Genomic DNA, 60948 nt, shown 5'->3' on the forward strand with positions numbered 1-60948 from the left:
CCTGCCTGGCATGGTATCAATCAGTTTAAAACAATATTTGGAGGAGCCCTGGTCTGCAGGTCCTCCAAAGAGCTCTTGTGTCCCTGGGTGACGGGACCAAGAACTCCACTTACTGGGGAATTTCCAAACAAACCTGCCGCCTCCACTGTGTCAGCCCAGAAGCCTCCTCTCTCAGTGAGGTAAGCATCAGTCCTGTCCCTCTGAGGCCAAAGAAATAAAATTTGCTACTGATAGCCTTCTCCTTTCTCTTTCTTTCTCTGCTTTCTTCTCAAGGGCATTCACAGAGGTCTCTGGTACTGCTGTGCTAGGAGCTGAGGGAACAGGGATGAACCCAACATGGTTCTGACCTCCAAGAACTTAGAATCAGGACAGGGCCACCACTAGCTCTAATAACTCCTGTGTTGAAAATGGAAAAAATGTGTCCCCTCCAGGTGGGTTCAGCCACTTGACCCTATCACTTGGAGTTGGTGCCTTGGTGTAAATTAGAAAGGAAAAAAAAGCATTCTTTCCTCTGGGCAGAGGCAGCTCCCTGGTGTTCTTGTGCAATGTGCAACCTAAACAACTGTACATAGAGGGTTGAGGTGGGGTGCAAGCCAGTGGGTAACAGACACCCAGAAACAGTGATATGAACACGTGTCCCATAAAAAGACAAGCTATTAGAAGTGGAGGCCCAGAGAGAGGACCACTGGCAGGCTAGGAGACTTCATGGAGGAAGTTACCTTTGAGTTTGGCCTTGAAGAAAAAGCATGAAGTGAGAGGCAGAGAAAGGGATCAACAGCCCCCACCCCTTGAACAGGGGCAAGAACCTGTCCACACAGGCATGATACCAAAGAAGCTGACCATTTTCAGAAACTCAGTATAAGGAGACAAAATAAATTGAGGAGGGCAAGGCAAGAAATGGGTATTTACCAAGTGAATAAGTGGCTGGATGAAGGGATGGATGAACAGACAGACGGATGGATGGATGGATGGGTGAGAGGAGACAGATTATTAAGAAGTCTGGGATTTCTGTATTGACCTACTAAGAAATTTATGTTTTATTCCACAAGCAGTGTGACTGAGGAGCTCCGAAATGCCCTTGAGGAGCAGATGACACATGCAGAGCTGTATTTTAAACGAGCATTCTGACCAAGATGAACCGGGGAAAATAACTGGGTACCAAAGGGGATCTGCCTGGTGCTCAACTAGAAAACTACAATTTGGAGTCATCTTGAAAGGAAAAGGAAAGGAAGAAAAGCAATGTTTATTGAGTGTCAGCAGCCCTATGGGTTAAGGATATAACCCCAACAAGTCATGGGAAAATGAGACTAAGAAAAGAGATCTGTCCAAGGTTACTTGTCTGCGAAGAGTCAAGAGTAGGCCCCATCTGCCTGTCTCTACAGTTTATGCCTCATGCACATCTGGCTGGTGAGATGGCCTGAAACTGAGCCTCCTCAGCCCTCTGGCCCGAGGACCCCAGCCTTTGTGAGAGCACTCACTCACATCTGGTTTTAGTTGCCAAGTATTGGCCACTCTAGCTCTGTGGGGCCTCCATCTGCATCTCCTCCCTGTCAGCTGCCCACTTTTTCCAGAAGAACCTGGAACAGATTCACAGGTTCAGAGATCTGGACTGGTTGTAGCTCTGACCTCTCTCCTACCCTCCTCCACCACTGCTACTGCACACAGTGGACCTTTGCACATGCTCTTCCTTCTGCATGACTCTCATGCTTTCTCTGACTGGCTAAGACTGTCTTGTCCTTGAAGGTCAGTTTTGGTGTCCTCTCCTCCAGAAAGACTTCTTCCATGGCTTGGGACTCAGAAGGCCTCCTCTGTGCTCCTACAGCTCCTGAGTGTTCTCAAGATGGCACTCAGATGTTTATTGTTTTATGGTCTATTTGCATCATCTCTGTCTATCCTCTTGTGGGCTGTTGGGAGAGCAGGGAATATGTCTGATTCATCTCTGGATCCTTAGCTCTCATCACAGGACCTTGTCTAGAGTAGAATCAGAGCATTCTGGAAAGATAGATAAGTGGTTGGATGGATGGACAAATGGTAAGTAGTTACATGGATGGATGGATGGATGGATGGATGGACAGATGAATGGACAAACAGCATCTCTCCTTTAAGGAAAATAAACTTTGGAACTCGATCGCCCCACCTCCAGGAAGAATCTTCTGACATGGAAAAAAAAATCAATTTTAAAAACTGAGGCTCTTGATGACCCAGACAATAAATTATAGGTGCATAGACCTGAAAATCTTGACTCATTCAATTTCACTGAGGTAAAGGCCAGATGAGGTACATTATTATACAGGCTGGGCTCTAGGAGAACTCCAGTTGGCAGTAATCAGGTCACAGAGAGTCTTGCACACAGATTTAAGAGGTTTGACCTTTATCATGAGCCTGACAAAGAGTGGGTAGAGGGTTCTCTGGCATCAAAAGAAACCATCAACATCTTGAGTCATCTAAGTGAAAAGGAGATGAAAGAGTCAGGGGTATTGACCTTAGGTATTCCTCCCTGTCTACTGTGAAAAGGCTGATCAGGAAAACAAAAGGTTCCCAAGACCTTAGGTCCCCATTCCGGGACAGAGGTAAGTATTGTCTGGTGACTGGGGCCAGCATCCAGGCCTCCCAAGAAATTACCCCAAATACCCTCTTACATTCTCCGCCAGCTCTCAACAGTTCTCTGCCCGCTCTAACTCCACTTGGACACGCTGTGTCCACAAGGACTGGGAAACTTACGGTCTTAGAGGTAGACACCAAGTCCTTCCTCCCACCTGCTCCAGCCTCCAAGCATGTAGAGCTAGATGCCCATTGGCAGTTACCACTTACCAGAGGACCAACCGTGTATGCCTTTTCTAAGCATTCATAGAATATCTCTAGGTCAATCAGGATTTGATCAGAGAAGTGGAACCACCAGATGATATGTAGAATGACGGGTTTATTATAGGGATTTGATTTTATGCAACTGTGAGAATGATGAGGTATTCTTCAGGCTTCCGTGTCTGGTCTTATAAGTCCATAGGCCAGGCAGTGAGGAAGAGAAGATAATGTACAGAAGGAAGGACAAACTGGAACCCCAAGGCTTCTCACCACTCTAAGCCTCTAACTTTGATGACTGGATGTTCTCTAGGAGAATCTGGTCCCCTTTGTTATGGAGCTGCATACACACTGGGCCCAGAACTCAGGGAAGGTGAAGGAAGAGATGCAGTAAGAGCTCGGGGCACTGGCTGTGGCCGCAAGTCAACCAGTAAGTCAGCAGAGACATGACAAAGAACATGACCTCAGGCCCATCCCTGATTTCCCAGCATGAAAGGAACATGGTTGCTGCTTCCCTGCCACGTTCCAGATCTCAAGCAAAAGACTTCTGCAAGCAACCCTTGCTAACCTAGAACTATGGAGGGAAAGGCATTTTGGGAAACAGGGTTCCAGTTTAGCTGAGCTGACATGATAAAAACCACCAAACCTGCCGGGTGCCTGGCAGGGAACCAGTCAGTAGAGATCCAGCAGAGAGAAACCAGGGTCCCTTTCATCACAGAGTTTAATCTTGTGACAAAGACAAAAAAAATTTTAAATGCTGCAGTCTGATCAATGTGATGGTAAGGCACAGTTATTGATGGTCTACCATGGAGAAGCATTAATTAGGATTATCTTCCTACCCAAAATAATGGTGGCTGAAACAGATTAATGTTTCTCTCTGACTTACAGAACAGGCTGCAATGATGACTCCTATATTGTCAGGGACCCAGGTTCCTTCCTTCCACCACATATGACTTGTTCTCTCTGTCACTTCATAATCTGAGATGCCTGATGGCAGGTGCTACAGCTACTAGGTCATAATCCCAAGCTTCAAAGAGGAGGAAGGGTAGGGGATGCACATGTCCACCCCTTTTCAGGACACTTCTTGGTAACTTCCACATGTAACTGCAGTTAACTGAACAGAACTTGATCACACAACCCAGTCTCTGCAAGGGAGACTGGAAAATGTAGTCTCTGCTAGCTGGCCATGTGCTCAACTAAAACTTGGAGGTTCTATCATTGGAAATAGGGAAAGAAAGGCTGCTGTGGGTCAACCAGTAATCTCTACCTCAGGTGATATACAACAGTGGCCAATATCTCAGATTCTAGAATCAGACAACCCTCAGTTCTATTCCTAGATCCGCACTTTCTAGCTGTGTAATACTGAACAAAACAATTGCCTTCTCTATGCACCTGAGATCCTTATGATCACAAGTCAATATCCTAAGCACTTTTTATGGATTGTTATTCTTAATCCTTACAACGAAACTATGAGTTAAATAAGAATATTATCCCCACTTTACAGATGTGGAAACTGAGGCTCAGTGAACTAACTAGCCTGAGTTTCTGTTCATTTGTAAACCCGTATCTAGTGGATGCCTGCTCAGTCTCAGGTTCTGTGCTGGACTCTGCTGATACAGGGAGAAATCAGAATGGTTCCATCTCCTTCAGGGTTGCCAGCTGGGGAGAGGTGGAGCCTGGCCTGCTCACTCCACTCCTCTGGAATGCTCCCATGGCACACGTGCGAGGTTTGGGGACCAGCTATCAGGAAACGATAGCAAAATATTTCTTTGTTTTTCCTCTTCCCAGAGTACCCAGTCTGTACCCATAATTGTTCCAGAGCATCTTTCAAGACTAAACTCAGGCACAAACTGCTCACAAAGGGGCTGGCTGGAGTGAGAAGAAGCCAATCAATTCAGCAGTCATTCAACAGCAGCTCCTGGTCAGACTTAGAACAGCATACTGAAAATAGCATGAGTGACCACGAGCCCTCAGACATGAGCCTGGACTCCTGGTCACAAAGCACTCTGACATCCACCCCTGCATAAGATCCCCCTTTTGAAGGTGAGAAAACTGAAGTCACTTGACCAAGAGGAGACAGGGAATATTCTAGAAAGCAGAAACAGAAATATAGGAGTGCCCAGTCTATGTGAGAAATGGCCCAAAGCTTAAGTAGTGGGCATTGGCTATGGCAAGGAGGTGTGCATGGAGGCCATTAAAGAGTTGTTTTTTTCCCAGTCAGCAGCAGAGAGCCAATCTCAGGGGTGGTTAATACCCACTGGGCACCCTGAGGACTGCACATTAGGGGGGCTTTGGAAAAAACAACCAAAATGTTTGAGCCCCACTTCTTTGACAGAACCTCAGCGGACTGACTTGAGCCCTCCCAGTCATGGGCCTCAGTGTAACCATCCGTGGCCAGAGGGCCCCTCTATGACGATGAGAAGTTGGATGAGAGACGCCACTCCCCCAGACCTCCGTGTGCCCTTCTGCAGAGTACTACCTCCCCCTCGGTCCCATCACAGGGCGCACAAAGGCCGCCCCACCACACTCCGCACAAACAACACCTGCCACCCAGCCTGCTGCCAGTGCTCTGCCAGGAGGTACCAGAGGCTGAAAGGAGGGAGCCAGAGACAGACCTGGCTTTCCAATCCTGGCCTGGAGTGCTCACCTGCAGAAAGGGTTAACAGCAAAGACCTCTCAGGGATGTTGTAACAAGTAAATGAGACCATCTCTAAAAAGTGCCAAGCCTAGTGCCAGGCACACAAAATGCCCTCTGTAAATGGGGGTTCCGTCCTCTTCCCCTTGCTCTGCCCAGGAGAAAAGTCTCAGATGGGCAGTATTCAGCAGCAGAGAGTACAGGGCTGCAGATCAGCCACCTCTGATCCCAGATGTAGTCCCAGGATGGTTGAAGCCAGAGAAAAGGGAGCTCTTCCAAGCCCACAGAGTGTGATGCAGACCCAGCCAGGCAGACCACTGAGGTCCTCTGACACCCCACTCAGGACCCCTGCCCTGACCATGATGCTGGGACAGGGTGGGGGTGGGGAGCTGAGCACTTGGAGCTGGGACCTACAAAGTGCAGGCAGGATCTAATTCTGCCCCTATGAACATTCAAAAAAGCCACCCAGTCACGTTCCCATCACGTCTCTACCTCCTGTTGCTTTGAGGAGCAACTGTGTTATTTGTAATTTCTGACATTCGCCCCCCTCCCCAAGTCCCCACCCTTTCCTGTTTGGCCTGTGAACTGGAAAGGGCTATAAACAGGCCAGAGCGGGCTCCTTGCCCCTGAGGCGGGTCTGTCAGCCAGCCAAGGGAAAGGTAGGACCCAGGGGACCCCCGCCCCCACCCTCCCCACGCACACCAGCTGAGGAGCTTGTAAAGATAGGATTTGTTTGTTTTTTTGGATCTGGCTCAGGATCTGGCTGAGGCCGGGCCCTTTGGGGAAAAGCAACTTTTAAATAAATGCTTCAAGATTGTGCAAACATTTCAGTAGTATTGGAGGCCTGGCGTTCTGGGTCATGGAAGGAAAAAAATACCCGTCAATCACTCTAGAGATGAAAACCTGATAGCAGAGCCCTTGGTGAGGACTGGAGCTTGGGTTGCAAATCTCAGTTGTGGCTGGCTGGGACCAACTACACTTAAGCCCTCTCTCCAAAAACCATTTGCATGTTAATCAGGAGAGCAGCCTGTCTGACAGGCACAGATAACTCAAGCAGCTCACAATACAATGTGTGTGAGGCATGCAGAAAGGATGGAATGGGAGGCACTCGGAACTGGACATGAGCCGTGGCTCTGACCCTGGTTAGCCCTATAGTCTTGGGTAAGTTATTTAACTTGACTGAGCCTCGGTTTTCTCGTTGGTAAAATGGGGTTATAACAGCAGTCTCATCAAGATGCTGTGAGAATTAAATAAAATACAGATTGTGACGTGAAACCTGACCCAAAGCAAGAGCCCAGGGCTAAATCATGACAATATCATGAGCTGCCAATTATCAAGCGTTTTCTATGAGTGGAGACTTGCAGACATTCTCAGCCATCCTCAAAGCACACCCTGCTTAGCCATTCACAGGCTGTCCTCTGCGCTCATTTCCAGTTAGTTCCCTCTTGATCAAGAATAGGGCTCAACCCCTGATCTAGGAACTCAGGGTCCTGAAACGAAGAAGCTCTGAGCTGAGAGACTAGAAGCTGGGCCAGAGAAGTGTGTACACAGCCTGGAACAGACACACAGAGAGAGAGATGGTCCTACCCAGAGATTCCTGTGGCTTCTGTGGAGAGGAGAGATATAATCCAGGTTTTGAAGGATGAATAAAATGTCCATAGGCAGGCACCAGGGAAAAGCTTTCCAGATGGAGAGACCAGCTCGAGCAAAGGCTTCAAAGCAAGTCCTGTATGCAGAAAGGTGGGATGTACAGAAACATTTGGAAAACAATAATGGCAAAGTCAAGTTGAAGTCAAAGCTTGAAGAATCCTGTCCCAAGAGGGTCCAGCTCAGTTCCTGGGGCCAGGGCAGCTCTCCTCCTGCTCCCTGGGTCTCCTCCCAACAGTTGTGTAACTCAGGCAGTTGCCCCATCTCTGTGTGTCTATATATCCCTCTCGTCCCTTCCCTAGCTGCCTCCAAGGGGTCCCTCCTAGAGGTAAGAAACTTTTGAGAAAGTTAAAGTACTCCACCAATACTGCATGCCACTGTTTTACATGTACACAGACACATGCATATGTGCAAGTGTGCACATGTTCAGGGATCAGAGAAACTTGGCTTCAGACCCCAGCTATTCCATTTGCTGCTGCAGGACCCTGAGCAAAGCAGGTACCTATTGCATACAAAGTGTAGCAGACACACAAAATACAGTTATCATCATCCAACACATCAACACACTCAAGCTGTCTTTAAGAAGCAACTACCACCCAACAGGGGCTTCCCTGGTAGCTCAGCTGGTAAGGAATCTGCCTGCAATGCAGGAGACCCTGGTTCAATTCCTGAGTCGGGAAGATCCCCTGGAGAAGGAATTGGCTAACTACTCCAGTATTCTTGGGTTTCCCTGGTGGCTCAGACGCTAAAGACTCCACCTGCAATGAGGGAGACCTGGATTCGATCTCTGTGTTGGGAAGATCCCCTGGAGAAGGGAATGATACCCACTCCACTACTCTTGCCTGGAGAATCTCATGGACAGAGGCGCCTGGCAGGCTACAGTTCATGGGGTCATAAAGAGTTGGACACGACTGACCCGCTTTCACTTTCTTTTCACTTTTCACCACCCAATATGGGTCAATTCATGAGACCATGAGGCCCAGGGATCAGGCCCCTAGCCCATCATCATACATATGGGGAAATGCAGGCTCAGGAAGGAAGAGATCATGACCAGCTTGGAAGCAGAGGCCAGAGGGAGCTCTTGGAGAGAAGCCTTCCTGGAATGCCCAGCCATTGTGCTAAGCCTTGCTTGGAGAGTGAGCAGGACTGCGAAAGTGGGTCCAGATGGGAAGGACATGTTGATCAGAGGGACAGCATGAGCAAGTGCCCAGATGTCACTGATGAACGTGGAAGAAGACAAGTCACCTGGTCTGTCAGGGTCTGTGCTGGAGTGCGGCAGACAGGCAGCTGAAAGGTGGAGGCAGGTCTTCAAGATCAGGCAGGGGAGGACCTATGGGGCGTGTCTGGGAAGCTCTTGACATAGTAGGGAGCCCTGCAGGGCAGCAGCATTGGGTCAGCATTTTAGGAAGAGTCCTACAGGGCAAGAGGCCAGGCTGTGGGCTTAACCCAGGTGCAGGTAAACTGAGGGCCATGTCAGGAGGGACAGGGAGAAGTGGGTGGATGTGAGAGACACCGAGGAGACTCTTTAAAGAGCATTCACTTTCTAGAGGAGAAAACGGAGATGAAGACATAGTGGACCCAGAAGAACTAGACAGCTTTGATGATTTTAAACCTGGCTGACCAAAGCACAAAGAGCCATCTTTAACTCAAAGGACTGTAGTTACGGGACTTTCAACAGAGGAGGGCACTCAGAACAGAGGGGCTTCCTGAGGCCCCACCCATCACACCCAGCTGCTGCCCCAACTACAAAGCTCTCCACCCCGGTCCCCTTCCCATAAGCCTGCCCACCCTCCTCTCCGTCCCAGTGAGGAAAGCAAAGGCCTCAGGCCCAGCAAGGAGACCCACAGGACAAGATGGAGGAGAAAGCCCTGCTCCCTGGGTGGGAAGGGGCTCAGACAAATCATATGGCAGTTGCCCAGCTTTCTTCCAGCTTTATCTCCTTCCCCTTTCTTCCTGTCTCCTCTGGCTCCATGCCCAGGGCTGCCCGCAGCCTCTTATTAGGTGCCTTAGAGCCAGTCCCTAACCTCTCTGACCCTCAGCCTCCTCCTCTCTGAAGGGGAGGTAACAGTATTTAGCAAGCAAGGCTGCTGAAATTGTTGGCAGGTGCCATGCCCAGAGGAGCTGCTCAAAGGGCATCAGATCCTTTCTCAATAAACAATTCCACTTTTTCCACGTGAGACTGCCCTTTGCAATTTACAGATGCCTTTCCTTTGTGTCAGCACAACACTGTGAGATGAGCATTACGGGGCAAAAGGCTGTCTCGCACTGACGGCCAGAAGCCAATCAGGATTCGAACCCGGGCCCTCAAAGCACGCTCTCTCTCCCGGCATCAGTCTGTTCTCCCATATCCCGCTGCTGTCTCCGCCTTCACTGGCTTCCGCCAGTGGGGGCCCCAGGCCCACCGCCCCCAACCCCCTCCCCTCTCCTCCCTCCTCCCTTCCTCTCCATCCCCCCCCCCCCCCCCGTTTTCCCCTCCCCTTCCTCCTCGGCGCCGCCCCCTCCTCCTCCTTGTCCTCGGAGCCCAAATACGCGACACCTGGAGCAATAGCAGCCGCCCCGCGGCCTGGGCCTCATTACAGGGCCGGCCCTTATCGCGGCGTGCATCACATTATTTCATTTCAAAGAATCCGCAGAGAAACCCGTCCCCCAGCCGACAACAGAAAGTAAAAACACAGCTGACTCCCATTAGGGCCCTCTCACAGGCTCCGCGTGAGGTAATGAAATATGGAAGCGGTGAGATATGTAATGCTTTATTAAGCGGTCTCAGCTACAACGGCGTGCATGCCAATTACGCCTGCAGGCTACCGCCCGCCCCCGGCCGCCGGACCACCCAGCGCGCGCCCTGCCCGCGCCCCGGCCGCGGATCGGGGAAGGAGGGAGGGAGGAGCGAGGGGAGGAGGGGGGAAGAGGTACGGAAGTAGGGGAGCACAGCGGGGGAAGGAGAGGGGAGGGTGGTGAGGAAGGAGTGGGAGGAAGACGAGGAATACAGAGGAAGGGGAGGGGCAGTGGCCGGTGGGCAGCGCCATCTCTGGCTAATGGAAGGTAGCAAGGCATCCTTTGGGCCCCTGAGAGAGCCAAGCCTATGTTTTCCACTGGGGGCTCTAGGAATCTCAGAGTGACTTGAGACTTAGAAGACTTAGTCACTTAGGCTTAGTGACTTAGAAAGGCTCAGGTTCCTAAGAAGACGGGAAAGGGAATGGCCAAAACTAAGGATCAGAGAGGTAAAGACACTTAAGAGGGTCACACAGATGCATCCTGGGCAAGATTGGTGGGAGGCTGGCCTCCTGTTTCCTAAACTGGGTAGTTTCCATTTTACCAAACTGACATTTCTTTTCCCTCTAATAATGCCTAAATGGCAAAGTCCCGGCATCATTTTGTGGATGAGAAACTTCTTTTTTTGCATCTGACACTCTGACATCCCTGAAGTCCTCTGCCCTGATTGGCCCAGTATTTTCCAAGCTTGCAGAGTTTTCTGAGCCTGCCACTGCCATGACTAGACTGCTAGCCTCTCTGAGAATCAGTTTCCTTATCTGTGTAACTGGGATAACAATCTCCATCTCCTTGGGTTATGGTACAGATGAAACGAGAACATGGAGAGAGAGGGTGTAGTCCTGTCCGCAATGACACCTGCAGGATTCAGTGCGGCAGTCAATTTGTCCTGTCAGTCATCCAGCAAATGGTTCCTGAGTACCCACCTGGTGCCAGGGAATGTGCATGCTGATGTCCTTGCCTGGAAAAGGCAAGCAAGGTAATCCGACCCCCTTCAGGAAGCTCTGGTAAAGGTTCAGCTGCAGAGAGGGAAGTAAAATTACTGGCTAATATGGAATTTGGGATTATCTGGGGATTTGCATTATCCATTCCAGGAATTCTCAGCCATTTTTCTCCCTCAGCACAAACAAAGCGATGGCTGACTGCTTCAGGAGAGTCCAGAGTGAGGCGCTGTAGCAGGTAACCCAGGCTGCATGGCTAGGGTGTACTCAGGGCCCCAGGCCTGTTCCTGAGGCCCAGGCAAGCATTGCACAAGGCGGGGAGTTGCAGAGCGTTATTTTGGAGAGGTGACCTGGAATTCCTCTGGGTTTCTTTTTTCTTTTTTTTTTTGGGGGGGGGGGGGCGGCCTCAGGGCGCCTTTATTTCACCCCAACCACAGACATACACACCCAAAGCAGTGCTCCACCTTCTGTTAGAGGCTCTGCCTCCCCGAGACGAATGTCCGCCCTCTTGCATCTTCCGGAGCACACTCCTGGTGGGGTGGGGTGTGTTCTCGTGGCCGGGCGAGGTGGAAGGGAGGGGAGTGGCACCCTGTCCTCTGAGAGGGGACCTCGGTGAAATTTGTGTGTTTGTGGCAGTGGCTGGGGAAGGGCTTGCAGGGGGGGTGCAAGTGGCATGGTGTCCCAGACCAGGACACAGGGCCCTTCCTGTGGGGAGCAGCCGGAAGCGGGCAGGCAACAGCCAAGGCTGGGGCTCTCCTAGGAGCCTCCCCTCGGGGCCTCCCAGTCCAGCCCCCTGGCCCAGCTCCCAAGAAGATGGGGTTTCCTCGGAGGGTCACCGGCCTCCCGTTGGCTATGCCCCTGGCCTGGTACGGTGCTCAGCCTGTTTCCTTCACTCAGAGCTGGGCCCCCGGCTCCTCAGAGGGACAGTCCTCTGAGAGGGGGCTCTGGGCTCATGGGCACGGATCTGGTGCAGACGGTATATGTGGGAGCAGGTGGCTGGGACAGGGGCCTGGGCAGGGGGCACTGGGATGGCCTAGTTGTCATTGTCCTTGGCGCCGTGTTTGAGGATGCGAGTGAACTCCACGTAGTTGAAATTGCCTTTCTTATCAATGGGCGCCTCTCGGTACATCTCGTCCACCTCCTCATCTGTGAAGCGGTCGCCCATGGTGGTGAGCAGCTCCCGAAGGTGGTCCTCATAGATGAAACCTGAGGCCTCCTCGTCGAAGCAGGCGAAGGCGTTGCGGATCACGTCCTCGGAGTCTGTGCCGTTCAGCTTCTCCCCAAACATGGTGAGGAACATGGTGAAGTTGATGGGCCCCGGGGCCTCGCTCATCATGCCTTCCAGGTACTCGTCCGTGGGGTTCTTCCCCATCGAGGCCAGCGTGTCATGCAGGTCCTCCTTGTCAATGAAGCCGTCTCGGTTCTGGTCGATCATGTTGAAGGCCTCCTTAAACTCCTGGATCTGGGACTGGTCAAACATCACGAACACATTGGACGTGGCTCTCTGTGGCCACTTCTTGGTGGTCTTGGCCTTGGCCCGTTTACTGGACATCTTGGCTGCAGGCATGTGGGGCTTTCCTGGTGCGGAGAAGGTGCTGGTGCGGTGCGCGGAGCGGCTGCGGAGCCGAGGCCGTCGGCCCGTCGGTGGGGTCTTCCTCTGGGTTTCTTAAAAGAAAAAGGAAAACTGTTTGTGAACTTTGATTCTTTCATTGGTTTTTAGCTGCAGATTCCAGGTGAGTCCAACATGTAGATTCCAAAGTAAGATCTGTTGGAGGGAGTTTGCGCTCAGTGCCCCCAATTGCCATTTGGCCTCACTCTCTGCTGAACCCCTCCCCCCATCTTCTCAGCTGCCTGCAGCTTCCTGCCTTCTATGCGGAGAGAAAATACTGACACACACTTAGGCAGTGGTTACCTCATGCCAGGCACTATCATGTTATATATATATATATATATACATATATATATATATAGTAGATAGTATATTAATAGATAATAATGAACTATTAATATATAGTCACTATTAATAGATAGTAATGAACTATATTAATAGATAATAATGAACTGCTGCTGCTATTTCACTTCAGTCATGTCCAACTCTGTGCGACCGCATAGATGGCGGCCCACCAGGCTCCCCCATCCCTGGGATTCTCCAGGCAAGAACACTGAAGTCGGTTGCCATTTCCTTCTCCAATGCTTGAAAGTGAAACGTGAAAGTGAAGTTGCTCAGTGGTGTACGACTCTTAGCGACCCCATGGACTGCAGCCTACCAGGCTCCTCCATCCATGGGATTTTCCAGGCAAGAGTACTGGAGTGGGTTGCTATTTCCTTCTCCAATAATGAACTATTTGAAATACAAATAAAATAAAATAATGCTTATTTGATCTTTGGGTGTATGTATGTGTGCACTCAGTTGCTCAGTCATGTCCAACTCTTTGCGACCCCAGGGACTGTAGCCCGCCAGGCTTCTCTTTCCATGGGATTCTCCAGGCAAGAATACTGGAGTAGGAACCATTTCCCCCTCCAGGGGATCTTCCCAACCCAGAGACTGAACCTGTGTCTCTTGCACCTCCTGCATTGGCAGGCAGATTCTTCACTACTGTACCATCTGGGAAGCCACATTTAATCTTTACAGGAACTCTTTAAGGTCCATGCTTATCATTTTTTAGATGAGGAAACTGGACCCCAGAGAAGTGAACTGATTTGTTGAAGTCAATGGCTAGGAAATGGCAGGTAACCTAGACAGTTTAGGTTCAAAACTCCACACTACTGATAATCACCATACAATCTGGAATTCAGAGAGAAGGCAAGGATGAAGGCAACTTAAGGGATGTGATTAGTAGCACTAATATGCCTACAAAAACCTATGAAGTGCTATTACACATTTATTTACTTCTCTCAACACTCCTGTGAGATAGGTTTCATTGCCTCATTTTATAGCTGAGGAAGCTGAACCCCGAAGGTAAAGGCCCTTGCCCAAGTTTATTCAGCAGGTCAGTGCAGAGCCGTTGTTAGAATCTAGATCTAACGGCCAAGTCAATGTTCCCTCACTCTTGCAAACCACCTCTCACACTGCCCCCCAGCAAACTTCTCACCACCTGTAAACAGCATTTTAAGAAGACCACGAAAGCAATAACAATGCCTAAACAGCAACACTCATATGTTACTGTGTAGATGAGAAACCTGTTCTCTTTTTCACACCTGACTTTTCTAACATCCCTTAAATCATGCCCCCCCCCCAACTGACCCTGCATATCTACCCAAGAACACCTCATTCATTCGGTGAATGTGAATGGAGCTCCTACTCTGGCTGGGTGTTGAGGAAACAAAAATGAAACACTCATGTTCTCTGCCCTGGGAGAGCTCACTACCCAGCAGGGGAAAGTGGCAACTGAACCAATAATAAAAGAATAAAACCGTGATAGAGATGTGTATTATGTTGAGGCAGAGAATCAGGCAGATCTTCCCAGAAGGGAAGGTCAAGGTAGGTCTCAACAGATGTAATGTTGGTGCAGAGTCTTCTGAAGTAAATTAAAGGAGTTACCTGGGAGGAGAAAGAACTGAGAAACCAGCCTGTGAAAAGGATGGAGCACTGGCTATCCAGAACTCCTTCAAGGAGCTGCTCATAGCTTTTAGGGCCCACTAGGCAGGACAGGTGTTAACTAGAATGATGAGAGAACATCAGAGGTTTAATTTAGTTAACTTATTTAAACCAGTGGGAACGCAGGGTACTCATTACCCTTTAGTAATTGTTTTTCTTTCAAATCTTGTTCCCAATACAGTTTCTCCATGTTATTCATACCCTCTTAGAACAGAAAGGTCCAGACCTCTGTTTTCATCCTACAGGTGACATTACCCCTATTTTATAGCTGAAGCCCTGAGAAGTCATTTACATCAGATGTACATTTACATCATTACACAACTTTGACTTAGTGAGCACTTAGAATGTACTCTACAAAGCACTTTATATACATTTATCTTGCTTGAGCCACAGAAATATTCTGAGATAGTTTCCTAAAGTTTTCTAACTTCTTTCATATTTCATGTCTTGGCACATGCTATTTCTTCTGCCTTGTAAGTATTCCTCTGTTTTTACCTGCACAATTTAGGCTTCAGATAAAGTAATAGGCCTTAGATAAAAGAACCAACAATACAGCGGTCCAAACAAGATATAAGTTCATGTCTTTCTCATGCAATGGTTTGGAGATAGGTGTGTGATCCAAGGTGAATGAGGCAGCTGTGCTTTAGGGACCCAGGTTCCTTCTATTTTATTGCTCTGCCATCCCTTCATGGCCCAACTCATCTATCTACACCACATCCTCATTCCAGCCATGGGAAGCACCTTCACTAGGAAGGGTATTTCTATTATCAAAAGGAAGAAGAGATAAACAGAACTGGGAGGACAAGCAACATACTCTACCATCCCTCCTTATCCTTAACCATCCAGCTTGCACGTTGCCTCCTTAGCAAAACCTTCCTGGATCCCTTCCCCAAAAGAATCAATTGTCTCCTCCTCTCTGCTTCTACAGCCCCTTGTATGTTGTTGCTTTATATGCCTGAGTTTATGAGCCTGATCCCCTCATCTACTAGTAGTAACCACTGTAAGTTCTGAGCACTGTGTCCTAGAACTGTGCTAGCAAGTTTTATGTATTAAGTCATTTAATCTTCCTACAACCCTGGGGATTTCCTCCTCGATGTAATGGGCATAACAATGATACTGACCTCACAGGGTTGCTGTGAGGATTAAAAAAATTGGTATTGAGATGGGCCCTGAGTACATGATACTACTATTGTGTAAGTACAAATCAATACATGTATCAATGTAGGGGATTGGTCCAGTTATAAATTATGCTCCCTGCCCCACACAGCTCACAGCTGTGAACATCAACCTCATGCCAGGTTGTCAAGGCACCTAAAGGGACGTGGTCTGAGGGTTCTTGGTAAGATGAGAAGTGCTCTACAAATATAAAATGCCTGAGGCCTGGATGGCACTACTTTATCCCCCTCCTCTCCAGTGATAAAGCTGACTTACCTAAGGCCACACGGCTAGTTAGTGCCATAACTCAAACCAGACTTATTTTGGTGGGGGGGGAGGTGATTGGCTGGATAAGTGCCACAAATCTCTTGACACTTGATAGACAGCATGGAGGAAGCTCAGATACTTAGGCCATTGAAGACAATACCACTACCTAGTGGCAGCAATGAGTATTGCAGGCATAGTATCTCATTCACTCAAAAGAGGCAGAAGTATGCCAAGTTATCAATTTTGAATTAATATATTAGATATAATCAGGACATTTTCAAAACATTTGGTTTTCTCTTATCAATAAGCTATATCAGGTAATTTCCATTGTTCTTAACCACTAGCATTTCCTAAATTTGTTCTTCTTTACACTTTAGAATTTCTGAAATCAGAATGTGTGTTATAATGGGTCAGCCTTCAAGAGGAGGAATAAGTAGTCAGGTAGTTATGCAGTGTTACTTCAGATGTGTAATTTACAATGAAAGAAGTGGTTATTAACTTAAATTTAGATCCCTAAATACTGCTTTAAATGTCCTCAAAAAGATTTCATGGTGATTTTTTTTTTAAGTTACTGTTTATGCAAGAAATGGCCTGCCACCCACCAGTCAGTGCAGTTACCAGCAATAAAAATTGCCCAGTCTTCCCAAATAAATCAGAGCATTTTCTGAGTGGCGTGAGGTGGGTCTGACAAATTGATCCATCAAGTCCTATAACGTAGACACTAAACACCTACCTGTCAAAAGCTTCCAGTTAACTCTCAGAAAAAGCTGTTTTACCTCCAGCAATATGCAGCACAGTTCATGGAGAGGGGAGGGGCACTGTGTATTCATCCAAAGCAGAAATTCATGTGAAACACCCGTGGTCTTCAATATGTCTTGAGATTATACTGTTAATCATTTTTTTAAAGTTTTTTTTAATATGGACCATTTTTAAGTCTTTATTGAATTTGTTACAATATTGCTTCGGTTTTATGTTTTGGCTTTTTGGCCATGAAGCACACGGGATCTTGGCTCCTCAGCCAGGGATCTAACCTGCACCCCCTGCTTTGGCAAAATCTTAACCACTGGACCACCAAAGAAGTCCCAATACTGTTAATCTTTTTAAAAAAAAAAATTAAGCCTATTTACATGAGCAAAAAGGCAGCACCATCACCATGACATTCTGTGTAATTATTGATGACCTAAAGGGGATCTACGGTGTATCATATAGAAGTCCCAGTGTCCACTCAAACTATGTGCTCAAACAACTATGTGCTCAAACAACTATGTGCTCTCAGTTATTTTTCTTAATTATGTACCTGTAATGTGGCAACTCTCCCCCCACCCTAAAGTGGACTTAAATCGATCTGGCCTCTTACATGCAGTAGTGTCTTAGTATCAGGAAACTCCAGCTTCCCCTTGACACTAGGCCTCTCATATAGAAGAGGCGTGAAACATGTCCCCTGTTTTGACTCTTTTCTAGCATCTCCCACCATAACATGAGAACGATAATACTACCAGTAGGAGCAGTGTAGGTTTGTACAGTGCTTTAGAGTTTCTGAAGTCTTCAGGAGTATTTGCTCAGGTCATTCACGCCACTGCTTCTGCAGGCAGTCCTTATTTATCGGACTCGGAGAGCTGACCTGACCTGGCCAAGGTCACACAGCATGACTAAAGCCTTCTCCTCCCCTCTCCTGCCTCCTCCCTCTTCCACCACCCTGCCGACTTCCTTTCTCTCTCCCTTTGGCCTTTCTCTATCTATTTCCCTTATCTCTCCATGCATCTCTGTCTCCCTGTCTCTGTTTCTCTCCATCCCTGTCTTAGGAGTTTATTTTTCTATCTGCCCCTCTCTTTTTGCTCTTTTTCGCCAGGTCTCTGTCTTATGCCTCAATCTCTTTATGTGTTTTTATTATTTCCCCATAATTTTTACTTTCTTATACCTCTCTCTTCTCCCTCCTCCTTCTTCCTCCTCCTTCTCTTTTCTCTCCTTTCCTCCCTTCTCCCATCCTTCTCATGGTTTCTTAAAGCCTAAAGATGACAGGTTTCTCTCCTGACTGCCAGCATCTCGCTCCTGGAAGGAATGGAACATAGGGTAGCAATGAGAAGGCGACTTGGCCTTTGTCGCCCCCTAGAGTCTGTTCATTTTGCCCAAACTTCCTGCCCCAGACAGACTCTTCACCTTCAGCCCTGACCAGTCGTCCCAGAACAGGGATTCCTGGGGAGAACCCAGCCAAAACCAGTCTCCACATATTTTGCCTGTGTATATCTGAAAAGACCAAGTTAAATGGAAAGTTCTGGGCATCTTGACAGAGAAAGTAAAACTAATGCCAAACTTGGACTTCCTAGACGTGGACTGGATCCTGGCTCTGCCAGTTAACCAGCTTTTTGCAGGCCACCACCTTGCCTTTCTGAACCTGCGTTCCTCACCCACACAGTGGGTTACCTTTTAAGGGCTTTTGTCTGGGATTAATTAAGGCCATGATGGTGAAAACACCTGCCACATCACGGATGCTCAGTAAGAGTTGATTTAGACTCAGTCTTACAAAACGGAGTCTGTTCAAGAGTGAGCAAGTGGAGAAGGAAGGGATATTTAGTACAGGCGCTTCATGTTCTGTCATTTCAAAAAGTGGCCACAAGTTCCTCCCCAGCCTTCAGGAGATGGAGTCTGTTTCCTCACCCTCTGAACATGAGTTGGCCAAGTGATCTGCTTTGGCCAATGGCTGTTAACAAATGTGATGCAAGCAGAGGCTTAAAAAGCACTTACATATTGGGACTTGGCCTCTGTCACTGCTCTGGGAAGTCTGGGACTGCCTCTCGTGAAGAACCCAGGCCATCAGCCAGCCAGCCAGCCACCCACCAGGCATGTAAGTAAGACCATCTTTGCCATATGATCACAGATGTGTGAGTGTTTCAGTTGTTTATTGCTGCATAACAAGTTACCCCCAAAAAAGCTTAAAGCCACATTTATCATCTCAGTTTTTGAGGACCTTAGCTGGAATGGGAATCTGGGTGCTGGCAAGAGCAGGGGAAACCAAGTCAACACGGGCCACACTGTGCATGCTATGGAGCCCCTCAGTCCAGCCCCAGCTCAACACACATGCAAGCCTGCTTCCCTCCCAGGGGACTGAGCATCAGCATTCAGAGGGTCCTCAGCCATCAGCCTCCCCAAGTCCTCATTAAATACATGGGAAGCTTGCCCAAAATCACACCACAAACCTGCAGCAGCAACAGGATCAAAGCCAGCACTTCTGCTCCCTGCCCTGGGCTTGTTTCTTTGCAATACATAAAGAGCACATCGCAATCCTGGTGACACTTCTGTTCAGAACTGAATAGATGTCTAAATTGTGCCCTTTTGGACTCCAAAATCAGCCCAGGGCAACAAGCAAGGACAGGAAGGAGAGAGAACTTATTACCCCAGTGACTGCTCCCAAGCACTCTGCCCTCCCGCCCCTTCTCCCTGCCCCTTTCAACCCAGGAGGCCTGTCTCCCTCTGTGACCAGACCTCACCGAGGTGCCTGGCCCAACATTGCTTCCCAAGAGACACGTGTCAATTAGAGGAAATCCAAGTCAGAACCTAAATCTAGTCATAGAGTCAGCGTCTGAGGACAGGAAGGAAAACCCTCCTGGATGTTCTCTCTCCAGGACAGGGGGCAATTCCAACACTTCTTGCATGCTTCCAGAGACCAGGAACTCACTACCTCCTGAACTGGTTGAAAAGCATTTTGGAGACAGATCTACCTACATTCAAGTCTCTGTGACAGACAACTGGGCAACCTTTGATAAGTCATTTGACCTCTAATCCTCAAAGTTCTCCTCTGAAAAATGGGAATAAAACCTCCGGGCAGGGTTGTTGTGATAATTAAGTGAGTTTATAAATATGTGCAAAATTCCCAGAGAGTAATCAACACAACGACAGTTTGTTTTTGTTTTTTTTTTTTACATAAGCAGAAAGCGAGAACGGGATGGAACACAGGAATTCCTGCCTATGACACTGCCTGCTTCCCTCCTAAGCACCCCCATTCCCATGTCCCAGTTAGGGGTGCAAGGGATTAGGATTTCTTGAGGTTTCTCCCCAGACATAAGAAGTCCGAGTTCACCCATCAGCTCAGGGGTGGATGCGGGAAGGCACTGGGCAACACAGTGTCCGAGGGGGAGGAGAGCTCACTGATGGATGTGCTGAGCCTAGAATATGGAAGGATGAAAGAAGAAAATGAGAGGAGAAAGAGAGGAGGAGAGAAGAACACATATATACCTACACACACACATTCAGAGGTGACGGAGAAACATACATATACATACACATACAGAGATGATGGAGAGAGAAACACATATATACATATACACACACACAGATTCAGAGGTGATGGAGAAACATATATATACATACACATACAGAGGTAATGGAGCGAGAAACACATATATACATACACACACACACATTCAGAGGTGACGGAGAAACACATATATACATACACATACAGAGGTGATGGAGAGAGAAACACATATATACATACACACACACATTCAGAGGTGACGGAGAAACACATATATACATACACACACAGAGGTGATGGAGAGAGAAACACATATATATATACACATACACACATACAGAGGTGGTGCTGAGGTTTTAGCGAGGAGTCAGTCATGTGGGCATAGCTAAGACTCCACAGCCCAAGTATAAGTGAGGGGAATTAGGAAATACCTCCTCTGCTCTGCCTGTTCTTCACAAACATCCCAGTGTCTCTGCATCTCTGGGAGGGTGAAGGATGGGGCAGGCTGAAGTTGGCAAAGTTGCTGCTGTGAATTCAGAGAGGCGCTGGCGACTGGAGTGAAGTATCCGACACTGGAGGGCAGGGGAGCACCTCTCATCCTGCAAATCATCTGCCACAAAGCAAAATAAAATTGCCAGCAAATCACTGAGTGACAGAAGTGGAGAGGGTGCATTGGGCAGGAAATGGGAGCTCATTATACCTTCCCATTGTCGATCTCCAACAATATACAAACTTCCACAAGAGCCTTTTGATTTAGCCACTGCCTCTGTGGTTTATTTTAGTGTCTTTATGAACAGTTTGGAGGCTTTCCCCAGGCTTTGAGTTCAGCATCTTGCATAGATCCTCCACCTCCACCCTCCACCCTTTCCCTGAGCGCCTGAGGGTAGTTCCAGCCATCACTTCTCAAAGAGAAAACAGTATTTGATTTACCAGTCCCAGGTCATGGCCCATGCCTCACTGCTTCTCCTAAACCCTATCCACACCTTGTAAAGAGTCTCTTAAAAAAAAAACCATTCACCTCCTTACATAGAATAAGTAAATGCATAGAGACAAAAAGTAGAATGGGGGTTGCCAGGAGGAGGCATTAGTGTTTTAGGAGTTGTTTAGTTCTGGAGATGGATGGTGGTGATAGTACAAAAATTAAGCACAACATTAAGTACAACAATGTGAATATACTTACTGTCACTGATGTGAAAGGTGTTAGTCACTCAGTTGTGTCCAACTCTTTGTGACCCCATGGACTGTAGCCCCCCAGGCTCCTCTGTCCATGGAATTCTTCAGGCAAGAATACTGGAATTGGTTGCCATTTCCTTCCCCAGGGGATCCTCCCAACCCAGGACTTCTGCATTGCAGGCAGATTCTTTACCACCTGAATCAGGAGGGAAGCCTGATGTCACTGAACTGTACCTTTAAAAATGCCTAAAACGGTGCTGATTCACACTGTTGTACAGCAGAAACTAACACAACATTATAAAGCAAATTAGTTCAGTTCAGTCGCTCAGTCGTGTCCAACTCTGCGACCCCATGGACTGCAGCACCCTAGGCTTCCCCATCCATCACTAACTCTCGGAGCTTGCTCAAACTCATGTCCATTGAGTCGGTGATGCCATCCAACCATCTCATCCTCTGTTGTCCCCTTCTCCTCCTGCCCTCAATCTTTCCCAGCATCAGGGTCTTTTCTAATGAGTCAGTTCTTTGCATCAAGTGGCCAAAGTATTGGAGCTTCAACCTCAGCATCAGTACTTCCAATGAATATTCAGGACTGATTTCCTTTAGGATTGACTGGCTTGATCTCCTTGCAGTCCAAGGGACTCCCAAGACTCTTCTCCAACACCACAGTTCAAAAGCATCAATTCTTCAGCGCTCAGCTTTCTTTAAGGTACAACTCTCACATCCATACATTACAACTGGAAAAAACCATAGCTTTGACTAGATGGACTTTGTCAGCAAAGTGATGTCTCTGCTTTTTAATGTTGTCTAGGTTTGTCAAAGCTTTTCTTCCAAGGAGCAAGCGTCTTTTAATTTCGTGACTGCAGTCACCATCTGCAGATGGTGCAAATTATCTGATAGAGCAAATTATCCTCCAATTTAAAAAAATCTACAATAAACCATCATGGAAAACAATATTTTTAAAAAAGGAATGCACATATGTGTATAACCAAATCACTCTGCTGTACAATTGGAATTAACAACATTGTAAATCTACAATCAGTTCAGTTCAATCTCTCAATCATGTCCAACTCTTTGTGACCCCATGGACTATAGCACACCAGGCCTCCCTGTCCATCACCAACTCCCGGAGCTTACTCAAACTCATGTCCATCAAGTGGGTGATGTCATCCAACCATCTCATTCTCTGCACCCCTTCTCCTCCCACCTTCAGTCTTTCCCAGCATCAGGGTCTTTCCAAGTGAGTCAGTTCTTCCCATCAGCTGGCCAAAGTATTGGAGCTTCAGCTTCAGCATCAGTCCTTCCAGTGAATATTCAGGACTGATTTCCTTTAGGATGGACTGGTTGGATCTCCTTGCAATCCAAGGGACTCTCAAGAGTCTTCTCCAACACCACCGTTCAAAAGCATCATTCTTCAGTGCTCAGCTTTCTTTATAGTCCAACTCTCACATCCACACATGACTACTGGAAAAAACATAGCTTTGACTACTTTGTCAGCAAAGTAATGTCTCTGCCTTTTAATATGCTGTCTAGGTTGGTCATAACTTTTCTTCTAAGGAGCAAGCATCTTTTACTTTCATGGCTGCAATCACCATCTGCAGTGATTTTGGAGCCCCCAAAAATAAAGTCAGCCACTGTTTCCACTCTTTCCCCATCTATTTGTCATTAAGTGATGGGAACCAGATGCTATGATCTTAGTTTTCTGAATGTTGAGCTTTAAGCCAACTTTTTCACTCTCCTCTTTGACTTTCATCCAGAGGCTCTTTAGCTCTTCTTCACTTTCTGCCATAAGGGTGGTGTCATCTGCATATCTGAGGTTATTAATATTTCTCCCAGCAATCTTGATTCCAGCTTGTGCTTCATCCAGCCCAGCATTTCTCATGATGTACTCTGCATAGAAGTTAAATAAGTAGGATGACAATACACAGCCTTGACATACTTCTTTCCCGATTTGGAACCAGTCTGTTGTTCCGTGTCTGATTCTAACTGTTGCTTCTTGACCTGAATACAGATTTCTCAGGAGGCAGGTCAGGTGGTCTGGTATTCCCGTCTCTTTCAGAATTTTCCACAGTTTGTTGTGAAGGAGTTTTTCCACAGTCAAAGGCTTTGGCATAGTCAATAAAGCAGAAGTAGATGTTTTTCTGAAATTCTCTTGCTTTTTCAATGATCCAGTGGATGTTGGCAATTTGTTCTCTGGTTCCTCTGCCTTTTCTAAATCCAGCTTGAACATCTAGAAGTTCACAGTTCACATACTGTTGAAGCCTGGCTTGAAGAATTTTGAGCATTACTTTGCTAGCATGTGAGATGAGTGCAATTGTGCAGTAGTTTGAATGTTCTTTGGCATTGCCTTTCTTTGGGATTGGAATGAAAACTGACCTCTTCCAGTCCTGTGGCCACTGTTAAGTTTTCCAAATTTATTGGCATACTGAGTGCAGCACTTTCACAGCATCATCTTTTAGGATTTGAAATCACTCAACTGGAATTCCATCACCTCCACTAACTCTGTTCATAGTGATGCTTTCTAAGGCCCACTTGACTTGACATTCCAGGATATCTGGCTCTAGGTGAGTGATCATATCATCATGATTATCTGGGTCATGAAGATATTTTTTGTATAGTTCTGTGTATTCTTGCCACCTCTTCTTAATATCTTCTGCTTCTGTTAGGTCCATACCATTTCTGTCCTTTATTGTGCCCATCTTTGCATGAAATGTTCCCTTGGTATCTCTGATTTTCTTGAAGAGATCTCTAGTGTTTCTAGATTTATTGTTTTCCTCTATTTCTTTGCATTGATCACTGAGGAAGGCTTTCTTATCTCTCCTTGCTGTTCTTTGGAACTCTGCATTCAGATGGGTTTATCTTTCCTTTTCTCCTTTGCCTTTCACATCTATTTTCTCAGCTATTTGTAAGGCCTCCTCGGACAACTGTCTTGCCTTTTTTCATTTCTTTTTCTTGGGGATGGTCTAGCTCACTGCCTCCTGTACAATGTCACGAACCTCCATCCATAGTTCTTCAGGCACTCTATCAGATCTAATCCCTTGAATCCACTTGTCCCTTCCACTGTATAATCATAAGGGATTTGATTTAGGGCATACCTGAATGGTCTAGTGGTTTTCCCTACTTTGGTTTAAATCTGAATTTGGCAATAAGGAGTTCATGATCTGAGCCACAGTCAGCTCCTGGTCTTGTTTTTGCTGACTGTGTAGAGCTTCTCCATCTTTGGCTGCAAAGAATATAATCAACCTGATTTCGGTATTGACCACCTGCTAATGTCCATGTGTAGAGTCTTCTCTTGTGTTGTGAGAAAAGGGTATCTGCTATGACCAGTGCATTCTCTTGGCAAAACTCTGTTTGCCTTTGACCTGCTTCGTTTTGTACTCCAATCAACTATACTTCAGTAAAAAAAAAAACTTTTAATTACCATCAAAATATGGCTAAGATGGCAAATTTTATGTTTTATATATATATATATATATGTGTGTGTGTGTATGTATATATATAAGCACAATTTAAAAAAAAAACAATCCTCATCTCCATTAACCACGCAGAGGGTGGCTGTGTTTCCTCCAGGGACCCTGTCTGATAGATACTTCCCCCTACCGAGTTTTCTTCCAAAGTTCTTGTTTCTTCCAAAGTTCTTGACTCCGGACTTATCCTCCTGTGGTGGTTTCTGGAAGAAGCTGACCCTCAAGGTTGTACAGGGGAGCCTGTGATGCTCTCACTGGATGCCATTGGAAACCATGAAGAACACTGAGGGTGCAGGCATCTGGGGTCCCCCCCACGCCTGGCCAGAATGCTCACACATGACGCCATCTGCACGCTTGCTTCCAGACCAGTGTCTCTCGTTCCCTGATTGTTTCACATACTGGCTCGGGCTCCTCCCACAACTAGGGGCCAAGAGATGGAGCCTCACTCGACAGACATCTGTGTGACCTTAGGCAAGCCTGTCCCCTCTCTGGGGCTCAGTTTCCCCTTCTATACAATAAGGGTACAAGCCAGTGATATTCAGATTTTTCTTTTAACTCTCAGAATCCTTTCTTCAAGTAAAACCTTACAAAGGAGCCCAAAGCAAAATAAAATCAGGGCTGTTTGGGCTGAGGAGCCATGAGAAGCCATCGCTCCTTCTGAGTATCTCAGGAACCCTAGGGTTCCTTGATGCTCAGTTTGAAAATCATTGTTCTAGCTGGTCTTCTGGTCCTGTATATGGTGGGGACTGCTAAATGAATGAAAAGATAACTGGGAAGGATATCCACCCCCTTACCTCTCCCCCTTTGCCTCAGCTTTCTCCCCTCACCCTGAGTAGAGGAAGCCCAGACCCAGGCCTGCAAACTGTGCAAGACTCACTCTATCAGAAACTTGGATAAGAAATCGCTGAGCCTTTGTGCCTGCCACCCCCTTGATGGGAAGCTTGCAGTCCTCTGGCCAGGCCAGCCTGTTGCCTCTGAACATATTCAGAGGGTCTGAGCTGGGGCCAAGAATAATATTGTGTCAGTGAGTCTATTATGAAAATAAAGGAATAAAAGAAGCCACCCTCAATAAGGGATGTGCAGGCTTCCCTCCGATCTACCACAGCCTGACAAAGGCTAAGATGGCCCTTCCAGGATGGGCATTTAGCCAAGAGCTTTAAATAATCATTAAAAATATATTCATGATTTATCACTGGGGATTGGCTGGGCAGGGGCCTCCTTGGAGCCTGGCCTCTCTCCTCCTCGGCTCAGGCATGTGGGGAGATGGGCTTGGCCCCCCTTCCTCCTGAGCTGTGGACCCCTGTGCTATGGACCTCCCCCAGGAGAGGGAAAGCCCTATATAAACCATACGTCTCCCTCACTCCTGGCCAGGAGAAAGCAAATCATGGTCTTATCTAATGCTTCCCGGGTGTCACAGTGCATTACCTCATTTGACCCTCTCAACCACACAATGAGCTAGGTATCCTTATGAGTGTGCCCATGTCAAACTGAGAAAACTGAGGTGCAGAGGTGTAAGTTGCTTGCAGAACAGGGTGGAGGAGTGGGTGCTCATGTGCTTGGCCCCAGAATGCCTGCCTGATCCAGGACAACATGTGGCCTCCCTGAGGGGGTGGGACAGGTCTTCCCCCTCCTTGGTGCCCCCAAGGAGGCCTCTGTGCAAAGAGAACCCCTTTAAGCCTCCTTCAACCCCCAACCCATCTCTCATTTATATCCTGTGTGCAGGAGACTTTGCAGTCCCCACTTAGCCCAGCTCTCCTTGCACAAAACCTCACCTTCAAACCCCTTCCTGGGTCTCTGCTGATGTGAGAAGCAGAGAAAACCCACAAAGTGGAAGATGACCTTGGAAGAGTGGAGGATCAATCTAAAGGGCACTGAATCCAGTGTGCCCAATGCCATGGGGCTCTCCAGGGAGCTGGAGGTGACCACATGTGTCTGCTTAGCCATGCAGACCCCACCCACGGAGGCAGGTCACAGAGGCCTGGGTGAGAGTCAGGACAAGAGAGGCCTGGTCCCACCTCTGCCCTGGGCTTGCTCATGCTCCTGACCTTGGCAAGTCACTCCCACTCCCTGGGTCTCGGTTTCATCTTCTGACATATGATTGTAAAACTCCTATTTTACCTCCCAAGGCTTATAGGGAAGTTGAAATGGGAAATTAATTAAGCAGTGTCACCAGTGGACAACTCTGTTTGCTCCTGTAGCTCCTTGCACAGCTGGACAGACAGTCCTGTCTCCCCCAGACACTGACCCTGGCCCTGTGGAGGATGGAGGGAGGGATGTGACTTGAGCAGGTGATGGCTGGTCTGCCATGGTCAGCAGCCTCAGCTCCATCCAGGGCTTATCCTACTTCTGCACCTAAAAGCTATGCTCATTATCTACTGAGCTTCACTCCAGCTAAATCATTTTAATAACTCAATAAATCCTCAAAGCCAGTTGTGGTCTATACGGCTATCAGTTAGTCATCACACATTCTCAGGTACATGATCCGGTGCTCGGCCCCCAGGGTTGGGTCAGCAGGCTCTGGCCCTCAGGGAGCTCCCAGTCCACTGAAACACATGCTTTAATTTTGAGATCACAACTGTAAGCAGCACAATGCTGTGGACAAATACCTAGAACACCATCCTGACTCTACCCTTAGTAATCTTTCTGAATATCCCTAACCCCTTTTCATCATTTCTTATGCACAGGCCAGTTTCTGCCACCAGATCCAGAGACTCTGAAGGACACAGTGACTGAGTCTTCATCTTCGTCATCACATCCTGCAGCCGTTAAGCTGAGACTCCATGGGAGCAGTCACTAAGCACCGTCCAAGTTCAACTAAACACTTAACATGATACTGTGGACTGAACTGTGTCCCCACTAAATCTTATGTTAAAGCCCTAACCCCCAGTGTGACTATATTTGGAGATAGGACTTTTAAGGAGGTAACTCAGGTTAGATGAGGTCATAATGGCAGATCCCTAATCTGATAAAAACTGATGCACAAAGAAAGGCCATGTGAGGACACAACAAGAACAGAGTTATCTACAAACCAAGGAAGGAGGCCTCACCAGAAATCAACACTGCTAGCACCTTTGATCTCAGACCTCCAGTCTCTGGAACAGAGAAAATACATTTCTGTTGTTTAAGCTACCCGCTATGTGGAATTTTGTTATTGCAGCCCAAGAAGACTGGTGGTGGTGGTTTAGTCACTAAGTCGTGACCAATTATTGTGACCCTATGAACTATAGCCTGCCAGGCTCCTCTGTCCTTGGGATTTCCCAGGCAAGAGTCCTGGAATGGGTTGCCATTTCCTTCTCCAGGGGATCTTCTTGATCCATGGATGGAATCCATGTCTCCTGCAATGCAGGCAGATTCTTTACCACTGAGCCACCAATAAATGGATTACCCCCATTCATCTTCACAACAATCCCTTTTACAAATGTGGAATGTAAATTTCAGAGAAGGTAGATCAGTTGCAAAGGCTACAGTTAGGAAGTGGCAGAATCAAGACTGATACTTTGGTCAGGCAAACACCAAAATTGCTGCTCTAAAGACTTTGCTGTGCCATTTCCCTCAGTGTTCTAGCACCAGCAAAGGGCCTGGCTAGAGCATGAGCTTCATGAATAAATGGATGGTTGGATGATTGAATGAATGGATGAACAGTTGCCTATCATCCTGACATTTGGAAATGTCTCTTCTATCCCAGGCCACTTAAAGACATTCACCCAGTACCCACCCTGTAGTCTTGGGGAAGAGCCATAGCACCCAGCCCATTGGAGTCTTAGGAGGTAACATCCAAACTAAAAGGAAAAGTTAGAGAAAGCTGAATGGAGAGTGAAGGGGAAGGTGCTCCAGACAGAGTGAAGGTGTGAACAAAGGTTTGGAGGCAAGAGAGCAAGCAGAGTCACACTGAGGGGACAGAGATGGGAGGAGGAGGGAGGGAGGTTATTTACAGAGAGGCTGGGGATGAAAGCAGGGGGCCTGAGAACCTTGGAATCAGAAACCCAGAGAATCAAACAACTTTGAGAGCTGGCCCAGGCTCCTGATCCCAAATCCAGGAGCCACTGACCAAAAAGCAGATGACAGCTGTCTGCAGCTCCAGAAAGATCTAGAGGCACATGGAACTAATTGGAACTATTAAAGGCCCTACAATCCCAATGGACAGACAGATGTACAAGGATGGGGTGCAGATGAAATAGCATTGCAGGGATGGCCATCATCTTCCAAGTATTCCTGTGGGCCAATTATTTTACATCCCTGAGAAATACTGGGTTTTGTGCCTATTTTACACATAAGGAAACCGGAAACTGAGGTTTGGAGGAACTAAGCCATTTGTGTCAAGGCACCTGGCTGGTAAGGTGGTAAGGCTGGGATATAGCCTCAGCCTGCCGGATCCCAAAGCTTGGGCCCTTATGTACACACTGCACATCTGAGCTTGGAAACCCAATGGTCCACTATTGGTCAGAAGACAGGGTAACTGGAGACCCGGCCTCAGCACCATGCTCCTTGCACATGGTGCCCCAGTCGGTCTGCCCTGAGGGACTAAGTGGCCACCGGATGGCTTCCCTGGTCTTTCTGCAGCTCACGTCCATTCCTCCATCATCTCCAGGTGCCTCTACCCTACACCACAGGATTATCCTCCAGTGAGGTGGCCAGGGCTTGTCACTGAAGGCAAAGCAAGTGGGAGAGGCTTGGAGACACACCTGGTGAAGTTCCTTCCTGGGCTGCCCTGGGAATCTCCATCATTCTGCCACCCAAGAACCCACCCCGGATCCCCACTGCCTCTCTCACTAAGTCTCAGTGCGTTTCCCTCTGTGGCTTATGGATTCCAATTTTCAGCATCAAGGGGCTCCAACTCCAGCTGAATGAGCCTCTTCTCTTGCTCCTGTAGGTTCCCTCTTCCCACCTCAATGCTTCCTCTGATTCCTCCTCTTATACCAAGCTCAACACCCATCTTCCAGGAAACTATCCTGATGGTTTAGGAGCAACACAGACCAAAAACACCCTGGACGCTCACCATCTGGGCCCTTCCCTGGGTCCTTAAATTATTACACCTTAATGGCCTCATAGTCCCTAAATTCACCCAACTTTCAGTGGGCACTTTCTTTGGGGAATCGTTCAGTGAAGCTAGTAGGAGTTCTGCCCCTGAACAGCTGACAGAGTGGGGTCAGAGGTGTAGATGAAAAATGAAAAGGCAGCATGACCAAGAGCCGTGTCCTTGAAGATGAGTGACATTTAGGAGAATGAGAATCCAGTGGTTTGAGTGCATGGTGAAGCCAGTCAGACCCAAGTGTATGTCTCTTCTCTGGAATTTCCTCAGGCAGATAACTTTCCCTCTCAGGGTTTCGACTTCCTTATCTATCAAGATGGACAGTGTGAGAATTAAATAAGAGGCTGCTACTGTACAGCATGGTGTCTATATTTAATAGCACTGTACTGCATATTTGAAAAACAAACAACCCAATTAAAAAATGGGCAGAAGACCTAAATAGATATTTCTCCAAAAAGGACATCCTGATGGCCAACAGGCACATGGAAAGATACTCAACAGGACGATTAGAGAAATGCAAATCAAAACTACAATGACATCACTTCATATTGGTCAGAATGACCATCATCAAAAAAATCTACAAACAATAAATTCTGGAGAGGGTGTGGAGAATAGGGAACCCTCTTATACTGTGGGTGGGAATGTCAATTACTACAGCCACTATGGAGAACAGAATGGAGTTTCCTTAAAAAAAAAAAAACTAAACTAAAAATAGAACTACCATATGACTCAGCAATTCCACTCCTGTGCATATACCCAGAGAAAACCATAATTCAAAAAGATACATGCACCTCAATGTTAATTGCAACACTGTTTACAATAGCCAGGACATGGAAGCAACCTAAATGTCCATCAACAGAGGGAGGATAAAGAAGATGTGGTACATATAAACAATGGAATATTATTCAGCCACAAAAAGGAATGAAATTGTGTCACTTGCAGAGATGTGGATGGACCTAGAGACTCGTACAGTGTAAAGTAAGTCAGAAAGAGAGAAACAATTACTGTATATTGATGTATATATGTGGAAATTAGAAAAATGGTATAGATGATCTTCTTTGCAAAGCAGAAATAGAGACACAAACATAAAGAACAAATGTATAGATACCAAGGGGGGGAAAGGAGTGGGATGAATAGGGAGATTGGGATTGACATATATTCACTACTATGTATAAAATAGGTAACTAATGAGAACCTACTGTATAGCACCTCTATTCAGTGCTCTGTGGTGACTTAAATGGGAAGGAAATCCGAAAAAGAGGGGATGCATGTATACATATGGCTAGTTCACTGTCACAGCAGAAAATGACACAGCAGTGTAAAGCAACTATAATAATAATAATAATACTGTATTGTATATTTGAAAGTGACTAAGAGAGATCTGAAAAGTTCTCATCAGAAGAAAAAGAAAATTTGTGACTCTGTGCTGATCAGTTGATGGTGATCACTTCTCAATATTTACATATACCAAATCATTATATTGTACACATGAAATTAATATAATGTTATATGTCAATTATATCTCAACAAGAAAGGGAAAAAAGTTAGCAGTGAAAGGAGTTATAACTAAATACACTGCAAACATTAAAAAAGGATATTATGACAAATTTTGTACATAAATATAAAACTGTGGATGAAAAAAGCAAATTACAATTTGCCAAAACTGACCCAAAAAAACAAAACATCTAGATTGTTCTATAGTCACAAAATATTTTAAATATGTAGTTTAAAAATTCTCTTTCTCTAAAAGAGAATCCAGACCCAGGGTTTTTACTGAAGGAACAAATAATTTCAGTCTTACACAGCTATTTCAAAATAGAGAAAAAGAGGGCATATTCCCAACTTATCCTAAGAAGCTATCACAAACACAATATCAAAACCTGAAAAGTATGAGAAAGGATAATTATAGGCCAATTTAACACAGGGGCAAAAATTCTAAACAATATTAAATAGTTGAATGCAGAAATATAAAAAAGATAACCCATAATGAGCAAGCTGGATTTATCTTCATCATGCAAAGATGATCTAACATACAAAAATGTTTAATGAATTTTCCATATAAACAGATTGAAGGAGAAAAATGGTATGCTCATCTCAAATGCAGAAAAGATAATTGATGAAATTTAACATCCATACATAATTGAAAAGCAAAAAGCTTTTCAGCAAATTAGAAATAAAAAAGAACTTCCTTAACCTGAAAAAGATGTCGTATCATTCTATCAAGAGTTCGAACAGATCTATTCCCAAGTGCTAATTGGCTTAGTCTTTCTCAGGTAACTGATATACAATATTTAATTTTCCAGAACCCCTTGGAAGCAGTAACTTAATCCCGAGGAGCAAGTCTAACAATAGGAATTTCTAGGACTACTGTCACAAGGCAGAGGAGGTGTTTTTCACAAGCCTTGCAACACTCTTCAAATCTCTTTAATATGCACAGACTATTGCTTATGTATTTTCATTCATCCAATAAATACTTATTAGATATACAAAACACAACAAAATGTCAAACATATTGTACATTGATGCCTGGTCTATGATCTTCAAATGACGATAAGATGTTTATCCTTGGACTTACCCGGTTGTCCAGTGGTTAGGACTCTGCACTTCCACTGTAGGGGGTACGGGCTCAATCCCGGATCAGAAAACGAAGATCTCGCATGCTGCATGGCTCGGACAACAAACAAACAAACAAACAGTTTATCCCTGCATTATAAAAAAATCTAAAGGGTGAATTCCCAGAATCTCTATGTGGCAGGATAACAAGTAAATTTTATTTTCTTATTAAAGCACCTCCCTCATTTAGTAAGCAAATATTTACTGAACACCACACTTACTAAGTGTAAGACACTATGCTAGGTCCTAAAATGAAAATGAAATATAGGAGTGTGGACTATACTGCCACACCAAGTTTGAATCAATACCCAGACTTTGCTAGCCATGAGCTGTGCAGCCTTGGGTAAGTTGCTTAACTTCTCTGCTCCTCATTTTGCCCATTTGTAAAATGAGGATTTTTTTTTTTAAGAGGATGCATGTGAATTGCCTGGCTATCTGTCAGTTCACTATTATTATTATTTGAAAGGGGAAAATGACCTGTAACAAAAGAGAGAGGCAGTACTCAGACTAGGGGGTGAAAGGACATCAGAGACGGGAAGGATGAAGGAGGAGGAGGAGGAAGATTCAGAGCTGTGCCTTGAATGCTAAGTATTTCGACAGGCAAAGAAGAGGTGGGAGGCACTCCAGGTAGAGTGCACAGCATGAACAAAGGCCCGGAGACGAGACAGTATTTGAGTTAAGGGCACTAACTAGGCTGGTAACTGAAGTGCAGGGTCCATTCCGGAGGTTTTTCTGTGCTACACATTGAATGTTGTGTGGTAGCCACTCTCTTCCCCTCAGTTTCACCATCTGTAGAATGAGGCTGCCGGAGTCAGTCACCTCTGGGCCCCCAGGCCCTCCAGGACATCTCATTCTGCAGTGTCCGATCTCCTGGACTCTTAAACACTTCCACATGTCAACCCTGACCTGGCTGTTATCTCTGCCCTGCTTCCGGGCCTTGGACGGCCTCCCCGCGGTTGAGAAGCGGATAGCTATTCTAGGGCCGCCAGTCCTATGGCCCCCACTCCAACAGAAACACAACACCCAGGGTGGTGGGCCCTATGCAAACACTCACCTCCCTCCCCTCCTCGGGCCTCGGCAGTGCCTGAGGACGACGTGGGTTTATTTGGGGTCTGCGGGATGTGGAGAATGTTATCATTCTCAGGGAACTCCGAGTCCCATTCTCACTGCTTATTCTGGCCCCTCTCCGTGGATGCTGCAGGCGTTATGGGGCAAGGAGGTCTCCCTCCTGCTCTCTTACCACCAAAGCCTGCAAGAGAGGTTTCAGGTTTCAGAGAAATGAAAGCAGTGCCTAAAGGGGCAGTGGTGTCTTTAACTGCTGGAGCAGAGGGCTGAGGGGGGCTGAAGGTTCAAGCTGTGTCATTCCCCCTCACGGCCTGGGCCCCCACTCCCACAGATGCCAGGCATTTGCTTTTTCAAATTGGAATCTGCGAATTTTGAGTTCTTCAAACTAATGGAATTTGGGACTACCAGGACCTTAAGAGTTGTAGAATCTTAGACATCCTAGAATCATGAAATTCCAGAATCTGAGAGTCAGAATTATTCTGTCCAGGGAAGAGACAGCTTCCACCACTTTCTATCTGTGTGACTTTGGGCAAGTTACTTAACATCTCTCTACCTGCATTTCCTCATCTATAAAATGGAGTAATAATTGTATCTATTCCCAGGCTTATTGTGTTGAATTAATATTATTATGTCATATGTTAATATGTATAAACACCATAGAATTGATGCCTACAGTTCTAAGATCACACTGTAGGGTAACAGTTGGTGCTACTGTCCAGATCCCTGGCCTTCCCTTCTAGAAGTTTCCCCACTCAGCCACCTTGCCTCTGAAGATAACTAGGAAGGAAGCAGGCTTGTGACCAGACACATCCCTCAATGATGGCACCACCCCCCACAACAGAGACTCTGCTGTGGAGAAATTCCACACAAGAGACAGGTTTGACATGACCCCAAAAATACAATGGGAAGAACCATATTTCCTCCTAGAACAAGGAGCATTTGGCAGGTGGAATAATTTACTACTCTCAGTGGGTTGACTGGGCTCAGCTGGGTGGTTCTTCTGCCCCACATGATGTCAGCTGGGGCTGCAGACTTCAACGGGCATAACTGGGCTGGAATATCTAAGAGAGTTCATTTGTGCATCTGGCATTTCAGCAGGGATGGCTGGACGGCTGGGCTCAGTTGGGACACTTGGGCACCTAGGCCTCTCTCATTCCATGTAGTTTCAAGGCCTCTCCCTCCCCAGGTGGCTTCTCCATGTGGTCTATCAGGGCAGCCATACTTCTTAGATCACAGCTCAGGGATCTCAAACTGACTTGAGTGGAGGTTGCCAGGTCTTCCTAAATCTTGGGTCAGTGAGATAGGGAGAATCCTAAGATGACTCTCAAGATTTCCACCCACAAGTGCACACATTTTGTATAATCCCTTCCCCTTAAGTGTGAGCAGGACCTGAAAATATGATGGGAAAGTGACTCTGTTGATTATGTTACATTATATGCCAAAGGCAGTGGTGTAGATTATGTAATACTATGTAAGATGCCATCACAGCAAACTGGAGAGAGATTCTTCTGCTGGCTTGGAAGAACAGAACTGCCACGCTGAGAGAGGGCCATGCTGCTAGTATGTGAAAACAACCTCTAGGACCTTAGACAGGCCCTTGGCTGAGAGCCAGCAAGACAGCGAGGACCCCCATCCTACAGCCACAAAGACTTCAGTGCTGCCAAGAGAACTCAGAAAGAGGACTAACCCCAATCCTCAGATGAGGTCACAGCCCCAGCCAACACCTTTGATTTCACCCTGGTGAGACCATGAGCAGAGGACCCATCTATGCCATGCCTGGACCTACAGAACTATGACCTAATAAGTGAGTGTTGTCTTAAGCCTCCAAGTTTGTGGTAATTTGTTATATACGCAGCAGGAGATCTTCCAGCCAGAACTGGTGCAGCATCACTTCCAGCACACTCTATTGGTCAGAAGAGTCATGGGATCAGCCCAGGTAATTGTGAGTGGGAATGCACAGGATGTGAATACCAGGAAGCATGGTTCACCTGGGGCCATCTTTGGATATAAATGATCATGTTGTTGTTTGGTTGCCCAATCGTGTCCAACTCTTTATGACCCCATGGAATGCAGCACGCCAGACCTCCCTGTCCCTCACCATCTCCCAGAGTTTGCCTAAGTTCATGTCCATTGCATCAGTGATACCATCCAGCCATCTCATCCTCTGTTGTCCTCTTCTCCATCTGCCTTCAATCTTCCCAGCATCAGGGTCTTTTCCAGTGAATTGGCTGTTCACATCAGGTGATATAAATGATCATATATAATTAATTCCCTGAGGCCTAAATCCCATCTGGGCCCAGAACAGATCCGTGTGTCTGGCTACCAGGTTTCTAGAAAGCAAACTGTACTCCCACAAGTAGGTAAACTGTTTTAGTGGAAGTTGCATTTGATATCTTACCTGCTTCCCTCTTGCTGAAATTCCAGCCTATTTTATATCAGTGCAAATCAAGCATGTTCTAACTAGAAGGATTCACAAGCATCATCTAGTTTAAACTTCTCAATTTACAGTAAGGATCTCAAGAGCGGAAGGGATTTTCCTAGGTACCACAGCAAACCAGAGACTAGGGTTAGAGACCAGGTGTCTGGACTCTAAGCCTACAACTGTCTCCATTCATCTCTCATTTTATGCTGAGTACATCATTCTCTCTTCTCGGCCCAAAGAAAAGGCACTGATTTTGCCTTGGCCCTCTCCCTCTCCTGGCCCCTTGGGGATTCTAAGACTCATCTTTTTTTTTTGGAAGATTTATTTATTTGTTTATTTTTGGCTGCACTGGGTCTTTCTTTAGTTGTGGTGAGTAGGGGCTACTCTTCATTGCAGTGCACAGGCTTCTCTCTGCAGCAGCTTCTCGTTGTGAAACATAGGATCTAGATATGTGAGCTTCAGTAGTTGTGGCTTTGCGAACTAGAGCACTGGCTCAGACGCTGGCACACAGGGTTAGTTGCCCCAAGGCTGGTGGAATTTTCCTGGACCAGAGATCAAACCTATGTCCCCTGTGCTGGCAGGTGGATTCTTAACCACTGGACCACCAGGGAGGTCCCAGCTCTGCTCCTTGCATCTTTCTTTCTCCAACTAAGGGCCCAAGGCTCCCAAGATTCCAGTCCTGGTGCATATATTTCCCTTTCTCCAGTGGAAACAGGAAGCCAAGAACAGGGGCCTCCATCCCTAGGAATCCCCAACAATTCCTATCTTTGCCCAAATGTCACCTTCTCAGAGAAGTCTTCCAGTCTTCCTATCTAAAATAGCACCTTCCTTCCTGCTCTGTCCTTTTCTGCTCTTTTTTTTAAAATGGCACTTATTACTATTTGAAATTATTATATTGGGCACTTATTTGTTTACTTGTTTATCATCTGCTTCCTATATTAAATGATATATAAAGATCTGTTATTCACCACCATATCTGAAGAAATAGATAATAATGCTCAAAAAATATTTATTGAACCAATGAATGAATGAATGGAATCACTACAAAACTTCAGGGTTGGTCCAGTGGAGGGATCCCATCTGAGAAACCAGCTTATAAAGTCAAGAAAATAATATGCAGGAAGCCAAATCTGAATAGCACATTCACTTTGGTCCCTCTCTAACCTGACCCCTAGTTGTGCTTAGGGCCTGAACCCCTCAGCATTTATACAATGCTGATGTATAAACTGCTAAAACTATTGATCAACATCTACACTGTTGATACCTTGAAATGAGCAAACTTTGTAGATGAGAGCCTAGTTTCTCTTGCAAGGTTACTGAGAGCATATTCATCTTTGTGTCCTCCCCAGAGTGCCTGAGAAGTGCCATTTGAGTGATTGTCCCTCAATGGATGAATGAATGAATGAGTCAAGTAAATGGAGAAATGAATAGATGAATATTGTATGGCTATTACAGTAGTGGTAGATGAATAGAGAGATGAAGAAATAGAAAAAAAGAGGGAAGCATTAATGTATTGATTGATGGATGCATGATGAGTGAAAAATGAATGAGTGAATAGGTGAATGATGAAGAAATGGATAGATAGTCAAGTGTATGATTAATAGATGATGGGGGGATGGATGGATGGATGAGTAGATAAGTCAGTAGACAGATTTCACTTACTATGTTTCAAAATCTCCAAAGTCATTGAGTAGAAGAAGTAGATTTACTTGTGGCCCTACACACACAAGCTGGAATCAAGATTGCCGGGAGAAATATCAATAACCTCAGATATGCAGATGACACCACCTTTATGGAAGAAAGTGAAGAAGAACTAAAAGAGCCTCTTGATGGAAGTGAAAGAGGAGAATGAAAAAGTTGGCTTAAAGCTCAACATTCAGAAAACTAAGATCATGGCATCCGGTCCCATCACTTCATGGCAAATAGATGGGGAAACAGTGGAAACAGTGGCAAACTTTATTTTGGGGGGCTCCAAAATCACTGCAGATGGCGATTGCAGCCATGAAAGTAAAGACCCTTACTCTTTAGAAGGAAAGTTATGACCAACCTAGACAGCATATTAAAAAGCAGAGACATTATTTTACCAACAAAGGTCCATCTAGTCAAGGCTATGGTTTCCCTGGTAGTCATGTATGGACATGAAAGTTGGACTATAAAGAGAGCTGAGCGCCAAAGAATTGATGCTTTTGAACTGTGGTGTTGGAGAAGACTCTTGAGAGTCCCTTGGACTGCAAGGAGATCCAACCAGTCCATCCTAAAGGAGATCAGTCCTGGGGATTCATTGGAAGGACAGATGTTGAAGCTGAAACTCCAATACTTTGGCCACCTGATGTGAAGAACCAACTCATTTGAAAAGACCCTGATGCTGGGAAAGATTGAAAGCAGGAGGAGAAGGGGACGACAGAGGATGAGATGGTTGGATGGTATCACCGACTCAATGAACATGAGTTTGAGTAAACTCTGAGAGTTGGTGATGGACAGGGAGGCCTGGCATGCTGTGGTCCATGGAGTCGTAAAGAGTTGGACACAACTGATCGACTGAACTGAACTGAGCTACAGGCAGGAGTTAGGATCCCTAAATCAAAGCTACGGGAAAACATGTTTCAGCTCATTCAGAGGTAGAAACTTCCCATCCTAAAGAAGCACAAATAGAAAATAGGCGCCCCACCTCCATCACGGGAAGAACCTAGATCCTAGTTGAGAGGCTGGGCTAATGACTCTTTCCTTCAGATGCAGAAATGATACGATTCTAGAGAAATCAGAAGTGAACTCCTCCATCATCTGGATTAGGTGAAGGTTGGGCCCTCATTCTCTATCCCAAATCTTGGGGATTCTCTACCTTGATACCTCTTCAAGGACTGAAGACAGCGTCAGTGACAGCTGTGCGAACACTGGGCACTTATAAGGCACATATCTGACAGCAACCCACGAGGTTGGAATTGCTTCTCACTCCATGTCTGTTTGCTTTTCCTCTTATCTTGGCTGCTTTGTAGGTAAGAATACTAAAATCCCAGAATCTTAAAAAATAGAGACCAACAGTATAGACTTGAACAACTTATTATCCTCTCTGATCTTCAATGGCATCATGTGTAAGACAGAGATCACAATGTCTTCCTACAGAGTTGCTGGGGAAACTAAATGAAAGAATTGCAAGCAACCTAGATGCCCATCAGCAGATGAATGGATAAGGAAGCTGTGGTACATATACACCATGGAATATTACTCAGCCGTTAAAAAGAATTCATTTGAATCAGTTCTAATGAGATGGATGAAACTGGAGCCCATTATACAGAGTGAAGTAAGCCAGAAAGATAAAGAACATTAAAGCGTACTAACACATATATATGGAATTTAGAAAGATGGTAACGATAACCCTATATGCAAAACAGAAAAAGAGACACAGAAGTACAGAACAGACTTTTGAACTCTGTGGGAGAAGGTGAGGGTGGGATGTTTCGAAAGAACAGCATGTATACTATCTATGGTGAAACAGGTCACCAGCCCAGGTGGGATGCATGAGACAAGTGCTCGAGCCTGGTGCACTGGGAAGACCCAGAGGAATCGGGTGGAGAGGGAGGTGGGAGGGGGGATCGGGATGGGGAATATGTGTAACTCTATGGCTGATTCATATCAATGTATGACAAAACCCACTGAAATGTTGTGAAGTAATTAGCCTCCAACTAATAAAAAAAAAAAAAAAAAAAGAATTGCATAAGGTACCTTATGCATAATGTACCTAATATGCCGGGCATATTGAAAGCCTATGATAAATAACACCGGAATTATTAGTTTTAGCACTGATATCAGTGTTCAAATCCACATCTACATTTGTATTCGTATTTATGGAAAATATTATCATAGTATACAATAGTATTTACATGTATTACTTATTATTGTCATAGACTCATAAATCTAAGACCACAGAGTCATAGACTGAAATAAAAGATTATCTGAATTTGACCATCTCAGAAGTGTAGAACTGTAGAATTACCAAGCCTCAGAGTCACAGAAGATTCATTTCAGCAGCTCTCAGAAAAGGCAGGACCTCTGAGGTCAGGAGACAGACCATCCCAAAAGAGCCTCTATCCAGCGCAGATGTCCCTTTCTTTGTCCTTCATCCCACATCTCCAAGTCAAAACTCCTTCTGAGCCCGCCTTGGGGTGCCTGACTGGACTCCTTAGCCCTGTCCTCCTATTCCCAGACAACTTAGAATCCCAGGAATTTGCGGCCACTGTGAGTGGGGGCCTGAGATTAGGCCCGAGGGATGATGAAATATGGAAGCTCCCAGAGTTGGGCCTGGTGGGGAAGGCCACATTTTCTGTGTCATGTTCTATTGCACGCCAATCAATTACAGTGCGCCCTATATAAACACATCATGAGGGCTTTGACAGGGGGCCGGGGTGAAGTTGGGTGTCAGGGTAAAACAGGGGATAATAAAATCACTGGAGATTTATTTCTCTAAATTGGAAACTTCATGCTTACACCTGACTAAATCATCAGGCTGAAATTGGAGCCGACTCCCACGGAAAACACATGTAACCTTATCCCATCTTTGTTTAACGGCGACCCATCAAGCTGCCTGATGGATTCTGCAGATGCGGCCAGCGTCCTCCTCCAGCTCCTTGAGTTCTGGGGGTCTCAATCAGACCTGTCTTCACTGTGCCCACCCTGCTTTCGTTGCTCTTCCAAGGCTGGCCTCTCCTACAGGCGGGTGTCATGTGGGTCTCCTTTGCTCCCAAGTCTGTAAATATCCCATCTGTGTACCTAAGATCCCTCTACCTAATAAAAGCCTCCTTTTCCTGAAGCCATTCTCCCTAAGAAGAGAAGCAATGTTGAGTAACAGGAGAGGCAGCTGTTGTCAAGGAAAGCACTCTAGGCTAGAAGTTGTCTGCCCTGGGTTCAAATTATGGTTCTGTGATAAAATCCCTTTATCTGTCTGGGTCAAATGACTTTGCTACTTCCTTTTATCCCATCTCTTCTTTCATAGAATGTCTATGAGGATTTGATGAGCTAATAGGTTAAAAGTGCTTTATGATTTATAAACTGGTGGTCTACATTAGTATATAATTTTCCATGTGACTCATGAAGAACTGCACATAGTACTGGGAAGCAGTGTGACTCACCCACCCACTGTGTTAAAGAATTTCCCCTTTACTGGGAGTGACCAGCCAGGGTTGAGAGGAAGAATTCAAGAGGGAATCTAATCAGTAAGTCCCCTCTGTGTGCTGGATGCTGGATTAATGCCACTCATACAATATTTCACATGATCCCCACATCCTAGATCAGAGTTATACACACTCCAAAGATGATGAATCAGGAGTCAGAGAGGTTAGTTAACTTTCCCAAATCACACAGCTGGGACAATAACCAAGCTGTCAGCCTAGGTTCACCTGACTCCGGAGTTCATCAAAATGTATGACAAGTGCTCTGTGAGCCCTGGGGGAGAAGAGACGGGCAGTATGTTCCAGGGCTCAATCTGGGACCTCCGCCTCTCCCAGTCCCTCCCTTCAAGTCCATAAATTCTTCACACAAACACACTCACCCGAGCGTACACCGCAGGTGGTCAGTGGCTGGAGGCTGAGGCTCCCTGCTCAAAACAGGACTCCAGGCTCACACCTCCACCACCGCCCTTTTGGTGGAGTGGGTGGGGGCAGGAGGAGCCCCTGTGTGTCATTTTCGGCAGCAGTCAGCAGAGCCTTGCAAAGTGCAAGATGGCTTTTTTAGCCCAGCATAAGGATCTAGTTAAAAACCAATAAATCAGCAGTGAAATGTGCATAGCAGCCTTCTCCGTAAAATCAACATGGCTTGCTCCTCTGCAGGGAGCCCTCTGACCGCCAGGGCTGAAGCCTGGGGCTCAAGCAGAGCCCTCCTCGGTCCTGCAGGGCTCTTTAGGCAGAGGGGTCTCCACTGTCCCCTGAGAAGATGAGAGCCAGGCAACCTGGGTCCTGCCTGGGAGGCGCCTACACTTGAGACATCCCCTTTCTAGACACAGAGATCAAGAAAGTGTGAGCCGGCCCCAGACAGCCCTGCGTCTCCTCCACATCGCTCTGGCCCTGACACAGAAAATCGAATTAAGAGATGAATGGGCTGGGGAGTGGATGAGAAGGGAGAGCCCCGGGGCGTCTCCCCAGCACAAAATACAGAAAGCCATCTGCAGAGAGGGGCTCGCAACCCCTCGGAAAGCCGTGTGCCTGGGAAGCCACCCCAGTGACCCCCGTGAGGATGGGTGCCCAGGACCTCCCCGCGCCCAGGCCAGCCCCAGGCGGGGCGTGGGGATGGAGGGAGGCCCCAGATCACCCTCAGGACGGTATTTAATATCTGTAAAACTGCCAGTCGGGCAGCCAAGGTAAACAGAGTCCCTGGCAGTTCAAAGGTGAGCGAGTTTAAATGTTTCCCCTTTGCCTGAAAGGAATCCGTGCCGGGCCTGTGGCAGCGGCGCCCCCGGGAGGCCCGGCCCCCCGCGCCGCCAGCCCGCGGCATCTGTGCACACAGAGGCGGCGTCTCCCACGCAAATACTCAAAATTTCTCATTAAAACTTACGACTGTGTCAACAGCACGGGCTGGGCCCCTAATCTGGAAAAGACATTTCGCCACCCGGCCGGCCGGCCAGCCGCCCGCCCCACGCCGGGAGCCCTGATCTCGGCCCGCCGCCGGTTCCGCTCATCCCCCGGCGCCCCCGGCCCAGCTGCGCGCACTGCCCATGGGGACCCCACGCCCCGCTTCCAGCCCAGGGGACAGCGCTGACCCCAGGCGCTTCGGCCGGGCGTGGGCTCTAAAAGAGCTTTCTCCCCACGGGAGTTCGCTTTGGATCGGCTAAATAACTCCGCCCCCAGCTGCACCCCCACCTCCACATCCCCGCAAACCTGTTCCCAGGGGTTCCCTTCTGCTCCTCCCCCGGAAGACTTTGCTCAGCCCCAGCCCGATGCCACACCGGGGCTGGCACCCCTGAGATATGAATACAGGGACCTCAAGGCCCTCGGCCAAGGAGGTGGGAAGTCCCTGGGAAGAAGTGCAGGATAAGGATGAACTAGTGGGTGGGTCTCCACGTGCAGACTTCTGGGGAAAAGAGGAATCAGAGAAACACTTGGGAGTAGAAAGAGTCCGCCCTGGGTTCAAATCCCAGCTTTGACACTTACGATGCCTCCCTTTTCTCCCCTATAAAATGCCATCAGTAATACAAAGTTAATACCTGTACCCACCTATTCCAGTTCCTGGCATAGCTAAGCACTCCATACAGTGGTTATTATTCAGGCAACCTATATTTGTTAAGGCCTTCCTATGTACAGTCATGAACTAAACAGCTGACAGTCTGGGGGAAACAGGCGAGCAGTTAGAACAAAAGAGGCTGAGTGTTATGAAAGGAGGCATAGAAAATGCCAAGTGGATGCCCAGGCAGGGGTCCCAGAGGAAGGGATAGATACACTTGGCTGAAAGGTGAGGAGTGGCAGAGGCAGCAGTGAGAGATATTCTAGGAGAAGAAACAGCCCCTGCAAAGGTGGGGAGGGAAGAGAGAGCATGTGATCCCTGGTGAAGGCCCAGATGGAAATGAGACTGATGGAGAGGGGCTGGGGGAGTGTAAATTCACAGCACACAACCTTCACTGAGAACTTTTAGATTTGATTCTTTGTTTTGTGTGTGTGTGTGTGTGTGTGTGTGTGTGTGTGTGCATTCATGTGCAAACACATGTATACACATGAGAATATACCCCTAAGCTATGTGCATTTGAATATGCCCCAAATATGCGCGTATGTGTGCTTGTTTAAAACGGGTATGTCCTCTTGGAAGTGTGTGTATGTGTATAAATGAATGGGTAAGCACTTAAATGTGAATATGAGTGTATTTGCAAGTATACCTATACATGTAACTATATGTCCATACTTGTGAGTCTGAATAAAAACTTGTAAATTCGTGTTTGCACAAGCATCTGTACCTCTTAATGTGTGTCTTTAACGAATACTGATTCACCACTTCCCATATCTTCTCTGGTGTCCGTATGGGGGTGGGGGTTCTGGGTCCTGAACACACACCAAAACCTTCCACTGATGGCAGACATTCCCCAAGAAAGGCCATGCTTCCAACTGATACTCATTGGACCTACTTCCTTTTGAGGCAATCCCTGTTTGCTCTACTTCAGGGAAACGAGAAAAGAAAAGCTTGTTAAGGTTTCCCTCCAGAAAACTGAAATCCAAACCGCCACTTCCCACCCCACCATCCTACCTACATCAAGGTTTGTAGAGACAGCGCCACACAGACAGCAGGAGCAGATCAGCGCTGGGAGTGGGAAATTCAGCCCTTCCCCTTCTTAGCTGCTCTGCTGATGTGCTGTGTGACCTGGAAGAAGTGGCTTTGCATTTCTGAGCTGCTTAAAATGAGGACCAGGCTTCCTGACTCCTTCATCTTGGGCTGAAATGAACACAAACAGGGACATGGCAAGATGATGGCCATCTCTCCGCATTTTTCACTGGACTGGGCTTGCCACCTTAAGAAAGAGAGAGAAAAAGAGGGAAGGAAGGAAAGGAGGAAACCCTCAGGAAAGTCTCATGAAGTCTAAAGGGTCCAGTGCACATTTTGCTTCCAATGGGGCAAGAATTCTGCCTTGTCACCTCTGTATTCCCCTCCTAGAACATAGTAGGACATACTGGCACTCACCTGGCACATAGTGGGTGCTCATCACATATTTGTTGAATTGACAAATGTGTTCATTGAGCTATTTCCTCATTCATTCACTCAGCTAAGAAATCTCCACCCTTGTTCCATGGCAAGACTTACCTGACCCCAATCAAAGAAGGAACTCTCTTGCATTGGCTTCACTAAGACTCCCAGAAAATCAGTACCACTATAAATTCCTGGCTGCCCACCTCCATCAGGACTCAAAGCTGTTGCCCTGGTCCTTCTGCTTCTCCCAGTAGCTGTTCAAATCTTTCCCCTCTCCTCAGAACCTCCAACCTTTCTCTTCCTTCCCCTGCCCTTTCCACAGGTGACCTTCGAGGAGAAAACAAAAGCCATCAACTTTCAGCCAGAAAACCCGCATATTTACCTGTGCCTCCTCCCACTTTCATCTCCTTTTCTCCTACCAGAATAACAGATTAAGTCCCTCCCCAGGGGAAGCCCAGCCTCCCCTCTGGATCCTTGCCCTCGCCACTAGAGAGATCACCCCTCCCCATTCTCTCTTCTCTGCCCATAACTTCTATTTCGGGATTTCTCAGACTGACCACAGTGAACCATTCAAGGATCACAAATTCAATTCGGGGTGCTGTGACCAGCAATTTTAAAAGATAAGATAGGAGAGGAAATAGCAGTGTCACATCCAGTAAAGCTGAGTACATGACATGAAACTGCTTCTGGTGTGTATCTGTGTAGGCGTCCCAGGTCTGGAAGATAATGTAGGTCTGACATTTGGGAAAGAATGAAAGGCATCCTTCTGCCTCTCTTTTTCTACTTCCGCCTTCCCATTAGCAGTTGAACATCCTTAAGAATCTCAGAAACAATCTCTCCTTCAAGCCCACACTCTCCTGCAGTGACTACACCCTTCTGCCCAAACACCTCCCAGATCTCTTCACAACCAATCATCTTTGGAGAGTTGTCTACACTCAGTGTTTACATGCCCTTGCCTCCCATTCCTTGGCAAATCAGCACACCCCCCCAGAACCAACATGAGTCCACTGCTCAATCCAACGAAGGCTCTACCTGCAGGACTCTCAGAGCACTGACTGTCTCCTTGGCTCCCACGACCTTCCTTTCTCTGGTTTTCCTTCTACCCGATGGTGTGGCCTACCATCTCCTCTGTGGGTTTCTCTGCTTCTACCCAGGTCTTCCTGTTGGCATTCCTGGGATCGCCTCTCTTTTCACTCTTCCCTCAGTAATAGTGTCAAGGTCCTTTGGCTGATGATGCCTAACCTGATCTCCACATCCCAGCTCTGTTCCCAGACCCCAGGCTCACATCTACCTTCTGGCATCTTTGCTGGGGTCTACACAGGCCCCTCCTACTCAGCACACCCAAGGGAACTCAGCTTCTTCCTGCACCTTCTCTAAGGCTCCTCTTTTGTGTCAGTACCTCCACCTACCACATCACCCAAACCAGAAAACTGGCATCATTCAGGAACCCCCCACCATGGCCCAGTTGTCCCATTACAACTTCCTGACATCTAAATGGTATCCTTTCAATCTCTCCACTGGCCACCACTCTCAGAGTCAGAACTGACATCATTCCATCTGAATTAACCTCCAGAATCTGTAACTAAGGGGTCTCCAAGCCATCTTGCTATTAGGATCGTATTGCTCTCTGCTTTAAACCCCCCAGTATCTTCTCGGCTGTTGGACAAGAGCCCAGGCTCCCCACACACACTTGGAAAGATGTGTCCACGTTGGCCCTTCATCTTTAGCCCTCTGACTTTATATTCTCACCCGTACTTGACAGGCTGGCCCCTCAACTTGCATGGCCTCCCTAGATGCCCTCACTCTCAGGTTCCCCTGGCCAAGGCTGGGCTGACCCAGGGCACCCCATGCTCACGTTCAAAGACTCGGGCCAGGCCCAGCTGCTCGGCCCCATAAATGGGGATTAGGTACCCCCCTTTGAGGCGGGCGGGTGGGCTGTGAGAAGAATTGGTTTGGTATAGATTTTATGGCAGGATCACATTTCGTCCTCAGACCCCCCTCTGAAGCTGGCCAAGGGCAGGTCAGGGGCAGGGGAATGGGAACCTGAGCCGCCCCATCAGCCCAGAGCACAGAGCTGCTGGCCCAGGAGGGAGCCGTGGCTGGAGCTGGGGGCCCGAGTTCCAGCCTCCCCTTTGGCGCCCCCTCAGCCTCCCGCTGTGTGAACTTGGCCACATCCTTCCAGTCTCCGGGAGGCGGTCTGTAAAGTGGGGGCCCTCGACTAGTAGGCTCTCAGGCCAATTCCATTTCCAGGCCCCTAGGCCCTTGCCCAATCTAAGCCATAACAAAAGCATCACCTTTCCCAGAAGGCTTCAAAGCTATGTATACTTACAAACTCGTGGATTAAGTTTGCCAGATAAAATAGAATATCCAGTTAAACTTGAATTTCAGATAAACAAATAGCTTTCTGTATTTATATATGCCAAATATTGCATGGACATACTTATATTAAAAACTATTCAGACTTGCTTCATTGCCCAGATCACAGACAAGCAACATCATCCTACAGACTGAAAAGCTTTCCCTAGTTCAAATCACCCAGATTCATGAGGAGGTTTTTGCTCTAACAAACAAGTCTAGCTCAGTGCTCATTTGCAAGGCAGGAATGATTGATGACACTCCATTATTTATTTCTAAACATTTGCTAATCTCTTCTGTCTCAGGCCCTATATTGGGCAGTGGTGAATAGAGACATAGTCCTGGCTCTTGGGCAGGTGTTCAGTGGAAGAGACAGACAATAATGCTACAGTTATAACCAGTGACAAAGTGTAAGCAAGTATAAAAAGGTTACATACAAGTGAGGTGAACTTGCCTGAGAATTAGAGAAGGCTATCAAGTAGGACTTCTGTGATGAGGATATCTGTACAGGGTTTTAAATAATGTATTTATTCCTTCATTCAACAAATATTTTTGAATCTCTTTTAAAGTCTTGGGCTACATCAGGGAGCAAAATAAATAGCCCCTGCTTTGAAGAAGCTTAGTAGAGAAGGCAGATAATAAAAAAGTGAATAAATAAACTATCACATAAAATTATATCATATATATTATACATATGTGTAATATAATATGTTAACATATTGTAGTATATCATATGTAATGAAAAAAATTTAAGGTATGGATAAAAGACTGGTAGGGGTGACATGGATTATATGAATTGATCGTGAAAGACTCTGAGAAACTGATAATTAAGCACAGACCTGAGTGGAAAGAAAGCATGAACACTGAATGATGATGAAAATACAACATAAAATTTGTAGAAAGAGGCTAAATCAGTGCTTAGAGAAAATTCTATCCTTTTAAATGTCGTTTTAAAAGAAGAATGACTTAAAATCAATAATCTGGGACATCCCTGGTGGTCCAGTGGTTGAGAATCCACCTTCCAATGCCAGGGATGCAGGTTCGATCCCTGGTTCCGGAGCTAAGACCCCACATGCCGCAGGGCAACTAAGCCTGAGCATCACAACTAATGAGCCCCCTCTTCTCAAGTACTGAGCCCGTGCGCACTAGAGCCCCGGCTCCGAAGCTAGAGAAAGCCTGTGTGCTGCAACAAAGACCCAGGGCAGCCAAAATAGAAAAATAAAATCAATGATCTAAGTTTCCATCTTGAGAATCCAGAAAAAGAGCAAAGTAAGTAGAGGAAAGAAATAGTATAGATAAGAATGGAATAGATTGAAACAGAAAACAAACAATAAAGAAAAACCATTGAAATAAAAATCTTGCTCTTTGAAGTGGTTAATAAAATTGATGAGCCCCTAGCTAGACTGACCAAGAAGAATAGAAGTCATAAACTGCCAATATCAGAAATAAAAGATATCACTAGAGATCTTACAGACATTAAAATGATATAAGGGAATACTATGAACAACTTAATGCTGATTAATCCAACAACTTAGATGAAACAAACAAATTCCTTAAAAGACACAAATTGTCAGTGCTGACACGAGAGGAAACAGAAAATCTTGATAGCCTTATAGCCGTAAAGAAATTGAACTCATAATTTTTTAAAATTCTCACAAATGGCTTCAGATGTTTCCAATGGCAAATTCTCCTAAACAATGAATGAATAAACAATTTGACGCTTTTGAACTGTGGTGTTGGAGAAGACTCTAGAGAGTCCCTTGGAATGCAAGGAGATCAAACCAGTCAATCCTAAAGGAAATCAGCCCTGAATATTCATTGGAAGAACTGATGCTGAAGCTGAAGCTCCAATACTTTGGCCACCTGATGCAAAGAACCAACTCATTAGAAAAGACCCTGATGCTGGGAAAGATTGAACACAGGAGGAGAAGGGGACGACAGAGGATGAGATGGCTGGAGAGCATCACCAACTCAATGGACATGAGTTTGAGCAAACTCTGGAACATGGTGATGGACAGGGAAGCCTGGTGTGCTGCAGTTGATGGGGTCGCAAAGAGTTGGACATGACTGAGTGACTGAACAACAAAACTCTTCCTGAAAATGTAGGAGGAATTCATTATATAAGATTAGTATAATCCTGATACCTGGTTTAAGACAAGGACATTATAAGAAAAATAAATTACAGACCAATATCACTCACAAAAATCTTTAACAAATCATTATCAAATCAAACAACCAAATTCATGTATATATGTATATATATACATCAAGTTGGCAGAGGCAGTTCTCCACATTAACACAACAAAGCATAAAATCATCTCAATAAATGCTGAAAAGCCATTTGATGAAATTCAATACTCATTTGTAATAAAAATTCAGAAATCTAGAAATAGAAGAAAACTTTCTCAATCTAATAAAAGGACATCTGTGAAAAATCGACAACTAACATCATACTTAATAATGAAACATTAAGTCCTTTTCCCCCGAGATCAAGAATAAGGCAAACATTATTTCAGCAACATGAATAGGCCAAGAGATTATCATACAATGTTAAGTAAGTCAGATGCATGCATGCATGCTAAGTCGCTTCAGTCATGTCCGACTCTGTGACACTGTGGACTGTAGCCCACCAGGCTCCTCTGTCCATGGGATTCTCCAGGCAAGAATACTAGAGTGAGTAGTCTTTCCCTTCTCCAAGGGATTTTTCCAACCCAGGGATCGAATCCTCATCTCTTATGTCTCCTGCATTGGCAGGCAGGTTCTTCACCATTAGCGCCACCTGGGAAGTACTGAAAGTCAGATAGAAAAAGACAAATATTGTATCATATCACTTAATATGTGGAATCTAAAAAAAAAAAAGAAGAAAAAGATATAAATGAATTTATTTACAAAACAGAAATAGACTCACAGACTTTGAAAACAAACTTACATTACCAGAGGGGGAACCTGGGAGAGAGGGATAAATTAAGAGTTTGGGAGTAACATATACTATATATTAAATAGATATTCAATAGGAACCTACTGTATATAGCACAAGAAACTCTATTCAATATTCTGGAATAATCTAAAAGGGAAAAAAATCTGAAAAAGAAAGATATATGTATGTGTATAACTGAATCACTCTGTTGTACACCTGAAACTAACACAACCTTGTAATTCAACCATCAGCTCAGTTCAGTTCAGTCGCTCAGTCCTGTCCAACTCTTTGCGACCCCATCAACTGCAGCACACCAGGCTTCCCTGTCCATCACCAACTCCCAGAGTTTACTCAAACTCATGCCCATCGAGTTGGTGATGCCATCCAGCCACCACATCCTCTGTTGCCCCCTTCTCCTCCTCCCCCCAATCCCTCCAAACATCAGGGTCTTTTCCAATGAGTCAACTCTTTGCATGAGGTGGCCAAAGTACTGGAGTTTCAGCTTCAGCATCAGTCCTTCCAATGAACACCCAGGACTGCTCTCCTTTAGGATGGACTGGTTGGATCTCCTTGCAGTCCAAGGGACTCTCAAGAGTCTTCTCCAACACCACCGTTCAAAAGCATCAAATTTCAGTGCTCAGCTTTCTTCACAGTCCAACTCTCACATCCATACATGACCACTGGAAAAACCATAGCCTTGACTAGACGGATCTTTGCTGGCAAAGTAATGTCTCTGCTTTTTAATATGCTATCTAGGTTGGTTGCAACTTTCCTTCCAAGGAGTGAGCCTCTTTTAATTTCATGGCTGCAATCACCATCTGCAGTGATTTTGGAGCTCAGAAAAATAAAGTCTGACACTATTTCCACTGTCTCCCCATCTATTTCCCATGAAGTGATGGGACCGGATGCCATGATCTTAGTTTTCTGAATGTTGAGCTTTAAGCCAACTTTTTCACTCTCCTCTTTCACTTTCAGCCAGAGGCTCTTTAGCTCTTCTTCACTTTCTTTCATAAGGGTGGTGTCATCTGCATATCTGAGGTGATTGATATTTCTCCCAGCAATCTTGATTCCAGCTTGTGCTTCTTCCAGCCCAGTGTTTCTCATGATGTACTCTGCATATAAGTAAAACAAGCAGGGTGACAATATACAGCCTTGATGTACTCCTTTTCTTATTTGGAACCAGTCTGTTGTTCCATGTACCGTTCTAACTGTTGCTTCCTGAACTGCACACAGGTTTCTCAAGAGAAAGGTCAGGTGGTCTGGTATTCCCATCTCTTTCAGAATTTTCTACAGTTTATTGTGATCCACACAGTCAAAGACTTTGGCATACTCAATAAAGCAGAAATAGATGTTTTTCTGGAACTCTCTTGCTTTTTTGAGGACCCAGCGGATGTTGGCAATTTGATCTCTGGTTCCTCTGCCTTTTCTAAAACCAGCTTGAACATCTGAAAGTTCATGGATCACGTATTGCTAAAGCCTAGCTTGGAGAATTTTGAGCATTACTTTACTAGCGTGTGAGATGAGTGCAATTGTGCAGTAGTTTGAGCATTCTTTGGCATTGCCTTTCTTTGGGATTGGAATGAAAACTGACCTCTTCCAGTCCTGTGGCCACTGCTGAGTTTTCCAGATTTGCTGGCATATTGAGTGCAGCGCCTTCACAGCATCATCTTTCAGGATTTGAAATAGCTCAACTGGAGTTCTACCACTTCCACTAGCTTTGTTCATAGTGATGCTTTCTAAGGCCCACTTGACTTCACATTCCAGGATGTCTGGTTCTAGGTGAGTGATCACACCATCGTGATTATCTGGGTCATGAAGATCTTTTTTGTATAGTTCTTCTGTGTATTCTTGCTGCCTCTTTTTAATATCTTCTGCTTCTGTTAGGTCCATACCATTTCTATCCTTTATCGAACCCATCTTTGCATGGAATATTCCCTTGGTATCTCTAATTTTCTTGAAGAGATCTCTAGTCTTTCCCATTCTGTTGTTTTCCTCTATTTCTTTGCATTGATCACTGAGGAAGGCTTTCTTATTTCTCCTTGCTATTCTTTGGAACTCTGCATTCAAATGGGAATATCTTTCCTTTTCTCCTTTGCTTTTCGCTTCTCTTCTTTCCACAGCTGTTTGTAAGGCCTCCTCAGACAACCATTTTGCCTTTTTGCATTTTGCTGTGCGGGCGCAGGAGGACCGAGGGGAACTACTCCACTTTCAAGGTCAGGAGGGGCCGCCGTGAGGAGATACCCCTCATCCAAGGTAAGGAGCAGCCATAAAGAGATACCCCACATCCAAGCTAAGAGAAATCCAAGTAAGACAGTAGGTGTTGCAAGAGGGCATCAAAGGGCAGACACACTGAAACCATAATCACAGAAAACTAGCCAATCTGATCACAGGACCACAGCCTTGTCTAACTCAATGAAACTAAGCCATGCCGTGTGGGGCCACCCAAGACAGACGGGTCATGGTGGAGAGGTCTGACAGAATGTGGTCGACTGGAGAAGGGAATGGCAAACCACTTCAGTATTCTTGCCTTGAGAACCCCATGAACAGTATGAAAAGGCAAAATGATAGGACACTGAAAGAGGAACTCCCCAGGTCAGTAGGTGCCCAATATGCTACTGGAGATCAGTGGAGAAATAACTCCAGAAAGAATGAAGGGAAGGAGCCAAAGCAAAAACAATACCCAGTTGTGGATGTGACTGGTAATAGAAGGAAGGTCCGATGCTGTAAAGAGCAATTTTGCATAGGAACCTGGAATGTTAGGTCCACGAATCAAGGCAAATGGGAAGTGGTCAAACAGGAGATGGCAAGAGTGAATGTCAATATTTTAGGAATCAGCGAACTAAAATGAACTGGAATGGGTGAATTTAACTCAGATGACCATTATATCTACTACTGCGGGCATTAATCCCTTAGAAGAAATGGAGTAGCCATCATGGTCAACAAAAGAGTCTGAAATGCAGTACTTGGATGCAATCTCAAAAGTGACAGAATGATCTCTGTTCATTTCCAAGGCAAACTATTCAATATCACGGTAATCCAAGTCTATGCCCCAACCAATAACGCTAAAGAAGCTGAAGTTGAATGGTTCTATGAAAACCTACAAGATCTTTTAGAACTAACACCCCAAAATGGTGTCCTTTTCATTATAGGGGACTGGAATGCAAAAGTAGGAAGTCAAGAAACACCTGGAGTAACAGGCAATTTGGCCTTGGAGTACGGAATGAAGCAGGGCAAAGGCTAACAGAGTTTTGCCAAGAGAACGCACTGGTCATAGCAAACACCCTCTTTCCACAACACAAGAGAAGACTCTACACATGGACATCACCAGATGACCAACACCAAAATCAGATTGATTATATTCTTTGCAGCCAAAGATGGAAAAGCTCTATACAGTCAGCAAAAACAAGACTGGGAGCTGACTGTGGCTCAGATCATGAACTCCTTATTGCCAAATTCAGACTTAAATTGAAGAAAGTAGGGAAAACCACTAGACCATTCAGGTATGACCTAAATCAAATCCCTTATGACTATATAGTGGAAGTGAGAAATAGATTTAAGGGACTAGATCTGATAGACAGAGTGCCTGATGAACTATGGACAGAGGCTCATGACATTGTACAGGAGACAGGGATCAAGACCATCCCCATGGAAAACAAATCCAAAAAAATTCAACTATACTGCAATATAAAATTAAAAATTTAAATACATTAAAATAAATTTTTAAAAAATAATAAGGTAAGGATGCCATTCTCAGCATTGCTCTTCAACACTATACTGTGATCTTAGTGCAATAGGGAAGAAAAGAAATAGAAGGCATAAATATTTCAAAAGCAAAAGTACAGTTGTCTTTATTTACAGATGACATAATTCTGATTATCAAAAATAATAAAGACTATTAAAATGTATTAGATCTAATAAATGACTTTAGCAAGAACACAAGATACAAGGTAAATATTAAAAACCAATTATATGTAATATATGTGATGAACAATTAGAAAATAAAAAATTTTTAATTTCATTTAAAATAACATTTAAAAAAACAGGTAAATTTAGCAAAATATGTGTAAGACCTCTACACAGAAAACTAAAATATGTTCCTGAAAGAAATTTAAGAAGTCCTAAAGAAATGGAGAGGTCCACCATTTTTATGGGTTGGTTGGCTTAATATTGTTGAGCTGTCCCCCAAGTAAACTGATATATTCAATACAATGCCAATCAAAATAACAACAGCTTATTTGAAGAATTTTTAGGAAAAACAATGATGTAGAACAGCCAAAACAATTTTGTAAAAGAAGAACACAGAAGACTTAAGACTACTTGACTTCAAAGGTTACCAAAAAACTACAGTAATCAAGAAAAGTTGGAACAGGCATAAGTAGACAAATAGATTGGAAACAGCATAGAACCCAGAATAGATCCATATACATATCAGTTGACTTTTGACCAAGTCAATCCAATAGGGAAAGGAAAGTCTCTTCAACAATAGTTAGAACAATTGTATATACATATGGGAAAAATCAAACTTCAACCACTACCTCACTTCATACCAAAAAAAAAGGAAAGTTAAAAATTGATTATAGACCTAAATTTAAAAGCTAAAACTACAAAACTTTTAGAAGAAAACATGGAATATATTTGTGACTTTGGACTGGGAAAAAATTTCTCAAGACACAAAAAGCGCCAACCATAAAATTAAAAATTGACAAATTGGACTTTTGTTCATCAAAGATATTATGAAACTCAATATAGCTTGCCTATTACTTGTATTCAGTATATATAAGAAATTCTTAATAATAAAATGACAAACCAATAAAGAAAGAAAATCAAGTTTCTCAGTCGTATCCAACTCTTTGTGACCCCGTGGACTGTAACCTACCAAGCTCCTCCATCCATGGGATTCTCCAGGCAAGAATACTTGAGTAGGTTACCATTTCCTTCTCCAAGGGATCTTCCTGATCCAGGGGTCAAACTGAGGTCTCCCATATGGCGGATAGACGCTTTACCCTCTGAGCCACGAGGGAAGCCCAACCAATAAAAACTGGCATATGCTAAATAGTCACTTCATAAAGAAAGATATACAAATAATCAATAAATGCATTAAAAAGTACTCAATATCTTAAGCATGTGTAAACACAAGTTAAAAATTATAAAGTGGTACAACTACAAACCTCATAGAATAGCTAAAATGAAAAAAGTCTGACAATAGCAAATGTTGGCAAGAATGTGGAGCAACTAAAATGCTCATACATTGCTGGAGGGACTGTAAAACGATACAACCATGTAGAAAAACTCTTTGATAGTTTCATAAAAAGTTAAAAACATATCCACTCTATGACCTGACAATTCCAGCCTTAGGTATTTATCCCAGAGAAATGAAGACATGTGCCCGTTTTTCTTATACAAGAAATGTTTATAGCAGTTGTATTCATAATGGCTTCAAACCATAGCCAATCCAAGAAAATGAATAAACAAAAAAGTGGTATCTCTGTAAAATGGAATACAACTCAGCAATCACAAAGAACAAACAACTAATCCACCAACAACATGGAAGAAGCTTAAAAACATTATGCTGAGCAAGAGAAAACAGACATAAAAGAATACATACTGTTAAACTCACTTTACATGACATTCAGGCAAAAACTCATCAGTAGTGTTAAAATTCAGAAAACTGGTTGCCTCTGGAGGGTGGAATTGATTGGGAAGAATCCTGAGGGAACTTTCTGGGAATGATAGAAATGTTCTATGTCTTGATTCAGGTGGTGTTTACATAGGTATATACCTACTCATCCAATCACACTTAATATCTATACATCTCACTCTATCTAAAATCAGCTTTAATTTTAAAAGTTGAAAAACTTGTGATGAGATCCATGAGAGGAGGGCAAAGAGAGCAACAAAAAGGTCTAGGGAAAGGAGTGAGGAGGGGAGGCTTCAGGGAGGAGGTGGCATTTGCACTGAGCCTTAAAGAATCTGAATAGGAGTATCGTGAGAACCAGACAAGATGCTAGATATGAAGGGACTTAGGGAACTGCTAAATAGGAAGGATTGTTCAGCTCAGTCTCTGATGCCTCCTCTGAGCAAAAGAAGAAAGACCAGAATAAGCATTCACGGGTGAGGGTGGGGGTGACCACATGGAGCTCCGTGATGCTGGAGAGGGATGGATCAGGCCAGGTCCTGGAGACTGAGTATGTATTCTCTTGCGGAGGGGCGGGGGCAGGGTGTGCAACAATATGCCAGGGGTAGATTCGGCACCTAGTCAATTGCTGGGTGCATGGAAAGTACTCAATAAATGTTTTTCAAATGAATGAAATATAAATACAGGCACTGCTGACAGATCTGAGCTCAAACAATGGCTTGGAGCCCCAGAGAGGACCAGGGGCTGGCTCGGGTTCACCCTGCAGAGAAGCCAAGCACAGTCCTGGAGTGCTGAACTTGGATACATTCTATCACGCAGCTCAAGGCGCCCTGAGGGCGCCATATAACTTTATTGTAAGCTCGTGCAATAACACAGGCAAATGGAATAACAATGTAAAGTTGGCTTTAATTAAAATGAAGGGTGTTTGCCTCTCCCTCCTTTTCCTACTAAGCCAAGGCAGCCTGCTGAGCTGTGCAGAGCACTCAGCGGAATGTTTCCAAAGTGGGAGGCAGTCCCCCACCTTCCCCTGTTTAGGAGGTTCACCAACATTCGAGTGGCCCTCCCCTCTCCCCAAACCTCACCACTTGTCCTTCTTCCATGATCCACTTGGCAGAAGGGCACCAAGAAGGAAAACAGGAGTGATGATGCATTTCTAAGAGCATCAGGAAGCAAGAAAAAATGTTGTTAAGCAGTGTGGGGAAGGGAATCTCATCCATTTAGCCATTCTGCAAATGTCTCCTGCACTACCACATGCTAGTGCTGGGTGCTGGGGCCATCCTCAAAGGACTCACTGTCTGCTAGGAACCTGAAAAAGCCAAGAATCCAGGGATTCGGTTCATCTACACGTCCTGGTATCTGGAAAATAGAGTTGATGCTAAGAATCTGCTAACTCGGGAGAAGGACATCATGTAAAAGGACCAGTAGAGATGCCACAGTGCTAGGCACTCTGTACACCTCCTACCCTGTGTTCTAGCCTGTGCTCTGCTGATGAATGCTAACCATGTGAATATGAAATTGCCATTTTCTAGGGGAAAGAGAGCCCCAATTTGCAGACTTTACCAATTTCTATGGTGTAAATTCTCCCACAGTGGTGAATTTCTAGCTACCAGTATTATCATTAACCAGCGTGTAAAATTCCTAAAAAGTTAACAGTCAGCTAGTACAGATCAGTTCCAACACACCATTGATCCTACATGTCTGCAGTGCTCTGGGCTGGCCAGGGGGAATTCTGAACACCAGCACCTCTGCCCAGGCTTTGCACTGAAAAGACATTTAAAGAGTACCTTTTCCACACTAGGCCATGATGAGAGTCTCAAACCATTAATAATAATAAAATAATAATTCTAGCTCTCATCTACTAGGAGTATACTATATGCCAGGTTTTCATCTAAGAACTTTTTTTAGAAATCAGTGCATTTAATCCTTGCAATAACCCTATGAAGTACATATTACTACTATCACCACGTTGCAGAAGAAAAAACCTGAGGCTCAGAGAGAATGAGTTACCTGCCTGAGATCACAAAGCTAGTAACAAGCAGTAGCAGATGCAGCCACTATGGAAAACAGTGTGGAGATTCCCTAAAAGAATAAAAATAGAGCTACCATATGACCTGAGACTCATTGGAAAAGACCCTGATGCTGGGAAAGATTGAGGGCAGGAGGAGAAGTGGGCGACAGAGAATTAGATGGTTGGAAGGCATCACCAAATCAGTGGACATGAGTTTGAGCAAACTCTGGAAAATAGTGAAGGACAGGGAAGCCTGCCATGCTGCAGTCCATATGATTTAGCGACTGAACAATAACAACCATATGACCCAGCAATCTGATTCCTGGACATATTCTCTGAGAAAATCATAATTCAAAAAGATACAGGCACCCCAAAATTTAGTGTAGCTATTTACAATAGCAGGCTTCCCAGGTGGCGCTAGTGGTAAAGAATCTGCCTGCCAATGCAGGAGACATAAGAGACTTGGGTTCAATCTCTGGGTCAGGAAGATCCCCATGGAGGAGGAAATGGCAACCCACTCCAGTATTCCTGTCTGGAAAATCCCATGGACAAAGGAGCCTGGCGGGCTACGGTCCATTGGGTCACAAAGAGTCAGACACAACTGAAGCAACTTAGCATGCATTTACAATAGCAAGGACACGGAAGCACCTAAATGCCCATTGACAGGTGAATGGATCAAGAAGATGTGGTACATATATACAATGGAATATCACTCAACAATAAAAAGGAATGAAATTGGGTCACTTGTAGAAACATGGATAGACCTAGAGTGTGTCATACAGAGTGAAGTCAGAAAAGAAAAACGAATATCGTATATTAATGCATTTATATGGAACCTAGAAAAATGGTATAGATGAACCTATTTGCAGGGAAGGAATAGAGATGCAGACGTGAAGAACGGATGTGTGGACACGGGGTGGGGAAGAGGGATGGGATGAGCTGGAATTGCCGCATGGGCACTGCCATGTGTAACGCAGATAGCGACTGGGAATCTGCTATATAGTGGAGGGAGCTCAGGTCAGTGCTTTGCGGTGACCTAGATGGATGGGATGATGGGAGGTAGGGAGAGAGGGCATATACGTACACATATTGCTGATTCACTTCATTCTACAGCGGAAACTAACACAACACTGTAAAACAACTGTGTGCGTGTGTGTGTTAGTCGCTCAGTCTGGTCCTACTCTTTGTGGCTCCATGGACTGCAGCCCATCAGGCTCCTCTGTCCAAGGGATCCTCCAGGCAAGAATACTGGAATGGATAGCCATGCCCTCCTCCAGGGGATCTTCCCAACCCAGGTCTCCTGCATCGCAGGTGGATTCTTTACCACCTGAGCCACCAAGAAAGCTCCAATTTAAAAAAAAAAAAAACAGTAGCAAATAGCTGCCATTGCTGAAGACCCTCCCTACATCTAGGCTGTTTCCTGCATTTTGAATACAACATTCTCCAGGGAGAAGAGTCTCATCCTCAGACGGCTTTGTGGCTCTAAAGTAGGCATGTGACCCAGGTGCACACTGATATGAAACCTGGATTCAGAGAGGATTGGTCATGTGACCAGGGCAGTGGCAGAGGCAGCTAGGACTTTAGGGACAGAACTGACGGAGCCTCTGGCTTCCAGCCCAGAATGCCATAGGGACTGAGTGACAGGGTAGTGATGTTTTCACTAAAAATGCACTCATGGTTTTGTCAGGCCTCATTCCTGGGACCCTCCAGAGATTCTGCAAGTTGGCTGACATCCTGTAATAAATTCCTCTCTGCTTAAACCAACTATAATGAACTTAGTTGTTTGCAATTAGAAACCCCAATAAGACAGTGGGATCTAGGGTTCAAACTTCGCTGTAGAACTCAAGCTCTTACCCACAATGCCACACTCCATTTTCTCCTCCCCACCCTATCCCCCCACCCTGTAAATATGGTTCGATTCCCTTTTCACAGATGAAGAAACTACGTCTCCAAAAGCTCAGGCCAGTTGCCTGAACGATCACGTTGAACCCATGGATCTGTTTTCAATAGTTTGGGATCAAGACATGGCAATTTCATGTGGGTCAACCTGACAGAAATAGGATTTTAGTCCAGATTTCTCTGACTCCAAAGCTATTTCTACTTCCTGTGCTTTCTCACAAGCAAACTCACTCATAGGTTCTAGTGGGTGAGAAGCTGCTCTCGGGTGGTATAAGCAGAGGTGGTAAGGAATGGGTGGGGGTTGGGGTGCCTCCCAGGAGAACCTAAAAGACCAGGAGAGACAGAGACGGCAGAATGGGGCTTCAGCTGACTCAATACACCTTCATGTGCATCTCTCGTGCCCTGAGCTGATCAGTTCTGGGGAGAGTCCTGGAAAAAAAGGACTTGGTCTCTGCCTGCGTGGAGCTAAGGTCAAGGATTCTTGACCTCCTCTCTTGGAGGAGAAATAGAACAGGATGGCAAGAAAAAATAAGGGCTCTGCAACTCTTAGCGTGCAGAAGGGAGGCTTCCTGGCCAGTGGAGGCCAGAGCAGAGCCTGGAGTGACTGACAGGTCATGGACGGGAAGGAAGAAGTGGCAGGGTGTTGGACTGGAGCACCAGAAGGAGCAGAGGCACAGCGGCTGCACCGAGTATGAAGCAGCTTAGGTGAAACATGACGCATATGAAAGGGAACAAGGGCCAACTTGGAAGGAAAGGTTGAGAATGTCATTGGCTCATTCTTTAGTACTCACCGGGCGCCCGCAGCACGTCAGGTGCATGCTGGGAACCACACAGGCCCAGGCCTGCCCCTGGTCTTCTGACCCTCAGGGAAGCCACATGCTCATCCTGGAAAGACCCAGACCATTAGGTAATTGCAGTTGATGAAGAGATGGCCAATGTGAAGTTCAGGGAGCCTTGAGCATCTAAGGGGGTGATGAGACCTGAAAAAGAAGACAATGAAGGCTTCCTGAGGACATGACATTTAAACTGAAACCTGAAGAAAGTGTTCACAAAGCCAAGCACTCCCAGCAGGGGAAGCAGCAAGTGGCAGGGCCCTGAGTGGGAAGGCGTTTGTCATGTTTAAGGACCCAAGAGCAAGTCGTGGTGTTGGTGTGAGCTGCACAAAGGCCGGGGGAAAAGCCAGGAGGGGTGGCCAGGAGCCATACTGGACACAGCCTGGCAGGTCATGGTAAGGAGTTTGGATTTTATCCAAGAGCCATGGAAAGTGACATCATCAGCTCTGTATTTTGTTTTTTAATCCTTTCCTTATTTATTTATTTTTGGCTGTGCTGGGTCTTCACTGATGCACAGGCTTTTCTCTAGTTGCAGGAAGCAAGGGCTACTCTCTAGTTGTGGTGTGCAGGCTTCTCAATGTGGCGGCTTCTCTTGTTGCAGAGCATGGACTCCAGGGCACAAGGGCTTCAGTAGTCGTGGCTCTCTGCCTCTAGAGCACAGGCTCAATAGTTGTGGTGCACAGGCTTAGTGGCTCCAAGGATTGTGGGATCTTCCCAGAACGGAGGTCAAACCCATGTCTCCAGCATTGGCAGGCAGATTCTCTATCACTGAGCCACCAGGGAAGCTCTCTGTATTTTCTTGACAATCACTCAGGGC

At 45.7% G+C, this 60948-nt stretch overlaps 1 protein-coding gene across 2 annotated transcripts; it reads right to left on the bottom strand.

Moving 5' to 3' along the window:
* Positions 1–11157: 11157 nt before the first annotated feature.
* Positions 11158–60131, bottom strand: LOC122437006 (myosin regulatory light chain 2, smooth muscle major isoform-like). Of its 2 annotated transcripts, none has more exons than XM_043461408.1 (3): positions 60090–60131; positions 32305–32389; positions 11158–12456 (listed from the first exon to the last, which is right to left on the bottom strand). In XM_043461408.1, the coding sequence occupies exons 1-3, from the start codon at positions 60114–60116 to the stop codon at positions 11825–11827; spliced, it is 744 nt and encodes a 247-aa protein (XP_043317343.1). In that variant the 5' UTR covers positions 60117–60131; the 3' UTR covers positions 11158–11824. The 2 variants fall into 2 exon arrangements, with proteins under 2 accessions (XP_043317343.1, XP_043317342.1); XM_043461407.1 differs by lacking the exon at positions 60090–60131 and adding an exon at positions 33397–33495.
* Positions 60132–60948: the final 817 nt, after the last annotated feature.

This window comes from Cervus canadensis, chromosome 2 (genome assembly GCF_019320065.1).
Source record: "Cervus canadensis isolate Bull #8, Minnesota chromosome 2, ASM1932006v1, whole genome shotgun sequence".
In the NCBI taxonomy this organism is placed as follows: Eukaryota; Metazoa; Chordata; class Mammalia; order Artiodactyla; family Cervidae; genus Cervus; species Cervus canadensis.

Coding starts and splice junctions, on each gene's coding strand:
- LOC122437006 (XM_043461407.1), bottom strand. CDS start 33,480: ATGATAACATTCTCCACATCCCGCAGACCCCAAATAAACCCACGTCGT. Junction 32,390..33,396: donor GGCCCGAGGAGGGGAGGGAG/GTGAGTGTTTGC, acceptor CGAGCCATGCAG/CATGCGAGATCTTCGTTTTC. Junction 12,457..32,304: donor CCTAACCACTGGACAACCGG/GTAAGTCCAAGG, acceptor TTTTCTTTTAAG/AAACCCAGAGGAAGACCCCA.